This window comes from Macrobrachium rosenbergii, chromosome 6 (assembly GCF_040412425.1).
Source record: "Macrobrachium rosenbergii isolate ZJJX-2024 chromosome 6, ASM4041242v1, whole genome shotgun sequence".
Taxonomy (NCBI): domain Eukaryota; kingdom Metazoa; phylum Arthropoda; class Malacostraca; order Decapoda; family Palaemonidae; genus Macrobrachium; species Macrobrachium rosenbergii.
Window position 1 is genome coordinate 21,306,192 of NC_089746.1, and position 72,089 is coordinate 21,378,280.

Here is a 72,089-nt window from a genome sequence, read left to right on the forward strand (position 1 = left end):
TTTGTGACGCAAAAGGAAGGTTATTCTAGCAAATAACATATTCATAATATGTAACGTTCTTGTGCGCACAGGCTGTGCATAAATTCCGATCGTACAGGGGAACGCCTTGTATGATCAGTATTTATCGGGTCATTTGACTTACTGGTAGAGAGGTATGACCAATCGGTTGTGCCGCTCTACCATCAAATCTGTCTTGGAACTTCTACATTATCTACAGATTAACCATATTCCAGGGAAGAAAGGCACCAAGGCCAAATCAAATCGCCTTAAATTGGAATTATATTACATCTTGCCAAAATTTATTATCCCCAAAAACACTTGTGCCAACAACACATCTCTTATCTTATTAAAATCAAGCATGAAATCTGCCCTATATTATATCAATTACATAGAAAGCATTTCTTCTCTTCATCGTAAATTTCGACGCCCAATGTAAACGATGATGGCTCGTAATCGCTGCTGTAATTCGTCTTTGCTTTTCATGTCAATCGGTTTTCACTATATATATATATATATATATATATATATATATATATATATATATATATATATATGTAAGCTATCAGTATACTATCTACCTAGCTATCTAGATTCAGCCAGCGCAAGCAAGGGCTCTGGCTTTTCAGCTGTCAAATACGACGTCTTCTTCCTCTCGTTCGGATCATTACAGTATTATATTAATATATGGGTACATCTAGATGTTATGATGAGTGCTGCAGATGTGGCTGTATGTTGTACAATGAGCAAAAGTGACCTGGAAAATGTTTATTATCCAGTCAGTATTTCATTAGGCCTATACGGCTTATTTCGTTTAATTGTTTCCTTTTTGCAGATTGCTAAGTTAATTTCTTCCTTTAAATGTTTCGTTTTTTTCTGGCAATTGTACAAATATTTTTAGTATCAACCATGATAGTTAAATTTCACAGTATTTCATGTGTGCTTTTACGTAATTAGCATAGGTAGCAAGTATTCTCGTATAACTGTCTGAACGCGATCATCCTTGTATGGCACAAATTTTTGGAAGCATAATTTACAATACTGTTTTTTTTTTTAATAAGATTCATCAACAGAATTTCTATCTTTTCTTAATCTTTGTTCATATTTGCTGGGCAAGGCAGCGAAATTAAAAGCGTCTTTGCTACATAACTTGGCACCGATTACACCTATTATTACACAAGATGGTTATAAGTACAGTACTTTGTTACCACATTAACATGGCACAACACACACACACACACATATATATATATATAATATATAAATATATATATATATATATATATATACTCTTTCTTTAGAAAGTTAAGGGTAATCAACATGAATTTAAGGTAATTTTGGTTCAGACGCAGGGTAAAGCAACCTCGTATCCGGTTGGATTATCCGGTGGCTGGTTGTAGCTACTGGATTACTTTAATGCCCGCAGTGACCATATATATAACCAGTGTTGTTAGATCTTGGGTTTGTTTCATTACTGGAATTTGCACTGATAATGAAAATGGCTATTTGGTTCATGAAAGTTGCTGAGGAGTTTTTTTCTTATACCTAATGTCATAATACATATTTAAGTATTTATCCTTGTTTAATCAATTACTGTACAGAAAGCTTATACATATTTTAGCATTCAATAAGTCTACTACAATAAAATCCCTAATTCCCTCCTCCAACAGAGTTGCGGAAAAGCTTTAAGTACATTACGAAGGAGCAGTGCGTAAGTCATTCACATTAATGTGCATAATTTCAATAAAGGGCTCAAAAGGTGGGTACCCAAACAAATACTAACGGCCACATGCTATGACTGTGGTAGACTGCACATGTGGATTGAAGAAAACCACAACTTATTTTAAAAATGACTGGCCTTAACCTAGAACTGGGTATCTGCGCCACCAAAGTCAGCCATCCAATTACCAATCATAATCATTTGTATGTCTTGATGATAACTTTTCTCTTTGTGGGGTTAGACTTAAAATGAGTTCCATTCACTCTCTTCTATCCTGTAAGCTTTCTGCTTGAATCGTTTCAATAATTTCCTTGACATTCATACAGGCTTTCGTCCTTCTACTGTCATATGCTATAGGCTTCTCTGACTAATTGTTCCTTTTCCTTCTCATCAAATGTCAAATTAGCTGCATGTTTGAGACCTAGTTTATTTTACAGCCACTCGATACAAAATTTACCCGTCACTCCCTCATTCAAAGCATAATCTTCCAACTACACTCTGGTCATGAATCTTAACATTCCTTGGTAACTGTTTTCAAAATTTTCATTTTCTATATCAGTGCCCATGATTCTGAAACATACGGTAATACAGGCATTTTGCAGGCATCATTAGTCATGTTGTTTACTAATGGGTTATTTTTATTTGACAGTAGCCTAGCAATCACATTCCAATTCTTCCAAACTTCCTTACTACCCTTAGAACAGTTTCCCTATGGGAACAGAAATATTCCACCTCTTCTATATACTACTACAAATAGTTAAAAAAAATTACTATAATATGGCTACTCTGAAGGATATGTCTTCATGTGGTAAAAATTGAAGCAAACCTAAGTTAAACAAGCTGGACAGCTAGGTGGGAAAAGACCAAAAGGGGATGGAGGAGAGTAAAAGACAGCAAGTTGTTCAGCTGGAAAAAAAGGGGTGCAACCGATATATTACAATACTGTTTGCAGAGCAGTGCACAAGCCCCCTGCATGCAGTAACCACAAAAGGGATTTTCAATAGGATCCAGCAAGGCTTTTTCCAAGAAAAGTTTGAGTCACAGAAGCATTAGTCAACTAAATTATAAAATTATTTCCAAATGAGACTACAAGGGAAGATTTCTATTGGATACAAAGAAGAGAGGTTAGGGGTTGGGAGATTGGTATGAACTACTTCCATTATGGCAGCAATATGGCCTATGTACCAAGCAGGATATCTTCTGTTCGTGCTTATGGGCAACATCTTATCAAACACAAAGAAGGAAATGCTGATCAGGTGTCAAGTACTTACATGTCACTTAGATATGCTAAGATTATGCAAGAAAGAAGACATCTCATGGACACCAACTTGAATTATTCTTACTCTTAATAATGGCTGGTGTGATCTGTGGATTACTTCTAGAAGCTACAAAGGCGTTTTTTGGATAACTGATTCTCTTTGGCATGAAAAGAATGAGTTGCAGGCACCATGGACGAATATTTAATTCCTTCAATAAACCTTTTAATGCCTCAAGCAAGACATGAGGATATCTTTGTCAAGTACATCACAGTATTTAGCAGAGCAAATGGGCTGCAATATAATTTTTACTTGGTACTGGGACTTTTGCTATGAAACTAAAGACATTCTTTAAAGAGTTAGGTCTCTGAATGACAGTTTCAAATGGCAGCCTGCTTGGGTTCCTAAAGACAGAAGTCAGGTCCCAATTCTGGTATGGGAGAATTTGTAATACTCCTTACCTCTCTGCTGGAAAGGCTGAATGAATTAATAAGTTACCTGTAATCACAATGGAACTGCAAAGTGCAGCATTAAAATCAACGGAATTCAATTGGCTAATTTTTAGGTGATTTATACTTGAAAGAATGTGGGTCTATGCCACAACACTGTTTGATTTGATTTACGAACGTTTGGCCACATTGTTCAGGATTAGTTGTTCAATAGATAAAAGCTGGAAGCACAATTGAAAAAAAAAATCTAGTACTAAAAAGGTTTGACAAAGGAGCTGCACTGTTCCACACACCACCTGCCATCAAGCCAACAATCAACCAATGCATGGCTGCATTCACCAAGACTGTCCTAAACTCCAAACAATTATCATTATATTTCCATCCTAGTTTCCAAAGCTAAGCCATTAACCAGTTTAAGAAATGGGTTCCCCAACCCTTCATCAGTGCTTCTACCAACTAAAATACCTACCACGAAGCGGACAAGGTTTCACAATGATGGTTCTCCTCTACACACATTTGTCAGAATTACTTTCTAAAGATCCTGATCAGGTTTGAGCCAGATCACAATGGAGAGGCCTCAAGTGATAGCTGAAGATTAGAGCGAGGTAAATGACCCAAAATAGTTGCCAAGTAGTATTCTCTATGTTCAGTATCTCCTTACAACCAAAACAGGGTATGTCAGTTGAAATCTATGCCAGTCTTACCACTGAAGAAGGCGTATGTAAGAACAATTTTCATGCTGCATGGGATGCATAGGACATTTAAGCAAAGTAACTACAGGTATTGATATTCTTAACCATTCTACAATGGAGGAACCTTAAACATGTACTGTACAAAGCACTGCTTCTGCATAGTTCACTGACTGGTTGAAGTACAAAAACACCAACAACAAAATTGCTTTATATACAGTGACCCCCTCGCTACTTGGCGATTCGATTATCATAATTCATGACTTCACTGAGTTTTCAATATATATTAATGAAGTGGATTTTCTGAGAAAAATCGTGATATATGAACACCAAAAATTTCTCATTAAATCCATTAAAATATTAATACTAAATAGTACTTCCTAGTCTAAGAACAACAAAACAAGCGTAAAATAGCAAAAAAACACATATTTGCACTTGTAACTCCTAACAAACAAAAAAAAATCTGGAAAGTGATGCCTATACTGTATTGACAAAACTCTTGAAGAACGATTTAATCAAAATATTTTAATTTTTGCATGACTACCTAACATAGTTATAACATCTCTCAGCAACAAACTAACTGAATCTAGTTTTGAGCCAATACAAGCTAGACAATTTAGTAAGGACAGAAAAAATGCTGTATATTTTAAATTTTATTTGTAATGCAGTATATATGGAAACACAGAACAACTTTGCAGCATTTCAGACTTGAAATCACATGTACCTATACAATATATCCTTGCGCGAATTTTTTTCCCTATATTGATGCAATTTACTTTGGTCAACAGAAGGCAAGATACTTTTAAAAGGATTACAACGGAATACTTTCATTAAAGAATCAATAACCAAATCTAAGTCACTAGTAGAATAAGTTTCTGTGAATACAGGGTAAGCCACACAAGGTCTTTTCTTCACAATGCATTCAGTCAGCACTGAAAAAGAAAATAATACATGAAAATCCATCTGACTCCTTTCCAGGCACAATACAACAATTCAAGGAAGACAAAAGCCCTTAAAGGGGACTAGCTACTATGGGGTAAAAAAAAAAAAAAAAAAAAAAAAAAAAAAAAACCTATTGCAAATTAAGGGTTGAAACTTCATATATAAATACATGTTATTGCTATTTTTTTGTATGAGTTTAAATATGACACTTTTATAATAAAATAAGGTTTTATATGTACTTACCAAGTAATTACATAGCTATAGTTTCTACTTTAAGCAGCAGCTTAAGAATTTTGAAAATTCGTGCAGTAGTGAGCTCTTGTTTTGGTGCAAGTAAGTGCCCTGCCCACTTTCGGGGAAGAATAGTTACAATGTAGCTAAAGAGCTCAGTTCGTTTATGCTCTATATTCATGTGCGGGGAGGAAGGATGAGCTCTGTTCATGTAATTACTTTGTAAGTATATATAAAACCTTATTCTATTATAAAAATGTCATTTTTATATATGACACTTACCAAGTAATTACATAGCCAAATCCCACATTGATAGGAGGTGGGAAGAATGGACAAGTGCTACTCCAAAAACATTATAAAGAAATGCATTTGAAATAGAAAAGAAAAGCTAGCATTGTGGTAGTGCTTGTTGTAACCTTACCTGGCGAGAGAGCAAGAGCAGGAAGATACCGACTCTTGGTCGTTGCTCATCTCGACCTGTAGGGGCATGATAAGTAGTGTCGGGATTGTCTCTACTTCAGTGGGAGCTTTGTGGTCAGGGAGTGCTTCTATGACTCGACAAAGCTTATACACAACCATTGCCACTGCCTGGGCAAAAAATAGACATTGACTAACATACGACCATAAAATTATATTATCTGTACACCATTTAAGAAACATATATTATCCATCCATTAAAAACGAAGATTGGGGGCATTCCAGGTACTAAGTACCCCTGGCTTCCCAAAAACGCAACAACCTTAATCAAGGCTAGGAGACAGAGAAATACGAGGATCACTCCTACCCCTCATTCCCTAGTGCCATGCCAGCCAAGGAGAACGGACCCAGTGTACCATAGTCCTAGAACACAGTTTCAACGTCATGTAGATAATAGTTGGCAAAGACCGAGCGACACTTCTAATAAGTCGATTGGATTATGGTAGCTAGAGAGAGAGAGATCGCGTTAAAAAGCAAACGAAGTGGGTACTGCCCATACTTCATGTGCTTTTACCTTTAACAACAGTAAATTATTCTCCTGAATTTCCAAGTGAGACTCCAATAATGTCTCTCAAAAAGAAAGAGATAGCATTCTTGCAGGAGAGAGGACGTAAAGGGTTCTTGACAGAATACCATAGGCTACAAGAATCCCCTCAGATACTCTTGGGTCTCTTGATGTAAAATCTTAATGATCTCACTGGGCATAATGCTCTCTCTTGTTCCAAGACTCTGGACCGAAACAAAATGAGGCCAAGGGTTAGACGGGTACTCATTTTTGGCTAAGAAGCCTAAAATATATGGGAAAATAGCTATCTCTTGCGAAAAACCAACTTGTTTATCCAGGGCTTGTAATCTCCTGACTCTTTTCTTTGTGGCTAAAGCGATTAAGAAAAGCGTCTTTCTAGACAGATCCCTAAAGGAGGACATCTGCATAGGTTCAAAAGGTGGGCCTGACAACCAATGTAGGACTATGTCTAGGTTCCAAGACACTGGCTGCTGAGACTACCGTGTCCTTGACTAAGTCTGAAATGTCAAGGTCTGAGGAAACGTTCATACCTCTGTGCTTGAATACTGAGTTCAGCATGGGTCTGTAACCCTTTATCACAAAGGTCGAAAGGCCTCTCGAAGATCCTGGGTAAAGTAAAAATTTGGCTAGTTAGGCTACAGAGGTAGAAGAAGACAAGATGCTACGTTTTTTACCACATCTCCTAAAAACTGCTCACTTAGCCTGGTAGCGCTTTGAAGAGTCGAATCAACATTTTGCGACAGTATTCTCAACTTTTCTTGAAAATCCTTTCACTCTAACAAGTTTCCTGACAGTTTAAAGCCTGTCAGAGCAAGAATGGACACACCTTGATGATATCTGTTGAAGTGAGGTTGTCTGAGAAGATCTTTCCTCGGTGGGAGGAGCCATGGAAAGTCTGACAGAAGTTCCAGAAGGTCTGGAAACCACTCTTTTTGAGGCCAAAAGGGAGCTACTAGGATCATCGATGCATGATGAGAAGTCTTAAATTTGTTGATCATGTCTCTTACTAGACTGAACGGAGGGAAGGCATACATTTCCAGGTGTGACCAATCCTGAAGTATCACCTCCATTGCCTAAGTCTGAGGGTCTGGCGCCAGAGAGCAATACAGGGGGAGGTGATGGTTCCTGGACGTTGCACACCTGTGGATTCAGTGACCATTCCGTGGGTAGAACCTGGTTCCTGGACATTGCATACCTGTGGATTCAGTGACCATTCCATGGCTAGAACCTGTTTGCAACAGCTCAATTTGTCCACTAATACGCTGAACTTGCCCTGAACACAGCGGGTGAGAATCTGTGTACTGTTGTTGTGCACCCAAAGAAAGAGATCCTTGGCTAACTCGCACAGTGACAGAAAGTGAGTGCCTCTTTGGTTTCGAATATAAGCCAGGGCTGTCATGTTGTCGGAATGAACCGCAATCACTGAGACTCGAGTTACTGCAGCAAAATGTCGAAGAGCCAGGTGAATCGCTTTCAACTCCTACAGATTTATGTGCAGTTTCCTCTTTTGAAGGGACCACTTCCCTGACACTTCCAATCATCCTAGTGTCGCTCCCCAACCTAGGTCAGATGTGAGAGGTTCAAGTTCAGATGAGATAGGGACTTCGTGAGTGGGGACTTCGTGAGTGGGGCCTTCCTTCTACGAAGATCTTTTATTTCCTGTGTGATGGGGAATACGAAGGAATCTGAAAGAATCTTCTTGTTCCAACTGACATTCAGAAAGAACTGCGAGGCGCACGCAGTATCCCCAAAGGAACGAACATCTCTATGGAGGAGAGAGTCCAAAGCAGGCTCAGCCAGTCATTGGCCAAGCAGGTCTGAAGACTCGGAAAATGATGGACTTCTTTGGGTGCATGATAGTTCCTCTTCTCTAACGGAAAAATCCAAAAAACCTGAGAGTCTATCTTCATCCCCAAATAGACTATCGTCTGAGAAGGGATGATGAACATAGGAGCCAGTCATCCAGATATAGACAAACTTTCATGTCCATTAGCCCTGTTGAAGACTTGAGGGGCTGTTGACAACCCAAAGCACAGAGCCCGAAATTGAAAAACTTTGTCCTGAGAGCGAATCTCAGGAATTTCCTGGAATCCCGGTGTACTGGGGTATGAAAGTAAGCGTCTCTCATGTCTGTCGAGACCATCCAATCTTCTTGGGAAATTGCAGCAAGAACTGAGCTGTTCATCTGCATCCTGAACTTCGTGGTTTGGATGAAGACGTTCAGACTGCTTACATCCAGGACCTGCCTCCAATCCCCGGGGGTTTTGGGGACTACAAAGAGGTGATTGCAAAACCCCTCCGATAATAAGTCTTCTACCTCTTCTATAGCTCTCTTGTGGAGAAGAGCTGTGGCTTTCTTTAAAAACTCTTGAAGCCTACCAAGTGCGCTTTTAAGGCGATGGACACAGGCGACAAAGGTGTACAGTACTCTCTTTGAAGGGGATCGCATATCCTTCCTTGAGAACCCATAGTACCCATGGTTCTATCGATCTGACCTCCCACTGTCTCCAGTAGTGTGGGAGTCTGGCGCCCACAGGTAGACGGAGGACCGAAGTCTCACTTGCTGGAGACTGGTCTACAAGAGGACTTCTTGCTGACAGGGTGAACTGATCTGGGATTTGTGCATGGGCACAAGGAAGCTCTTCCTCTATTACCTCAAAAGGGCCGTGGCTGGAGAGGAGAGGAGAGAGAGGCCGAGGATTAAATGAAACAGCAAGTGTTCGGTTAGACTCCATCGTTTGCTTGGATGACTGCGCAAGCAAGTCGTGAGTAGCCTTTTGCAATTCCGTAGCTACCCGCTCTAATATCATTCGAGGAAAAAAGGCTGGTACTGTACAGATGAGTGAAAAGAAGAGCAGATCTCTGGGATGGTGTCACTCCTATAGTGGTGAAAGAAAACCACGTCTCTTTTCTTCAGTATACATGACGAAAAAAGAGCAGCTAACTCCTGTGCCCAATCTCGAATTGCCTTGTCCGCAAATGACAGGACTCCAAGCCAGTCTCCATGTACGAATATAGCAGAAACTCCCAGGAAGGAGCTTCCCTGGTTGTATAGAATACATACCTCCTTTTGGAAAACCTAGAAGGAGGAGAACAAAATACAGCTTTGCCCAACTCCCCTTCTCAGACAGCCAAGAGTCGATCCCCGACAACGCTTTCTTGGACGAAATAGAGGGCCATCTATGGGAGTCTAGTGGTACTCGAGGATTGACGTAACAAGAATGCTGATCCCCGGGAAGAAGGGGCCATGGTAGAGAAATATGTCGGGAAGCAGAAAAGAAAATAATTCAATGGTGAGGCCTAAGCTGATGAAGGCTGTTCTGGTTCAGGTTCCTCCTCTGCTGAGGATACAGCAGAAAGCACCAGGTCTTGCTGTGGTTCTTCTGGTTTCAAAGACGAGGGTTCTTCAACAATCCAGGATGTTGTCCAAACATTGGTGAATGGGAAGCAAAGAAGAGTCTTGGGGTGCTGATGTACTTGCAGACTTTGCACAATCAGCGACAGGTGCAGAGGATACGACCTTGGGGATCTGTGACACCAAAGGCGTCAAAACAGGTTGACCTGCAGCAATAGGGACATCTGAATCTGGAGAGCTGGGAGCCAATGGAATGTCTGGAGCTATAGCACGAACTGAACCTGCTGCAGGCTTATGAGACACTGGGAGCTCGGATCCAATGGGCTTTTATGAGCCAATTGGCGATTGGGAGCCTATGGGCGCTTGCAAGCAAATGGGAGCTCAGCGTCCAAAGGGAGCTCTCTGTCATCCCAATAGCTGTAAGAGGGCTCTTGATCATTATGGCGCTCAAGAGGTACTGCTGTGTGCACGTCTGCAATATGCCTCTTCAGAGGCCTAGAAGACTCCTGAAAACGTCGACCTACCCTTTGGGTTTGGAATCCGAACCACTGGAAGATATGGTGTGATCCAATTGGACACCCTCTGAGCTTTTGGTTGCCAAAACCTGGGAAATAGCAACAGGTTCGGGTGAGGAAACAACTACTCATGGGCAAACCCCACTGACCTCCCTTGGACTTACAGTTTGCCTCCTCGCAGGTGCAGGGGAGTCTGACAGGGACCGAATTTAGGAGATCCGCAAGACTCCTTTCCAGTGGCTGTCTGTCGATACCTGGGACCAGCAACAGGCTCGACTGAGGAAACAACTACTCGTGGGCAAACCCCACCAACCTCCCTTGGACTTATGGTTTGCCTCCTCCCAGGTACAGGGGAGTTTGGCAAGGACCTCACCGTTTAGGGGCATCGGTGGGACGAGTAGCCACCCCCTCCACAACACTAACCCGGGTGCAGGCACCAGCACTTGCACCGACACTTGCATTATGATCCTATCTGAGCAACAGTACTTACCAAAGCATTGAATTTCTTATCCATCCGAGCTTCAAGACTGGTGATGGCAGTGGGTTCAGAGGGAAGGGAGCCAAGTAACGGAGTTGTAGGGAGAGCCAGAGAAGTAGAAATTGGGGAACAAGAAGTCAAAGGTGTAGAGAAAGCCGGTTTAGGGGTAGAGGACACAGAAGCTCTAGCCTTGGCTCTAGCAGCCACTTTCCTAAGCCTAGCTTTCTCTAATTTATCCAAATGATTGGTCAACACTTTCCATTTACTTACGGCCCAATCCTTACATTCCTCGCAAGTCAAGTCGGGGGTACATACTTGTCTGTGGCAGTGAAAACAAACAGAATGTTTGTCATATTTAAATGAAGTCAACCTAGTATTTTAACCTTTGCTGCAATACCGGTCACTAGTCACACTCGAGTCTGATAAAATAGTCCAAAAATTTTAAAAGAAGCTATACTAAGCTATGAAATACAGCTCGGAGGCTACCAAATGAAAGATACTTCACCAAATCCTTGACAGACAATTAAACCATCCGGTGAAACTACTCCTGAATTAACAAAACACAGCTGCTGAACGACTGATGTTCAGTCATCAACTGCAGAAATGAACTGAGCTCTTTAGCTACGTTGTACCTATTCTTCCCTGAAAGTGGGCGGGGCACTTACCTGCACCAAAACAAAAGAGTGCTACCGCAAATTTTCAGTTCTTACGCTGCCGTTTAAAGTAGAAACTATAGCTATGTAATTACTTGGTAAGTGTCATATATGAAAATCCTGAGTTATGACATCATATAGTAATGGCGTCATAACATTATATTTACTGTTTTTGTTGTAACAACCACAATATCTGGTTACTTTAAATGATTTTTTTTCTCTGAAGAGCTCAAAAGTGTCTAAATGCTTTGTCATAAAAAGTTTTCCTAAATTATCTAAATGCTGTATAATATAGTGTGGCCATATTATTATGCGAGCCTGAATGATGCCATAATTCAATTACACAGCATTTTTATCAATTTTCTTTTTATACTTGGAAATATCTGTGTGTGACCAATCAATTGCCTAAGAAGTATTAACAGAATGCCAGTGTTTCAATAAAATATAACATATATTGGATTTTCTATGAATATTTGATTGTGCAAAAATAACTTCTTAAATAATGGCCCCTAAAATTTAAAGGTATGGAGTGAACTGCAGAGTGATATACTCCTCCTTTGGTCTTCCTGGGGACAAATGAAGTTTCATTTACTGAGTAACTGCCTGTATTCCTACAATTGTCAACAACCAGGGTTGCCAGAAAAGCTGATTCCATAATGTGATAACTTATTTTTACTGGGTAAAATGAGCATTATGGCTGAGTAAATAAGGACAGTTTTTGCTATGCAGCAGGCTGGCTGCACCTTACACGCCTGGTGCCCATGGGGCCCCAACAGCCCACACACTGATCTACAGTGTTTGCTGTGTGCTATAATGGATTTTTTAGTGCTTTCAGAAAAACTTTAGCTGTTTTTCAAGATTTCTATTTTTTTGACCCCAAAGTAGCTAGTCGCCCCTTAACATAACTACCCACTTGTAAGAATAGTACAGAATCACTCTTTTCATCAAACATTACATGTTTTTCATGGATATTTCACCTAACTACAAGTTCATTATGGTTTCAAAATTGAAAACCTATAAATGAAAAATAAATAAATTTAGGAACTGTTACAAGGGATTACTTAGAAAGGCATCTGGGGTGGAAGAACACATTCCAATACACTGGTACAAGCATATTTGATGACAACCATGGACTTCAGTAATATGTAGTGCAACACGATGACCATAAAAATCTTATCACTACAATGTGGTGATGCAAAGTAAGCCTGGAAGACAATAATAGAAGACTGTCTTGGCCACTATCAAAGGGAATGTTTGTTCGCAGTGACAGGCAGAACTGAACAGCAACTATAGCAGTTCTGTCACAGGAACAACAACAATGCATTCAGGCCCTTCTGGAGGACAGCCAAGGAATTAAGACAGCCCTAGTTTCATGCTAAAAAGGAACTAAAAACTGCAAAGGTGACACAAGTCCAGCAATGAATCAGAATGACCAATGCTGCCATAATGATGATTCAAGGATGCCTGCCTTAGCATGGTTTCTACATTTATTCACTTACCAGTGTACCTTTTCTGTGCATGATTCTCTAAGTAAGGGTTGATGTAAAATAAAATTTTAATCTATGGGACAGGCAAAATTGGGTTACTTAATCTAGGGAATGGAAAAAATTAATGAAATATAACTGTGAATAGAAATACAGTATTGCATCACATCTAAAGATATGAAGTTCAAAAAGGATTATTGTTAAACAGTGATGCTGAAGAGTAATTCAGTAAGATTTTTGGTGGCCATATAGTCTCCTTGAATTTTCCCTGGCCTGGAGACACTTGTAATGATAAAGAAAACACCTAGTGAATAAGACAGTGAAAAGAATTTGCCTTCTTGGCTAATTACAATACTCTATGAATGTTGGTTAGTGTATATAACACAAGATCTAGTCTTCACTACTAGAAATGACTGAGAAAAAGAAAAGGATTATAGTAAGCCTACATTTCCAATGAAGATCACTCGTTGTAGTATATCTCTAATGTGGAACTGTCCCATTAGATCATACAAACATGGCACTATAGAGGATATCAAATTAAGTAAAAAACTAACTACAATTAAGGTAGTACAAAAGAAAATTAACATGGAATTGAAATAAAAACAAGGAATTGAAATAAATATTCACCATACATGCAAGAGCGAGGGATGTGGCAAAAGATATGAAGGAAAGAAAGTAGGTACTTTCTACATCAATAACAAAAAATGAACCAAATTACCCTACAAAAATCAGTACTTAGCAGTTTTCCCATGGGTGACATAATCATTTTTATGGGCTTGTAGGAAAGCTTTTATGGGCAAGTGAGTCTTTGAACTCAAGGTATATTTGGAAAGAGCAATTAATTCCAAACAATAGAGGTTGTTTCCTATAATGACTACTTACAAGGCCAGAGGAAAATACTGCTGACAGTGGGTCTTGTGTGGCAAACTGCAAAGATTCTCTGCAAATACCTTCAGTTCCAGGCTACAATGCTGTCCTCCTTTTACTTCCTTTTCATTCCCATCAGTTTATTTCCACCAAGCTATCTAATGTCTTTACCTATAACTTGTTTAAATTTTCACCTATGCCTAATACAGTATAAAACTCTATTATATATTCTATGTATGTTTAGATATGTGATTCAGTGGTCTCATCAAACAACTTTATATACTAATGGCCCTTAGTGTAGGTGAGAAGAAAGAATACTGACTGTTGTGCATAGACTACAAACACTAACCCAATGATGCAGAAATAGATAATGCCTCGAAAACATAGTATACACGTGTCATTTAGAAGCATCATATGACAAGATTTTTGCAAATCAGAATTCCTAGAGATGCTCCTTCTTCACCTGAAGTGAATATTCACAAAGATATGACCTAAGTGATTCAGACTTATGATAAGACTGTAGTGGAAACTTTTATACTCCAACAAGACAATAGTTACATGTTCAGAAATTCATATATAAAACTACAATATGAAGTTTTCATAATAAAACTAATATTGTAATACTTACCTGAACACCTGAATTCGCCCTTAATCCCACTAGCCTGAACAACTCTCAATTACCCATCCCACTAGTGGGAATTTTAACAGCCAGTGTTACCAGCGCTGCAGGCAAAATCTTGCCACTTGAGCTACCAAAACAAACGGTTGGCAACGCTGACACAGGTGTGCGCCGACAATTTTCGTCAATTGGTTTATTCAAGGTCAAAATTGATGTGGGGAAAGGACGGTGGGAATCATTCAGGTGTTCAGGTAAGTATATTACAATATTAGTTTTATTATGATAACTTCATATTGCAAAACACTCCCTGAACACCTGAATTCGCCCGATTAACAACATTTAGAGTAGGAAGGATCAATTCTATTGCACTCCCGTTTGACAGCCGCAGAGATGATAGCTCACCAATCTGCTCTGCATAAGATATCTGTTTAGTCACACACTCACCATATCAATCAATGCTTTCAGTGAAGAGACATGTTGGAGAGTACTTTGATCAACAATCAGGTCAGTACTCTCGGTCCGTCGACCTCCCATGTGGCTCTTCAGAACCTCTCATGTATGGAGGAGAATGAGGCAGAGTTCAGAGCCGTTGACCCTCCGGGAGAACCATCTAAGTTTGCCATACACCCACTTTTTACAACCGCAGAGATGGCAGCTCACCGATCTGCTCTCCATAGGATATCTATTTAGTTATACACTCACCTTATCAATCGATGCTTTTGGTGACGAGACATGGAGAGTACTTTGATCGCCCATCAGGTCCGTACTGTCGTGGTCCATCGACCTTCCATGTGGTTCTTCAGAACCTCTCATGTATGGAGGAGTACGATGAATCTCCCATGTGGCTATTCAGAGCCTCTCATGTATGGAGGGAAATGAAGCAATGTGCCAAAGTGCTGATCCTCCGCCATGTAGGTTGCAGATAAGGCCTGACTGACAAGCAAAGAAGTATCTCAGCGCCGACGAAAGAGCCTAGCCTACTAGAGCACCCCCTTCGACTCTTGTAGGGAAACTATCAAAGACTAAGATACTTAAAATGTACTAAATCTAAGTTCATGTGAATATACTATCACTGTTGCCTAAAAATTCTAAAGACTAAAAGGAATTCCTCTATCTGGTTAACCTAAGAATCTCCGCACTAAGTGAATACCACCTCAGCTAAATGAATGCATCCTAGGTAATAGACTTCGCTGCTACACGTGGACTAAGAAAATAACCCTCCAAACCTCCGCACTAAGTGAATGAACGCACCCTAGATAGCAGACTTCGCCTCTACACGCGATGAGGCGAATCGAACGTCTCTTAAGTAAAGGAAGTAAACACTGAGACGGACCTCCAAGTAGCTGCCTCCAGAATAGAAGGCACTGAATAATCCCTTAGAAAGGAAGATGAAGTGGACATACTCTGAATACTGTGTGGTCGGGGAAATACAGAGCTGAAGATGACGAAGAAGGAGCCTGGGAAATCACCTCCCTCCGAAAGTAACTAATCGCATTCTTTGACAGCGGACAGGAAGGATTCTGCTGAGAGACAAGAAGTGTACACGGAAGTGGACGGAGTTTCTCAACCTTTGATAAACAGACTTTAATGCTCGCACCAGACAAAAGACATCTCCGCTGGATCGCTGGTAATGAACACTTGCAGATAAAGAACTTTAAACGAACAAGGCAGAGTTTTAACCTCCGACAATGTCTTCGCCACAAATTCCGGAAGAAAGACAAATACGTATCATTTCTCGCATATGAATCCAACCTAGAAACTGCCTGAAGCTCACCCAACCCTCTAGCTGAAGCTAAAGCTGTAAGAAAAAGCAACTTCATAGTCAGTGTCTTAACACTATAGCTTCAATGGGTTCAAAGGCAGGGGAATGCAAGAAAAATATTGAAGTACTTCCGGCAAGTCCCAAGGAGGGGCCCGAGTCGGCAAGACAGGACGTTCAATCTTAAAAGGACGTAATAAATCATCGATTACCTTACTACTAGAGATTTTAGGAAGGTGGAAACTAATTGTACCACTAAGCACTGGGTGGTAGTCAGCAATCACCGAATATGAAAGACCCTTGACTTTCCGAAGGAATAAAAGAAAATCAGCTATTTGGCTATGGAAGGTCTACAGATGGGATGACCTTCCTACGACACTAACTTCTATACCTTGTCTAGCTGAACATGGTAAGGCTTACGGGTTGACTTTCTCAAGATGAAAGAAAGCTGTCTAGCCACAGCTTTAGGGAGTCCAGACTGTCTAGCTGCTCTCTCTACAGAGAGCTCTAGAAACCAAGCGCGTTGGGGCCAGCAGGGAGCTGTTAGAGTCACAGACGTCTTGACGCTCTTCCGCAATTTCCTTATTGCCTGATGAATGAGACTGGATGGAGGAAAAGCATACACCTGCATGTGATTCCAATTTGTAATGTCACATCGGTGCCTATCAACATGGGGACCAATATTGGTGAGAAATTAACCAGAAGACGATGGTTTAATCATGTCGCGAATAGGTCCACAGTTGCTAGCCACTTCCGGAGAACCTGACATATTACTTCGTGGGCCAAAGTCCACTCTCCCTACCAATACCTTGATCTGAGGCATCTGTGTACAGATGAACGTTGGGAAGAGGGGAGTCGATAGACTTTCCCGGTGTCAGATGCACTTCTGACCACCATAGACGATCCAACAGGCAAGAATCGCTCCTGACTATAAGTGCGTTCTCATTGCGAAAGTCCCAGCGATTCCTGAGACATACCTGACGAGCACATCCGGAAACGAGAACCTGGAATTAAAAGAGAGAGACATTCTCCCTAAGAGACTTCTCCAAGCTGGTACCGGCCATTCCCTGTTGAACAGGAACCCTTCTACCTGCTGAAGGACCAACTGGATCCTTTCCAGGGTTGGGAAAACCCTCAAAAGAAGAGAGAGAATCCTCCTACCTGAATAGGTTAAAGATTCCATGAGAATTCCCTCACTCTTACTATCTCCTCTAGAGAGGAGGCAAGGATCAACCAGTCGTCTAGATACCTCAACACTCCGCACCCTCGACGATGCATACTTGCCGACACCGGAGACATGAGTTAAAAGCAACAACGTTCGTCATACTGGCTACATCATCTTCCTTGAACATAGAATTAGCTAAGGCTAAGGTGTTCTAAGCAATATCTCTTATCAACGTGATAAAAATTTTGACTTTTCTGCTCCAAACGTCGTAGAGGAAGCCAAAGCATTCGCCTGGTGAGCCAGAACCCTCGAGATAAATTTATTAGGCTGCAAACAGCCACGGATCCGAAGGGACATAGGCGTCCCTCTTTTAGAACCCCATTACAGTAAACGTGATAGCATCCAGAGAGAGTGCGCAAGAGCCTTAGTCTGATTGCGCAACACATCCTCCAAAGCACCTGCTTCCCTAAGAGAAGTCCCTACGAGCCGAGACAACGCCACAGACCTAGACAGGATTGCCTTAACTGATTCACTGAATGGCAACCTGACACCTGCCAAAGGGTTACCTCGAACTGTGTAAATATTCTTACGCGGAGAGAGAAGAGATGAGTCCTGTCTATTAGAAGCCACTACTGACGCTACACGACTGTCCGCCTACTCCAAAGCCTGTCTAACCTGATCGAACCAAACCAGCCAACACGAAAAAGAAGCAGGAGCTGGTTTAGTGGCAAAAAAAAAAAAAAAAAAAAAAAAAAAAAAAAAAAAAAAAGACTGAATTGGAAATCGGGAGTCCGGAGCTTTTGCTTGAGGCTACAAAGAAGTAACATACTCAAGAATGCGTCTGTAATCATTACTACTGGCAAGAGGACATTCTAAGTCCACCGGAATCTCCTGCACCTTTGGATAAGAATCCTGTTCCACAATGTCCGAACGGTCTAAGACCTACGAAGGAAGAGGAACTGAACAAAGCCCGGACAACGATGAAGAGTCAGCAAGCAGACCGCCCTAACCAGAATGCTGAACACCCACACCTAATTGAGTACCCAGAGCTGAATCCGCATAGTTGAACCCGCCGGGAAGAAGAGAAGGCTCAACTGAAGTAGCCAAACACACCCTGCTAAACCCTAGGGGAGGATGCGCAAATGAAACCGCTTGCGGAGGGATGGAAGAAGATGAAGAAGAAGGAGGGAGAATGAAAGAGGTAGAAGTTACCCTCAGAATTACTGCCGCAGAAAATGCAGGTGATGAAAGCCTCGTACCGCTCGAAGAAGGTACCGCATGCCCTGCCAAAACCACGGAGTGCAAACCCGAACTGGAAGCGACAGGCAAACCCTGTGAAATACCTGATACTACCGGAACAGGCGCTGAAGCGGAAGCAAGGGGTTGTGCATATCTGAAGGGATGGAACATGAAACTCCTGCAGCCAAATTCTGTCGAAACTGCGTTTTCACCAGTCCGGAAGCTCCTCCTACCGGAGAAGACTGTACTGAGGAAGGAGAGGCGGGAGACAGAGGAATAGCAGACGCATAAAAAAAAGTTACCTGACAAGAGGAAAGCCAAAAGTCGAAGGAGGGAAAACGGAAGATGCAAAAGCTGCAAGAAAGACCGGAGCAGAAGAAGAAGAGGCCGAAGAGGAGACTGAAAAAGGAGCAGCAGAGAATGTGGGAGCAGGAGATGAAGCAACAGATAACCCGACTGTACTGAGGAAGGAAAGGCGGGAGACAGAGGAATAACAGACACATAGAAAAGGTTACCTGAGAAGAGGAAAAGCCAAGAGTCGAAGAAGGAGGGAAAACAGAAGATGCAAAAGCTGCAGGAAAGACCGGAGCAGAAGAAGAAGATACCAAAGAGGAGACTGAAAAAGGAGCCAACAGAGAATGTGGGAGCAGGAGACGAAGCGACAGATAACCCAGAAGAAAACTTAGAACGAAGGGACAGAAGGTACACCGAATCTGCTAACCCCCTCCATAATCCTGAAACATATCTGACATGAATTCTGGGCACTACTATGTCACATAGGCTACTCCCTAATGTTAGAGAAACCATTCAACAAAAATAACCTCTCACCATAGCTCTGTACCTGTTTGAAAGACCCAGCAAGTCCGCCGTATATTCCGCCACATCCAATTGCAGGTCGCACAAACTACTTTTAGAAGCTGAAAGGACACACCAGAATCCGCCTTACTAGATGGAGGAGTAGAAAAACACAGAGAAGGGGGAAACTACAGTAGAACATTCAGAAACAGTCGGAAGTGAATTAGGAGTTAGAGCAGAAGGATTCTGCACCACCGGAACTGAAACATTGACTTGAGACTTTGAGCCAGACCGAGAAGAAGCGATGAAGGTGAAACTTTTGCCGGAGTAGACCGAGAAGAAGCGATGAAGGTGAAACTTTTGCCGGAGCACCAAGAAAAACCACTCAAACCCGAAACCAGAACCCATCCAGGAGAACGACCCTGCACCTTTACTACCTTTTCCTCACTACCTAACCCAGACCCATCCTCCTTTATCTCAACTAGATCCTGATCCTGACTAACGTCATCAACATTAAATTTATCAATACTACAAGAGGGTGGGGGGGGGGGATCCTTCACTGCCTGCTCTGTGCCGAGGGGGTCGGAGAACCTACCCACTTGGAGGCTTTGCAGTTCTCCATTACCCTCAGCACCCGTTAGGGTTGGTTCTGGAACAGGCAGGGAGCCGAAAAGGAAGAAGGATTAGACATCCTAAAACTACTACCATCCTTATCTGAGAAATGTTGAAAAGACTAGCTATTAAATTTTCCATACTACTTGCAATCCTATCCTCTATCTGTTTGACTACCTCTGAACTCACTAAATCCATCAACTGATCTATAGCAGAAGCCTGAGATACTTGAGGCAACGAAGAATCTGACCAACGTTTGCCACCCTTACTAGCAAGAAGAACCTGACCAACGTTTGCCACCCTTACTAGCCAAAGACTTGCAATGATGAATGTAATCCTCCATCTCTTGTGCCTTCCAATCGGAACATTCATCGCAATGAGTCTGCACATCACACTTAACCTTCCTACATACCTGACAGAATGTCTATCGTGTCTCAAGGTACTCATCCGTCTCTTGCAGGAAGAAGCGATGAGCTCCAGCGTCCACCGTCGTAGGGGAAGTCGAGGTCGACGTTGAAGCCGATGGCGCAGTAGTAGAAGGTGAAAAAGTCCATGATGAACGATCGAGACCGGGAACCTGTGAGTCCAAATCCAAATGACATTCCACATCGAAGATATCCAGAAAATCCAGGAGAAAAACCATTAAATACAATCCAGGTCTCCACCAGAAGCCCAAATCCAAAGAGAAGTCGGGCAATAGGATTAAAACCTCGCACTGCAGGAGGAAACAACCTTCCAGCAGCACAAACAAAAAGGAACTGATGAAAATGGGGCGTGTCCACGCACATCTGTCAACGTTGCCAACGGTTTGTTATGGCAGCTCAAGTGACAAGATTTTACCTGCAGCGTTGGTAACGTTGGCTGTTAAAATTCCCACTAGTGGGATGGGTAATTGAGAGTTGTTTGGGCTAGTGGGATTAAGGGCAAATTGAGGTGTTCAGGGAGTGTATTGCAATATAAAGATTTAATAATGCACAAAGCAAAAAACATAACTCACCTGCTGCAGGTACCGAGTCTAGTGTTGCAGGCTGTGGTAACTGTGGATACGCTGGTGGATGTGTGTATGCTGGTGAGATAAGTGAGTGAACAATACAACTGGTATCATTCATGGGATTATAGTTGCCTTGCAGCTGACCATAGTGATGGGAAGACAGAACCATAACCTTACAACTTGGTGACACAAGGCCAAGTATCTGTCAAAGGAAAAATAAAATAGTATGGGCATCATTTTTTAATGAAAATATTAGCTTTATTATTCAAAAGTTCTTAAAAATTTTATCATATTACAGTACCTAATTTCAGTTAGATTTATTGTATAAAAATAACTTTAAAACATAAAATAATGGTCAACTATTCTGTATAATTATTACAGTATTATTGTTATATAACCAGACCACTATGCTCATTCATTTACCTCTAAAAGCTAGCCACAAGGGCTTGTCTTTATTAATGATAAGGTTTTGATCGTATTTATTAAATTAAAACTCTTTACAAATTTTACACTTAAGCTACAATAATTGAAAATTTGAGAGATTCTGAGAAAAACTTTTTATACTTAAGCTACAATAATTGAAAATTTGAGAGACTCTGAGGAAAACTTTTTAAGCTATTTTGTTTCCAAAACTTGAGGTTCATTGCTAATTATATACTGAACATTCACACAAAAAAATGTTAAACTATGTGTTACTCTAGTCTACATATATGGACTGGATTATGTGGGCTATTCATCTGATATCCATGGGTCAAACAACAGATGCCAACTCTAAGACTAAGGAAGATGACTGCAGCTGTAACCATTTAAGTAGCTGATACAGCATCAAATGATTACCAAAGATAAAGAGTTTGGCGCCACTTCAAGTTGGCAGGGCATTTAATTCAAATGCATGAAGAGGCAAATTTTCCAAAATAACTTTCATGTTTTATGAATACAAACCACTGCTTACTTAGAATTCCATTCCTTTATCTCTGTTCAGTGACAGAAAACCAGCTTAACCCACAAGAGGGGATGTCCGGGTGACTCTGCACTGTTTTAAATTTTGAGGGACAATTCCTTGTTTACCAATACCAACGAAATAATTTTTCGAGGCAATGCGTGAGTCGTGACGACTTATAAAAGGAATTTTATATAACACTAGCTTGGAAACTAGTTTTACACTGTACATACTGATTTCTGTTCAGAATCAAAATCTCAACATCAGGTCAATTTCCAAAATTAGAACCATCAGCATCTCAGATTAATCCCTAGTTGGGGTTACTGTTTTTAATGAGTTTTTCCACGAGCTTCAAACATTTATTTAGCAGCTCACTCCATAATTTGTTCTGGCAGATGTTTTGAGAACAGATGCCCATCCAGGCTCCAACCCTCTCTATTTATCAGGGCTTGGGAAAGATAAAAAGTTTAAAAGTCTAACCACTGATAAGAACAGCAATGCAAAACTATCACCAATACATGCGAGCAGGGGAGTCCATTTCCAGAGGAAAACTTTTCCCACACACATTTTCATTTTTATATAAAACATAATTTCATGATGTTTCATGGACTCAACTCTTCAAAATCATCTAATGTTTCCTCACCTCCAAGCACTGCTCCATCATTTTCTCTTTTTCCTTTAATCACCAACTACAGATACTGTGAATACTGTAAATAATCCTTTGAGTTTGCAGCTGATACCCAAAGATAACTTTTGCCTCTTTTTTATCTAATCAGAACCACTGGCAGCTAATTGTTTGTAATCAAACTCTGGGCAGTTAACTAAAGAGCAATAAGTGTTAAGTTTAGGGATGAGATTACAAGCTTAAACAAAACCATGGTTTGACTATTACACGTTATGACATACTGTAACTTGAAACTATTTAATATTTTTGGGAGATTCTTGCTGCATGCCAGAGATCATGAGAGGACATGCAATAAATGCAGCACAACAAAAACTATAGTTATCTGGTTAATTTAGTAAATAAATAGTTACTGTTTGAGTTAATAGCTTTTTCAAACAAACAGTGCACACTAGTTTACAACTTCCACGCTTAAGAATTATAATTTGATTTTTCTTCCATCACAAAACTTTACTGGAAAGAATTTTCAACTTTAGTATTAACATTAATTGTAAATCTGCTTGACTTTGTTTATAAATTTGGTGCATCACAATATGATAATTCTGTATGGGAAAAACATAAAAAAAAAAAACACTTACCATCTCAGCAAATCTGTTGGCCAAAATTGCTGTTACATCCTGACTAACATTACACACCAATACAGAGTCTTGGATAATAGAAAGAGATGAGGATTTGAGTTTACGAGGACGAAAATCACTAGTGTCGTCAACCTCCATGGACTTTTCCACTTTAATCGATCCACACTCTACGCATCCTTTTGATATGAGTAGTGTTTCACAGAAGTCTGAAAAAAGAAAGCCGTTTGACTTTTACAAACCCAAATTCAATACAAAAAGTTTAAAATTAATCTGATGGATGACAACACAGACACATTAAATATATGGTATCTGTTAAACCACAAAAAGGAGAGCCATGAAAAAATGGTCTATGGTATTGTGTTATTAAATTGAGAATGTAAATCACGGACAAAAACTATTTAATAATTCTTCAACCATTTTTCCTACTGCATCGTCAGGTAACTGTGTTCCCAAGCAGTTTTACTCCACAACTGCCTTAAATTATGGTTTCACACTGTTGCTAGACTATTTCAAATAAAGCAACAGATGAATTCTCCAACAGGAATCACAAACCAAAAATTTTGGTCTAACTCACCCTTGCTACTGCATAGACATTTAGATTTTTGTTAGTGATCAAAGCATTCAAGAATGCCTTTGTTAAAAATAAAAACAAAACTAAAAATAAAAAACCTATGAAACTTTGGTTATTTATAACCAAACTTTCATACTATTCTTTAACCTTTTAGGTATGGTAGCATAACGAGCACTTGTCCTTTATTGATCTCTGACTTGCCAACAGTTGGGCCCAAAGAAGCTCCTAAAATCCAAAGTTCTTCTTGAGTTGCAAACCTCTCTATTTCCAACTGGCACGACAGTAGTGCAGTATATCATTAAATGACTGAGTTTCAAGTTTAAACCTGAAACTCAATCTGCTAGTAATGATTTTGGCCACACCCTGCAACCTATCTATGATGTACATGCTTGGAAGATACCACCATGATAGGAACTTACCTAATAAATAGTAATGTGACAAGAGAATAGAAGTCTGAGTGTTTTTTTTTTTTCTAGCTATCTAAGAAACTGAGCAAAAATCCATCTTGCTTTGTCTGATGCAAAGTGTAAATAATATGTCCATGCTTCAGCTCACAGAAAGCCACAATAAGAGTAATAATCTTCAAATGTGTAATAACAATAATCTTCAAATGTGCAATAAAAGGTGTAAATGTACCCATATTTCTTGTCCTATCCTCCAATACTTAATCACAAACTCATGACATTTATGAGCTTTACCATGTTCCCATTTATTTGATTTTCAGTTATCCTAAGGTCTCAAGTAACTGGATCTGTGGTATATCAAAATTAAATAAAATACAGTGCAAGCTTAGCATTCAGCATTCTAGTTCCCAATTTTGTCACCTATCCACCTTCTTTCCATGTACAAATATGAAGGCAACCTTTGTGATAGAAACTGACGTCTCAAAAATTGTGTAAGCAAGTCCAGTTCAACATTTTTATTACAACACATTCCTCACTTAACGTAGGTTTTTGTAAATCAGTCCAGATAAACTTTAGTAATACTGCTCTCACTAATATTTAAAATATCAAAGCTTGAAGTCTGACATTTGCTTTACATGGTTCAAAGACATGCTTTGCTTGACGTATGATTCATGAGATGTCAAATGAATTTTTTAAGCCGTTTTGGGATATATCTATGTAAACCATCTTTTATCTTTTAAAACTCACTACTTATTTAACTATGTACAGTACCGTACACTGGTTGCAAATGATTCCGTATATTTCCCTTCTCAGCCTAAAAACAGTATACAGATTTAAATGAACTAAAGGTATACAATGTAGTTAGCCTAGTTTTAATTATGACAGTTTCAATGAACTTTTAATTCTAATAATAGGTTATATCATTCTGAAATAAAGATTAAAGATGTTTACAAATTTCAATTATAATTAAAATACACTGTACAATCAAAGAGTGAAAAATTTTTAATTCTTCTAGTCAGACTACAAAACTACTCTCAGTAATTAAACACCCTTAAATCTTGAGGCATTAAGGAGTCAGTAACAGCTGTACTGAGGATGTCCTCATTGGGGCTAAGTTCTAAAGCATATGGGATGGGGTGAAGACCCCTTAAACAAACCTTACACTAGCAATGTTAATCATACAAAAAAGACTGCTTCAATATCCAGCGTGTCATTTACCCTTGACCAACAAACTAGACTATCAATATGAACAATTTCCAAGTATCAGGCAATAAAATGTACAGTGTAGATTGGCTTTAGAATCTCCAAACCTTTAACTACGTATGTCTCCCATTTGGGATTGTCAGGGAGGAAATGGAACTGAAGGACTTAGTTTAATCTCTTTTATCAGTGTCTTATGAGCCTGTGACATCTAGCTGGTCCCTGTATTTAATTGTACAATACTGATCTGAAAAAATACTGTACTGATAAAGATCTACTTCTGTTAGATATGGAACACCTATCTACAATAATCAACAGATGAGTATTTTTTTTCTTAGTGCTCAAAAAGAATGTTCTTACAATGAGTAGGCTACCATTTTGGGTTGATAAAAGGAAGAGCTAAGAAACTTGACTTCTGACATCTCTCAAACACAATGTATTTTTACATAATATAACAGAAAATAATGAGTAATACACTTACTGCCAATTACTTGAAAAATGCAACATAGTAAAAACTAAGGAAGATAAAGAGAAGAATAATGTCTGGTCCCAACGACACCAAACATTAGAGTGATGAGCTTTGAGACGTGAGAATGGCAGCTCATGGTAGGTGTAACCTCCCTTATCTAGCTGAATAATGATACCATGCAATTTATAATCCAAGTTTAGATCTCATTGCAGCAACTAGATACCAGAGCATTTAATGCAATGGATTTAACTCTCGTATGGAGAAATTCAAATCAATACCTCACAACTCACTGGGATATTTAAGATGTTGCAACACTAATAATAACTGTGGAACCAAAAACGGTTCTCTTTAATCAATTAACCAACTGTGGTTTTAAATGTAATAATCTTTTCCCATCAGCATCTGTAAATAGGTGCACATATACAGGCCAATTAACTTTAGGTGCACATATACAGGCCAATTAACTTTAGGTGCACATATACAGGCCAATTAACTTTAGGTGCACATACACAGGCCAATTAACTTTAAACATCAGTGCAATGCACACATTTGATAGATATAATGTACACTCGGCAAGGAAAGTGAGGATACAGTTTTTTTAATCTTCGGACATATATTGCTAATTAATGCGACATCTGGCAACTTTAGAAGGGGGAGGAGCTTCAGTCTTAATGTGTTTGCCTTTTGCTTGACCACCTATAACTTTCAATCATATTCTACGGTTCTGAAATCATTGATACTTAAATGCAGTAATAAGCTTTACAGTATTCGTTCAAGTTGTAATTTGCAGCGATAGTTCTGAGCAAAATAAACATTTTTCCACGTAACCTGCCAACTAACCTTACACAAATGAATTTGTGACACCACAATGAACGGAATGCTTGCGTAATTGGAAACGCGATCTTGATTGAAATCAAGAGTTAAATCTGGCAACGTCACAACGAAAAACTGGGGAACAATAAGGGAATGAATGCAATGTTATGATCGAAAGAGAGATCTTCCATAATGAAATCAAGAGTTAAATGTTGAGCAACCTAGGCCAATGAAAAACATGGGGAACATTGAAGGCTATACTATACTTGTATAGTATGTTTTAGCAATGGAGAGAGAGAGAGAGAGAGAGAGAGAGAGAGAGAGAGAGAGAGAGAGAGAGAGTTGCTGTTGTGTAGGCCTAGGCCTATATGTAGAGCTACTCATTTTATTATTTTTTCTTTTAGAGAGTGAGCGATACTATACTTGTATAGTATGTTTTAGCAATGGAGAGAGAGAGAGAGAGAGAGAGAGAGAGAGAGAGAGAGAGAGAGAGAGAGAGAGAGAGAGAGAGAAACTATGGCAACGTCAAGAAGCATCCAGTTACTTGTGTTTTCCCGCTACTCCGCACATCATAGAGAACGCTCTTGCGGATTTAAATAGATTTGGTCAACCTACCCTAGCTGTCACATCATTTACTGCCATTAATTCCAGCTGACCTTTAACACTGTGAAATATAAATATGAATGTGTAAAAATTAAATAAATTATCATTACCTCGTATGATGATGCAATAATAAGCCTGTTCATAACGGAAAACGAGTAAACATTGCCGTTCTGATAAACAGTACTACACCGAGATATCCATACACTATCTTTTAGATTTCTATGAACGAAGTCATCTGAGAAATTCTGATTACTTCGGACGTCCATGGTGGTTTTAAGTATCTGAACGTTTTTGTTTTGCAGATTTAATATATATGATATAATTTGCATTGTGTTTTCATATTCTAGAGTAAATTTATCGAGATTATGTGTTTTCTGTAAGAAAAAAAATTAAAATTCGATGAACGAAATCTAATGGAAACTGTATCCTCACTTTTCTTGCCAAGTGTACGTTGCATTCAAGTAAAAGCATCATATACACATTCCTACCTGAGGCAAGAGTTCCATATGATATAATGAGAGCATCACACTTTGAAATCCGGGACTTGGTTTCTCCAGCATTCTTGAAGTCTAAGGATAAGTTATGCCTAAAAGAAAAAAAATCTCATTAAAGCAGTGACTAAAAAAGGTTTGAAATAAAACACCAATAAAAAGCTTTATTTCTTATTACTAATTCAACACCATCAACATCCACAGAAATTTTCCAAAATGCTGTACATGGTACCTCTGAATTTTAAAAATTTCTTGAAATGAAATATTCTACACCACAAAATCAGTCGTACTTAAGTTTAACAAGTTTGGAAGAGCACCAATTCCCTGGCAAACTCTAGATCCAGAGAAGCTGGGATCTGACATAGCTACCTATTTCACAGAGATAAGCTAGCTAGATTAACAAACAAGACACTGAGTACTTCACCAAAAAGAGACGCCAGAAAGGAGCGCATCGAGATGAAGTTAGCCAAACAGTTTGAAACAAACGGACGCGCGAGATGTGTTCATAACACGCCCGAGATTGAAACTGAAGCTGGTTACTGGGCGGGTCTCCTCCCTTTTCTCCCCACCGGCATCCGGTGGCGCTGGGTCTCCCGCCAATTATATCAGCGTTCCAAACAAAGTTTGAAAAAATATATCTCGGATGTGTCGAAATTTACCAGATTAAAGCTTTTACAGTGTTTTGGTAGGACTTTATAATGAAAATTAGGCATAATCACAAAAACTGTAATGTAAAGTTAACTGGGTAATTACTTAAGAGTATTGGTCTAGCTGAGAATTTTAGTTGCAATAATGTAAGATGTAATGTTGATAAATCATAAACAACAGCATAAAGCATTTTGGTATCCCTATGTTACTTTAAGACTGCCTTTAAGGGGCATCTATAATTAATAATGAAACTACTGGAACTTGTTGAAGGAAGATGCATCAAGTTTACTGTACAATTATTTAAAGTGAAAATGGAAATGAGAAAAAAATGCATATAGGTTTCAAGAGCCTATGATATTCATTACTAAGATGGTGGGAGATGGGAAATGTAAGTGGAACTGGGATGTAATAAGCTTATTAATAAGAAATGAGGAACTACAATGAAAATGCAGTGGCGCACCACTGAAATGTGCAGAACATGAAAACTACTATAAAATGTTCATTTGGAAAATTCAACTCAAATTTAAACAGCAGTAGTTTAGTCTCAAGAAAAATCCTTTGAGTAAAAGTTTTTTAAGTATACCTTAGTTTTACCAGACCACTGAGCTGATTAAGAGCTCTCCTAGGGCTGGCCCAAAGGATTAGACTTATTTTACGTGGCTAAGAACCAACTGGTTACTTAGCAACGGGACCTACAGCTTATTGTGGAATCTGAACCACATTATAGCGAGAAATGAATTTCTATCACCAGAAATAAATTCCTCTAAGTCTTCATCAGTCGGCCGGGAAATCAAACTCCGGCCTAGCGAGTGCCAGTTCACAGCTCTACCGACTCACCCAACGAAGAGCTTAATCCTTTAGTAGTATGTGGTATGGCCTAGGCTATGGGCTAGCAATCTGACTAGACCAGGCTTAAACAAGTTACTTGCATTCATAGTATTCTGTACTCTTATGTGTTACCTTTCATGGGTAACAATGGCTGCCTTCAAAAAAAACTTGCAAATAACCAACTACAGCAGCAGCCTTATCGGCTGGTAACAATTACAATTCTCACTGACTTTGTGGTGTCCTGGCACTGGTAGCACGTTATGATTACTGATACGCATTTAAAAAAGCTGAATAAAAGTACCTACAACCAGACACTGACCACTGACAAGGGCAAGGGCTATTATACATAGTAATACTAATAAAACAGCTTAACCTTGCAAAAAAGCTGAATAATTTAATCACAGTTACCCAACACACTTCAGATAATGAACTGGCCACGGGACTCTGGATACAATGTAGCCCCACCACCAGATGCCATGTTGCTAATGCTAGGGGTTGACAACAAATATCAATGTGGTTTAACCATTTATTACTTGCATATTACCAGGTAAAAAATGTCTAAAATACATTTAACCTACATCAAAAAGAGTTTAATTAACCAGTAGAATTGAGAAACACCTTTTCAGTTAATCCCTTCACTATTGAACACTGGAAAATACTTGTGATCAAATTTTAAAGCTGACAACCATGTTTTATGGCAGCTTTCAAGCAATCAATAAATTGCAATATTCAATCTGTAACCAATGATTCAAGACTGGCTAAAACAGTGAGCTATGAAATGTGCAAGTTCCATAAGGCCCTGTCCACACGGTCGAGCATTGCTCGGCAAACTTTGCCTCTTTGCGAGCCAAGCCTGTTGTACGCATTTATGCTGCTGTCCTAACGACGCTGGTTGGATAGTGAGAGCCTGGCAGTGACTGACACAGGACCGAGTTGTGTACAATATGGATCTTAAGACACGCAAGAACAAAATCACGCTGTGTACTGTTGTAGCTGTGTGCAAAGATAAAAGCGACAAGGCAGAGAAGGACTTTGTGTAAAGGGTGTCTACAAAGAAGAGCAGACATAGGAAGTCATATGACGATATTGCGGGAACTGAGACATGGTTATGAATCAGATTTCATCAACTATATGAGAATGGACCCTAACTATGTGCAACATTATTTGTCAACAGGATGCAGCTACCGATCACTACAGTACAGCGCTAGGGTTTCCAAGCATAGTGGACTAGACTGACAGATTTCTGTACCATTACAATAAAGGATGTTAATATATTTGGTTTTCAAAGTTCCCATATGTCATATTTACTTGACGTATTCATTATAAAGGGTAAAATAACGGGAAACTTGTTTATTTTCCGTTATTTATTTATTTGTGAAGGTTTTACATGATATTGCGCTTTACTGAAACTTTTCAGTAGGTGACGTCTTTATCCGTTTACCAGAAATATTTCCATCAGTTAACAGCAGGCAAAGCCTCGATACTTCGATAAACATTAGGAAACCGTGTTGAACTGTGTACAATAACCCTTGTTATTTGTCCTAATAGGTCCAGAGAGAGAGAGAGAGAGAGAGAGAGAGAGAGAGAGAGAGAGAGAGAGAGAGAGAGAGAGAGTCAAAAGTGCAGTCACAGGAATAGTGTTTGGTTAACCAGGCTAAGCTACCTCTAAGCTACACTAAAATTCTAGCCTAACTCTGGCTAGCTTCCAAAACACACCAACTTAAAAAGAGGTATAGATCAAACGAAATGAGAATCTTTCATATGGTTTCTTTATAAGTATATATGATACACAAAACAATAAAAAAAGTACTGTACAACACTTCAGTATGCAAACTGTCTCACTTAAGAACTTTGTCACAACAGCCTACCCTACCCAAAGCTACTTTTTCAAGACCATGTAATGATCATCAAACACAAGATATCTAAAGGTACTGTATTGAATATAATGCATATGTTTATGTTATGAATGTTGTGTATGTAGAAATATAACAAGAAAAACAACAAAAGGATTTTCTGTAATGTTGAATGGCAGAGCATATAGGAAGTGTGATGTTAAGGCACCACTCATTTCCTATACTACCCTGTTATTTAAATTCTTTACTGGTCTCTTTTCTATGTAAAGTACAGCCTGTTTGATGTACAATTGTATCATAAACCAATCAAATGTACTGTGCTGTACATCGTATATAAGTTACTCTAAAATACTTTTTTCCCATCTCCACTTCCTCATCAGTATGTAGATCAGCTAAAGATATTCTTACTGGGCCAATCAGCATGCATACAGTGCACAGCTAGTTTACCCGCTGGGCAGAAATATTTCTGCTCTTCTATCTATGCAATTTGATTTTTGCTATGCATATCCAACCACACACACTGTGCACTTTTATGTGCTTTTTTGCCATTATTTTGTTTGGATAAGCGAAGTGCCGAAAGTCAAGGAGATACTGTGGCATTTTGTATTTTCATCCCAATACATGATAATTCCTAGCCTACACATAATCTAATATCAGAAATGGTCCAATGATGGTCACTTTCACATAATTTTTTTCTACAGGGAATATAAGGTTCACAAGTATAATAAGTTTTGTGTTCAGCAGCAATGATGAGAGTGCATGTGATATTCATAAACAGTAGTGAGAGTTCTCTATTTTCCTCTTACATAATTATTACCCATACTCCTCACCAATTAAGACTTCATTAAACTTGCATATCAAAGTGCCTGGATGTTTCCTGACTTCAGCCAATTTCCATGACAGTTTCTGCAGTTTAACATAGGATACCATGTGCCTATCTTCCACGAGAACACCAATGACAAAGTCAATTACCTGGAATGGGAGTGGGCAAAGAGGGAATGTGTCACTTTCAGCTATCTTGCCTATCCTCAAGCTAAGGAACTCGCTTTGTGTAGAAAAAGACAGGCAATTAGCACTATGTTGGGCTAGACTAAGATGAAAGCCTGCATTTCAATTTTATGATTTAGGCTATTTTTTGGTTAAGGTGTTGTAGCCTAAGCCAGTTCAGTATGGGTGGGGGTGAGATTGGGCAAAGTCCCTGCATAAGAATCTGGTACCCCAAAATTAGGTTATGATACATCCCAGTAGCCTTACAGATCTTGCTGCATTTTAAAGTTTTTTACTTAACCTACCCTAGATATCCTAAGTTTTAAGCTAGCCTAGTCTACTTTTGATAGATAATCTGCATGCGTTAGCTTATGTATCTTCTCGACTTATTATACTTTGATAGTGCCTTTCTTATCCTCCTGATTGGTAACCTGTACTCGTTTGGTTTACCACCAACCATTAACCGGGGTCACCAAAGGTACTGTACGAGCCAATAGGCTATGGGAAGAAAAACAAAAACGACAGTTTTGCACCAACAAAAATTATTAGAAATACATAAAACACAAGATAAACACACGTTAACATACAGAGTTTAAGCCTCTGACTACGAGTTAAGGCATTATAGGATTAGCCAACCAAGCTTTGTATGACCCGGGGTAAGGCAAACAAACGAAAATGTTCCGTAAGCAACAACCTATATTAATTCTTACTCAACATTCGCCGATGGGCATTCGTCGTCGTCTTCAAGCTCGTCATAAGCCCGTGATGATGAAAATACCGGTTCTCCAAAATCTAACGCCATTGATGTTTAATTTAATTTACGTTGTCAACACTAAGTAGAGGATGACAACCAAGAAAGCATTTGAGTTCGGATCTTTAGGTAGGCGTTAACTTTGCAACGGCACCTCAGTACATTCAGCTTTCAGCCTTCTTGACATTTAGACACTTTCCTGATTGTTGATCTCCGACTGTCTTAACTTTATAAAATCTTATTTCACTCCAGCTTCAGATGTTTACCCTTTCCCAGAAAAAAATGAACAAACCAGCCTCTGCTGACCGAGAGATCATATGGTTAAACTTCAAGCTTCCGGAGGATATTTTTCAGAATATACTGTATATTCTAGCAGCAAAAAAATGCTTCCCAATATTCTGCACACTCCTGCAAAGTCAGAATATATCCATCCTTTCTTAACAAAGGTGTGATCATGCCACCTAAATTTGAAGGTGGTTCTTTGATGACGCGGTCAACTGATCTGTACCAATACTTCATTATTATTTTCTGTTACAATAAACGGTATAGAATCGACAGGATGACAGGAAGTGCATACGATGCTTGTAAAAGGGCGGGACATAATGCTAATTGCTGATACTTGGCACTACCTTTAACTATGACTACGAATCCTTTATTTATGAAAAGTTCTTAGGCCATTCATAAAAGACAATCATTCTTCATAAATAAAAAAAATTGAAATTTCGGGAATATTCAACCTGTAATGAGCATGGGTTAAATCGAAAATGATAGTGGTAGGGTAAGAATTACCTGTCTTCAGAATTACGAGTTTTGCCGAACACCTGGTTTAACAATATTTCGATACCGCTCCTGAACTGAATCTAAGTAGGTTATTTAGAATGCCAGAATTCAACGCATATTAGTACTGGATTACTTTAATGTTCATTTTCCCTAAAGGCACGGTAAACTCTCTTGGAATGCGAGTCGTCTCTTCATTCAATATACTACGGGATTACCTGGTTTGATATTAGCCACTTTCTCTGATATAGCCAACCTGCATCAGGAATTGACTGGAAGTGAAGTTTCTATCAATTGAGTGCTTCAGTGTGCTCATGGAATATTTCCCGAGTGTGTAAAACCTTATGAAAAAATGAAAATGCTCCAGTCAGCTTTATATGATTTTTACAATAAGAAAAGACCGTATATTTTCCATCTAATGTTAATTTATTTTAAAAAATGATTAAAGTACTAAAAACTGCTAAGTTTATTAGAAAAATGGTGAAATATTGCCCCAAAACTGCAAAAAAAAAAAAAAATGTAAATAGGGCAATATACATAACTCTTGACCTAGCATTTTTGGGGGAACTAAAAATAAAGAAGGCACGCAGATCAATTTTCAATCATACTTGGACAAATAACTAAATGCAAAAAATTATTTTTGAGATTGTAAAATAGGTATCTTTTACATAAAATATTTCGATTTTTTTGTAGTGTTAGAGGAAAGACTGCAAAAGAATATGTAAAATAGTTTTTTTACAATATAACTTTTATCATGTAGAATAATAGACAGGACTTTCTTTATATTATGTAGACACAGGAATAAAACTGAAAAGTAACTGAAAACATATAGAAAATTAAAGACTTTCTCTAATATATTTACACGTATGAAAATCATAAACAGTACAACTGAAATAAAAATTTTTATTTAAAAAACCTAAACAAAAATTCAATTAACCACTGTTTTTGCCTGACTTACTACAATCAGGATTTTATGTACTGTACTTGCTCACAGTTTGGTACATTTAGGACAAGTTTTACAATGAAATGTTGTCTTCTTTTGCACTGCCCTTTTTCTTCACGCAATAACTACTTCTTATACTACAAACAAAGCAATCAGGTTTGTCATTTTTGTCTGCAAAGTGAGCAACGGAAACCTGCCTTTGAGTCTCCCTGATAAGTGATTCCAGTCTCTTCTTAAAATCAGTGGCCTATTTGAGCGTCCTTCCAACAACCCATTTACTACCTGTTCCATAATTTCCTTTTTGTGTTTTATTAGGATTTTGGTTATCATTAGCTATTTCTGCATCTACCAAGGCCACTGTATAACAAAACAACATATTCCTTGATATCATTTCTTATTCCTCAGGCTAAAGTTTTATGTTGCACATAGTTGATCAAACCTGTCAACCCCTCCATTATATATGTATTATAAGCTTAAGCAGATGGTTTATGTGCAGTTCTATCAACTTTTTTTGTTATATTGTTACTCCTGTCACACTTGGATCACCAATAATGGGCATGTTCACTTTGCCACTGTTCTGCCAAGTTGCTGCTATCATAGTATTTTCATTATTTTTTTTATGTCTAATCATAAAATGAACATTAGCGTAAATCAAAATAAAGTAAAAAAAAAAAAGCACTTACCAGGATAATAAATGCAGAAACATTTAAAATATTAGGAATTACATGATTACTTAGTTACCATTGATGAAACAGTAACTGTTGTTTAAAGTTTTCATGTTGAAAACCAACCTAACCTGCATAACCCAAACACATAATTGTCTAAGTGGTTAAAAAAAAGCAATAATTGGCCTACATAATAATGAAAGAATAAAGCGGAAAAGTAAAGTAACCCATCTTACTCAACACACAGTTGTGTAAGTGAAGCACAAACAAAACAATCACTAGTCTTCATAAGAAATGCAAAAACAAATTATATTGACCGATTTTATAATATTTTTGGTTTCATTGATCAGTCAGTGCCTACTTTTCAACATTCCCAAACAAAACCAGCGAATCATTCGGTACCCACGGTTCATTTTCCAAACAAAATCCCCGGAGCCTAGCCTACTAACAACACAGATATATGTGGCTAGCCTAGGATACTCCTACCTCCCTCTTTCTCTATTTTTATATAAAGATATGTATATATCTAGCCTTATATATAAAACATATATAAACAGACTACTCATTTACATATAAACTTCGGCATCACTGTGGTCACTTAAAAGGTTAGACATTTAAGTGGCCATTTCAAGTACCCAACAATAACATCAAGATTGATGCCATCATCTCTGCTTCATTTTACTATTACATGTTCTTATAGTAACTTATGAAGCATTTTATAACTAGCAATTTTTCGTAACAAATATAATGCATTAATATGCAAAACATTTGACTGATTGAGAACAAATAAGCAAATTGCAGGTCATCTCTTGATCAGCTGAGTTATATCAGCTGAACTACCTTTGTTATATTTATTACTATTTCGTGAATCGTGACCAGGGCTCCCACTATGCTTCAACAGTATTTCCCTAGGCAGCTGTTCAAAATTCCCTAAAAAAGTTCAAAATTCCCGAAATAACTTTCTATGTTAATATCCATTGAATAACATTAATAAAAATCAACAAATATACTAAATTCTAATCCACAAATATGTTTACTCTTAAATTTTAACAGTAAAATGCAGGTCTATAAAAAAGGACTTAAATAAGCAAATGTAGATTTGTTTTTTAATATACTTACACAGTGTTGGAGCAATTGCATACTTGAAGAAAACGAAATGAGTCTGGTATCTTGACAGTTGTCAATTAAGTGAAAGTTATGCTGCTTGAACATGAAAAACACACACACACACACACACACACACACACACACACACACACACACACAAACAAAGTAACCACTTCTGAATGAATAACTTAAAGTTGAACTTCTTGTAAAATAAATAAAAAAAACTCATATACAAAATAACCACTCTGGAATAAACAACCTAAAGTTGGACTTCTTACAAAATGAAAAAAAAACCACTTCGGTATGAATTAAACTAATCTCTGTCTTAATTATCCATATGTCTTTTTATGATTTCATGAGCTTCAGTATCAGTGGCGTTGCTCTTTACATTTCGAACTAAATTCAATAATTCGGGAAAGTCACTCAAGTTCAGTTGGTGGGCATTTTTTCCAGTGGTAGCTAGTCCTTCTTTTGCATGAAGTAGAGCTACAAGGCTTTCTCGTTTGAGACTGTGTCTGTACTCATTTTTGATACGATTTACAGCACTGAATAGTCTTGCAATCATTCATGACAGTTTACCGTCTCACCACTGGTAGTGGTACCATTCATAAAAATTCAAGTCGGATATCACTGACAAAAAATAATAACAATAATAAATAATCGTGAGTTTTTATTTGGAATTTAAAAAGTATATAATAGTGGCTGATAGTCGAAAATTCCCTAGATTTTCAGAAATCCGCAAATTATTCCCGAAGCTCCTCAAAAGTCCCAAATCTACGGAAAATTCTCTAAAAGTGGGAGCCCTGATCGTGACGCCACCATTGGATGATGATAGACATTGCCTTCAAAAAAAAATTTTTTTACTGTAAACTAAAGAAAACGGATCAACAATTTTAAGGGAAGACATTTTTCTTTGGTTGTAAACTGGAGTCGACTTTCGCACTTCAGTTATAATTTTCTCTCGTCGTTCTCTCTGGTCCAACTCCACCAAAGGCACTCTGTGAGATTGCAGTCTCACTCAATAGTGCATTGATATTTTGAAATACATACGCGTATTCCATATTAATTGTTAAATACACACTATCATAACACTTGGAGAATAAGATTGTCCTCCATTTTTTCTTGAAAGACTTTATGTTTTCAGTCATTTTTATTTCAAGTATGAGCCTATTGTAGTCTTGCAGCCCTAAAGACTCAAACCCACATTTCAAGTGAATCTTGTCTTAAATAGCTTAAGACAATCCGTAGTTAATCTTGTTCTAACTTAATCCAATGGCTGTATTATGCACAGAAGTTTTAAATATTTTGGACGTCCAGTCTTGACAGCTTGATGAGTCATTACACAAATTTCGAACATTATTCTAACTAGGGAGCCAATGCAAATGAAATAATAAAAATGCAATCCTACCCTGAAGAGCCACACTTTATCAATCTTGCTGCCCCATTTAATGGATAATGACAGATAGAGTTGCAAAAGTCCATTGCATTTATGATGTTGCAAAATCATAATTTTTGGATACAGTTTCACGATATTTTTGTTGTAACGCTTCCCACCATGTTGTGTGTCCTGCTTTATGAATAATCTCGACTGCTTCCATCAGCAAAATTAACAACTGCGTTGCCAACAGAGGAGTATCGATGACTAAAATACCTAGTTTGCATTAGCAACTTCACTCTTCTGTTTAATGCTTTTGCTTGAAGCCTATGAATAACTTTTTACCACCAAGTTCTCTTCCTTACAGCAATAGTAATTCAGTCTTTTTTACGAGATTATTCATTCTTGAGTCAACTTCAAAAGATTCAGTTTTCTTCGTAAGATCGGCAGTTATGTGGACCAATGTCCCGGGGGATATCTATAGAGTAACGAACTGGTTCTATTCTAAAAATTCTGGCATCGCGTTCAGCAATCTAAACTCATTTTCATCCCTCACACAAATTATAGCAAATTGCATTTCTCCATATTCATTCACTATCAAATGGATTTTGTAAAAGAAATTAGGGCACAGCCACTTCAGTTTTTTTTATATTTCCATCACAAATGTCATCTAGAAAGACGCATCACATATAATATCATTTGCCACATTCGCATCCTTCTCAGTCTTCCTTGTCCCTTATCAGATGAGACGATTTTTATGGAACCGTAGCTGTAGTAAGAGCACGGGGGTGTTGGGGGGGGGGGTGATATCATTCATTCATTAAGCACAATAATAACGTACAGTACATAAAGTGATATTTTCATAGCGTTTCGCCTGTTTTGGGGGGGCTGCGGAAAAATTCTTTAAATTTCTTATTTTGCAGGTGGTGAACTGAAAGGAATTAAATGTGAAACCAAGGGAATTAAATGAACCAAAAAGACGTAAATGGTGAAACAAAAGAATAAAATGGAATTAACTGAAAAGAGGAGTAACAGTTCCTTGGAGTTACCGTAATATTCCTATAACGGACAAAATCTATTGTACTTTTTTCTATATCACGGGAATAGTTAGTTAACTCCTTGAATAAATCAAATTTAAACAAAAAAATTAAATGGCTCTTAGAATGAACATACCAAAATAAAGAGTGACTAGATAACTTTAGGGCAAAAAATTGAGGGTAAAAATTTTAGCACTCAGTGTATTATATAGAATTCTTTACTGTTTATAAAACATATGTAGATTTACCATTAATTATTATATATACAGTATATATATATATATATATATATATATATATATACATATACATACACACACATTAATTTACAAATAACTTTCTAACACTACCTACTTATGATTACAAACCGACACAGACGCAAACACAAACACACACACATACATATATATTATCGGTTTATATATGTATATAATCATATGTATATATATACATATATGTATCTATGTATAACTGAATCACGAAAATATAGAACGTGATGAATATATAAATAAAGACAAAATCCACGAAGGAAAGAGAAACAATGGAGTGTTGCGAAACCTTTCGACTTGTCCTTTACTTAGCAGACAAGTCGAAAGGTCTCGCAGCACTCAATTGTTTCTCTTCCTATATATGGATTTTGTCTTTATATATATATATATATATATATATATATATATATATATATATATATATATATATATATATATATACTCTTGTCTTGTAAAGTAAAACAAACTTCTTTTGCTCCTCCTATAATTCCTCTTATCACTATACCACATGACAATGAAAAACCATTGAAGATTTAGTCTTGCCCACTTTGAGACCTCTATATAATGATGCTGTGGGCACAGTTAAATCACGAGATCGGTAAAAATATAACTTACTGGAACATTAGGATATATCTCAACTATTTACTGAAAAATGAAATTAAGAGTTACCAGTGCTTAATCCTCTTTCAGAAAATTCTTATTTTCGGAGCAGCCCCTGAGTGAAGGATACACGCGTTTGAGAATGCGTCGAAAGATTTAGGAAGGATACTGGCTGACGCTTTCGGAATCATTGGGCTTCTAAAGTGTAATATAAAGTCCAATCGAAGATGCAATGTATTACTACCCTATAACAATTTTCATGTCATCTTAATGATTTACTTACAGTTTTATCTATTTTTAATATGTTAATTTATTTTTATCTTTTTTTAATAAGCGAGATCTCCTCTTTCTGTATTTCCCTTTACCGTCTCCTCCTACTTTCTAATGAACACCTTATTCATTGGAAGCTTAAAATTCAAGTCCATGGCCAATGTGGGCTTGTTCCATTTGAACTGGGTTCATCTTCCTAATAATAATAATAATAATAATAATAATAATAATAATAATAATAATAATAATAATAATAATAATAAAAGCTAATTTCTGTTCCCTCGACAGGTAAGACTATCAGTGCGGTGGCAACTCCACTTCGATTTATCATATTACTAAAAAAAAAAAAAAAAACTCCTTCCTTCTAACACTAACGCATTTCAGATACACTCAACAACTCTCAAGGCATAACTAACCGACTCCATGAAGGAAATCCGGACCGTGTAAGATGATGTCATCTTTACGGGTAAACAAGATGGACGGGATACGATTCGTCTATAGCTCTGAGTGGCATTTTGGCTCCCAGGCGAGTCGTTGTGGAATTAAAGTCTTATAATGCCAGTGAAACCTATCTCAGAAAGCGGTTGCTGAAAACTGGAACTTATGGGGCCTTATGATGTCACGGAAATGTATTATGAAAACTTTTGACATCAGCAGGCGATTATTTGCGGTATTTTCTTTTCATTAATTACCCATTTAATAATTTGCTTTATCATCCGATCGCTTTAGCAGCATTAACACAGTCGATGAATATGGTAGAAATGCAGTTGCATAGCCAATAGCTATACACTTTCTTCCTGACAAATCATCAATATTAAATTAGCGTTTAATACCTCTGCTTCATAAGTAAACAAATCTATTCATAAAACCAAATTACGAAACCTCCCAAGTGAGCATGCAAAACAAAAACAAAAAACCCCGAAACCTTTATGTCTACAAATCTACTTATAAAACAAAATCGCAGAGACTCCGAAAACATAAACATATGCTTACAAAACAAAGTCGCAAAACTTTCGTAAGTCAACTAATCAAAATACAAAACAAAGCCACGAACAAAACAGAAATAAGGAAACGTCTTAAAACGCAGAAGTTAACGACCTAGAAAAGACGTAAGTGCGCAGGAAGGTAGGAAGTCTCAAGACACCTAGACCTAGGCTACATCAGGACAGCGAGGCCCCTTGTAGTGTTTGTTTGTGTATGACCCTTCCGGGGCTGAGTTGGCTCTGAATGGACTCGCAAAGATATCATCGTCGGAATCCTCCTGGGCGCTCTCGACGCCTTACAATGTCCCTGAAGATTATGCCATGAGTCATGTCGCTTATGATGCTATACTACTGCTAGTTAGTAACAAGCACCGCAGAACGAGACTAGAGAGAGAGAGAGAGAGAGAGAGAGAGAGAGAGAGAGAGAGAGAGAGAGAGAGAGAGAGAGAGAGAGAGAGAGTTTCTGTTTATTTTTTCTATTTAAACTGACGTCGAAGGCTTAAAGGCAAACCCTGTAAAATGTACGTAAATAAATGAGCAACAGAGAAATAAAATAGATGAATAAAATAGATGAAAGTTTTTCTAAGGAGAACAGAGCTAAAGAAGAATAGAAGAAGGCCTAAGGACAAGCAGAGCCTGTATGTTTATTTTTATCTTAAACTGGCATCACAGAATCAAAGGTCAACACTGCCGAAGGCAAATAAATAAATAAACGTGTAAAAAATCACAAACGAATACTGCTGAAAGTAAATATACAAGTAAAATAAAATAAATATGTGCAAGGAACCAGAAACCGACACTGCTGAAGGTAAACAAACAAAAGAACTCTATGAATGTTTTTTCAAAAATAATACGGCCATTCTACAGAAAATTATCCGGGTAACATCTGTAACGGTGATAGCATGTACAAGTATCTTTCAGTCTTTAGCTTATGTCTTACTTTTTTATTCACTCCTTCTGTCACTAACCCTATCTCTCTCTTTCTTTATATATATATATATATATATATATATATATATATATATATATATATATAATATATATATATATATATATATATATATATATATATATATATATATATATATATATATATATATATATATATATATATATATATATATATATATATATATATATATATATATACATACATTCATTCATATATATATATATATATATATATATATATATATATACGAGTATATATATACATACATACATTCATATATATATATATATATATATATATATATATATATATATATATATATATATATATATTATATATATATTACATATCATTATTATATATACATTCCAGTTTTCATTATATTTTTACATGTTTTTCTACATCTTCCTTAAAATTTGCAAGCTGGAAAAGCAGTTTAAATGTTTACTTTCTCAACAGTAATTTAGGGGAAGCATATTTTCCAACAAGTACGTGAGTTCACACAAAAAGTACTAGTGGTCAGATTCCCTATGAATAAGGAAGCTGTGAGTTTCTTTTGTCCATTCACCATATATGTATGTATGTATGTATATATATATATATATATATATATATATATATATATACATATACATATATATATGTATAAAGAGTTGGGTTCTATGTGAATTAATACTAGGGCATGGAGTGATGCTGGACTAGGGTTTACTCAAATTTCTATGGAGCACATGCAAAATTTTTGCTGACTTGATGTCACTCATCCATATATTCAAAAGCTACTTTCCAACACTTCTTTTTGGTAGACATTATTCTTAAAGCATTCATAAAAATTTTAACACCAAGTAGTGATACGGCAATTCCTGGTAGGTAAAGGATGGTGTTCCGAAAATATCTCTACTTGAGTTGACTGGGAAATAAACTGTTAGATGAACTGCAATTAAAGACACACACACACACACACACACACACACACACACACACACACACACACAGAGAGAGAGAGAGAGAGAGAGAGAGAGAGAGAGAGAGAGAGAGAGAGAGAGAGAGAGAGAGAGATAACAATAACATTTTACCATAACCTTTTCAAGGAATGTTAGATTTCCTTAATTCTGTAAGTTTGAAGCATTGGTCACAGATATGGTGCTACTTTCTGTGAATAGTACATAACCAAACGAACATAGTTTAGATCTTCAAAGACATGCCGTATAAGAACAAACGGAAGAACTTCCCTTAAACCTTCACTGACGAATATCCAACAAGAGTTAATAGAAAGTATTTTCTGTGATTCGAACAAAAGTAAAACAATCGAATGTCATCAAGATCTTCAGAGCCACAGTCGAATATCCCATAAAAATTTATGAGTGAAGGTGTCAGCATTAACTTAAGCCTCGACTGGGGCACATAATAGCTAACCGGATCTACACGCCCGGCCATAATTCGGACAGCTTTTACGCCCTTAAAAAAATAAGAATAAAAAAAGGGTGACCTCCACCCACTTCGTAAAGAGACGTGAAACGTACACTTCCGCTTTGGCACTGGGAAACTTTTACTCAGGGCCCCCTCTCACACACCCCCTAACCCTCTCCCGTTTTCCAGTATCCTTAGTTGTATTGATAAGAACATAACTCGCTTACATCGTCAAACGAGAGTTTTTGCTTCATTTTCCTTCTAGGATACCCAATGATACCTCATTTTCCCAGAATTCTCTTATTTCTGTAAACTAAGCTGTGCTCTTCAGCTTGAAGCTGTGTTTCGTTGGCATAAACATCCACTGATTGATTGATTTGAAAATGATAGATGTATCTGGCGGAACACAAAGATCAATAAGGGCGAAGAAAAGGTGCTGTGATTGCTAATAAAGCGCAGTTAAAAGAAGATAACAATTACTCGAAAGAAGTTTAAAACATGACGCTTAAAAACTCTACACAGTAGACAACCTGCTGCATCATCAGATCTGTTTCACTTCAAACGTCAGTAACCAGTTATGTTTTTAAGTAGCTGATGCGAGTACTTGCGTCGGTTGGTTCGGCAGGTAGTCGTATTAGGACAGTGGTCTTCAAACTTTTTAAAACCATGGCCCACTTTAGGCATTTCCAAATATTCATGGCCTACTGCCCTTGAGATTTAGCATATAAATTATGTTCATAATAAAACATACAATACCAGGTACTTAAGGAACTTTATTACATTTTCTTAACATGTTCAAACAGAATTTTCATAAATGCATTATATGGTAAATGTATCTAAGAAATTTTCATGAAAGTTAAATATAATAATCTAGAAATCAATGACTGAACTTTGATTATTGTAAATAAAATTCATGTACCGAACCTTACGGCTTGAAACATGGCCAAAAGATAAACATAAAACGCAGCTTCTCTGCTGTTCACGGTAATCACTAACTCACGTAAGGCAGCTAATGAGATGGACGTACTTGTTCCATATCTACAAGCTTATCAAATTGGGGGAGAATTGTGGACAAGGCACATCGCATTCATCCTCCACCTCTATGAGGGTTTCTTGCTTTTGTTTTGATTTGAAGTAAGGTAGAAAAGCCTGATTCATATAAGTGGAGGAGAAAGGTAGAAGTGTTTTTAGTGCACGCTACCAATTCTTACCAATTCAACAACTTCACAAAAATTCTCAAGCATTGCAAAATTACCGGCATTAATTTTCCTAACCCAGTTCTGATCCTAGGAATGAACCAACAAAATGAATTACAGTTTTGCCTTCACGTTGACGTTTCAGATTTTTATTTCTTTTGTTTTAATTTTATTCTTTTACTTTTTATATCGTTAATTTATTTTTATTATAATCTAGTTAAATGTCCGTGGCCCACCTGAAAACCAGGCCATGGCTCACCAGTGAGCCATGGCCCACAGTTTGAAGATCACTGTATTAGGAGCTGTCCTTGCTGCCTTCTGCTGGGCGACCAATCACCAGTGTTTCCTAATCCTAGAATTTGTAGCTTCTGTGCCATGGCATGGCCTTTCACAGTCCTACTTTGAGTCACTTTGAACAGGAATACAATTAGGAATTGGAACTGGAGTCTAAAATTTAGGCCAAAGGCCAAGCGGTGGGACCTATGAGGTCATTCAGCGCTGAAAATAATTTTGAAACAATTGTTAGGAGAGGGCGCAATGTAAGACAGAGGGAAGAGAATATGGATGGAGGTGCAGTAAAAGGGATATAAGGGGTTGCATCTAAGGGCCGAAGGAACGCTGCAAAGAACCTTAAATAATGCATACAGTGCACCGCGTGAGGTACACTGACCTACGGGAGGGATGCATTTAGGGGTATTTCCATCTCTTCTGACAATAGGAAAAGAAAGTTATATGTTTATTTATTTGTTATTAGTCTTGCCTGTCATCAATTAAGTTCGTGGTATTTTAGCGCGTTTGATAAAAATGTTTGCTTTATAAGTAATAATGATAATAACAATAACAATAACAATAAAATAAAAAGATTACATAAACCACGACAGTTTTCAGCCTCATCTGTGAGCCAGTGTCTGCATTTTATCTTTACATCTTATTGCAAGCATTACAGATCGTCAAGAAAAAGACAGAAGAAAGCTAGGTTTTGCTCCATCAATAAAATCTCCCAAATACATAAACCACATCAGAAGTAAATAAAATCAAACAGATGCGTGTGACATATCATATGTGTGTGCATATAAAGAGGACCTTTGGGTCTCAGACCAAAAAGACCTAATGACAGCGTCTGTGAGGATCTCACCAATAAAAGAGTGAATATGTACAAATTGTTATGATCAGTGCAGCAATGTTCTCGAGAGTTTATTAATTTCTGAAACAACAATTGCTCATGACATGAGGAAGAAATTAAGCATTGTTTGGTTGGCTATTTCAACGGTAATAACCAAGTTTGTTGTTTCCTGTTGGGATTTACTTCAAAAATATATTATTAGGTTGGGATTATTCATGAATGAATAAAATACATGGTGAAGAAAAGAAGAAATGAAGTTAAACAAAGCAAATCTTGATCTACTAACAATTCAAGATCAATGTTAAACAAACAAAGAAGAAAAATTGCTGTAACAACTTGGGTGGCGAGTGAAACGCATTGTTTTCGGAAATGTGACCCGTAAAGTGATTGGTTCGGGATCGTGTAAACGACTCTTGGTTGGCCGTAAAGGAAAGGCCTTTACACCAATAGGGTGGAACTTAAACACTTGAGATTTTATCATCCTCCAACGAATTATGGGAAGTGTTACGCGACTCATAAATCGGACTGTTTACCAGTGACGGTGGAGTCAGGATGTCGGGCGGAGATGTTAAGCGCCGTTTTCGATCTGTTCCACCGTTTTTCGTGATTATCTAAACATGATCGCAAAGAAGAACAGGTTGCAATTGTTTGGAAAGGAGTTAACACATAACAGTGATTATGACTAAGGATGAAACATTTAGAGGAAAATGGGAAATTGATGGTGAAGTAGAAACGGAACTTGAACGGAGAAAGCGTATCTAATGATGACTGTTACATGCTCGGTTTGAGAATGTGATTTCGAATACTTTGCTTTTCAAGACAGTCCACTCAGTGTTTAAATGCTTTATTAAAGTATGAAGTGAAAATAAAGTGCGTTTATGACTGAATACTGAAACTTATCGTTTAAGAAAGGATCATTCAATTTATCTTGGAGATTTTATTTGATTTGTTTATGGCTCGGAAGTTGACGAAATGAGGGCCGGTCGTCTGATGCGAAAAACAAACTTTCCTTTAAACTTCAAACATGGCTGCCTTATCATGCAATGGAGGTGACCTATGAGGTTGCAAGAACTCCCGGAAGCAAAATAATTAACACATTCCTGTTATTTCCTTCTTTGAGCTTGATTGCGAGCCTGATGGGATGTAATGTCACTTAGGTAAGCAAATGGCCCCCCTGCGTTTCAAAGGGCGAGAAAATGGCCCATTGGAAGTTTTCCTTCGCACGAAAAATGAATTCGCTAGAGTCAGTGCTTCATCGTCTTGCAAGCAGAATGTTGGTAGCGTCAGTTGCTTACTTTCAATTGCTGCATTATTGCAATATAAGAATGTGACATGAAATTGTGTACTTGTTAAAAATTAGTAACGGGAAAAGTACTAGTCTTTAAGGTTCAAGAACATCTACCGCTCCGTGATCTATGAAGAACTATGGATATATTCAATCGCTGATATTCATTAAGAACGTTATTTTATCTCTGTATTAGAGCTGCTAAATATGTGAGTTTGAGTGTAGTAATCTTTGAAAAAAAAAAAAAACTCTAGACATTTAATCATGTGAAATGAACTTCACAGCTGTCAAAACAAACCAGGTGCAAGAATAATGACGTCATTACAATTCTTCAAGCCGACGACCCTGCTGCAGTTTTGCATCGTAGTCCTACTGACGGATTGTTGCCTTGGGTCGATTGGGTGAGGAAACCTATGTACTGTACATTGTACATAAATGCTGTTGTTATAAATGGACCGGATTATGTGCATAAAACAATAAACACTTTTGATGTGAATCGACATGTTTCGACATCACATTAAATCTGCATGATCATATATGTGTATACATACATCCATACATATATTTATACATACATGCACACATATCTACATACATCCACAGTTATGAATGACCTGTTCCTACGTAGCATGACAATGACCAAAGAGTATGCATATAGCAACTAAAACTAATGAAAAGGAAATATATTTTACGATACTTAACAAAATCTACCTGATTCCTACGCTTTCACACCTGTTGGTGAGGAATGGCTTGTCTCTACATTGTATAAAGTCTATTTGATCACTTATGTATATACACACACATACGTAGGTATGGCGGTGTTTCTCCGTTATATGTAACCATGATTACCTATGCATATACACATCTGTAGTTATATGTTTCTACACCATGAATTTTTTTTAATCACCCATAAACATTCATCACTGTTGGTATTAATCGCCGCGTTTCTCTGTGGTTAGAAGTTAAGTATATTTTAGTTTAACCAGACCACTGAGCTGATTAACAGCTCTCCTAGGGCTGGCCCGAAGGATTAGATTTATTTTACGTGGCTAAGAACAAATTGGTTACCTAGCAACGGGACCTACAGCTTATTGTGGAATACGAATCACATTATGACGAGAAATGAATTTCTATCACCAGAAGTAAATTCCTCTAATTCTTCATTGACCGGTCGGAGAGTCGAACGCTGGGCCAACAGCGTGCTAGCCGAGAGCTCTACCCACCCATCCAATGAAGAACTTCTGTGGTTAGAAACCTGTCTGATCACTTCTGCACAGACACAAACCCACTTGTATGGATGTACGTGTTTCTGTTTTGTATTTTGTGTATTTCTGTGCTGAATGAAGTCTGTCTGATAACTATGCATATGAACACACGTTCCTGTAAAGATGGACATGTATCTGTGATGTACGAAATTGGTCTGACCACCAATGTATATATAAAAGATCCATTGACGAATGAACCTGTTTCTCGATTGCATGTAGTCTATCTGAAAATCTATACGCAAATAAAAGCAAATATTGCTGGTACGGAAAGACTAGTTTTTAATGCATGCAATCCGGCTATCAATGTGCATGTAAAAAAAGTTGCTGATATAGAAGGACCTGTTTCTATAAAATATGAAATACATCTGATGATCTGCGTTTACATACGTCTATGTTGATTTCTTATGGAAATGTTTAAAAGAATAGTTTTCCGTTGTGCGCTAAGAAGGGAAATTATAACAGAAATTTATATACTTATATATATACTATATATACACACATATACACACACATATATATATATATATATATATATATATTATGTTATTTCGCTTATATTGTTTATGAAATGAATGGTATGAATATATATAAGTGATATGCTTACTTGATAATTCATGTAGAGATATATATACCTAAAACTGAATGACAGCTATTCTTGTTTTTATTTCAGCGGAAAAGTTCTGTAGGGAAGTGTGTGAAAATCAATTTTTTTAAGAAATAAATAACTTTCATTCACACTTTGGGACAAAAATTATTAAATATAAATTTCACAAGTGATATAATTTACGGATTTAAAATTTGGGTTGAAATCTTTATGAGAACAATAAGTTTTCTTTTTATATTTTGTCTGGAGTGTTTTTTTCGTTTTAATCACGGAAAAATGATTAACCTTTCTTTTTTTCGGTATCGAATACAAGGCGACTAATATTTACCTTTTACGAAGTGGTTTTAATGAGAAACAAGTAAAAAATGCGCCGAAGTTTCTTTGGCGCAATCGAGATTTCTGTACAGTTTATAATCAAGGCCACCGAAAATAGATCTATCTTTCGGTGGTCTCGGTATAATGCTGTATGAGCCGCAGCCCATGAAACTCTCAGCCGGCCATGGTGGCCGGTGTTGCTGCGTTGCCAGAGGCACGATTATGGTTAATTTTAACCTTAAATAAAATCAAAACTACAGAGGATAGAGGGCTGCAATTTGGTATGTTTGATGGTTGGAGGGTGCATGATCAACATCCCAATTTGCAGCCCTCTAGCCTCAGTAGTTTTTGAGATCTGATGGCGGATAGAAAAAGTGCGGACAGAAAAAAGTGTGGATGGACAGACAAAGCTGGCACAATAGTTTTCTTTTCAGAAAACTAAAAATTTTCTATTTTCAGAATAAAAGGAGGTAAAATATCAACTAAAATTTTTCCTTTGTAGATTTCGCAAGGATAATGAACAATTAGTTGTTAAAAATATGACTGACAAATTCAATTCGTCAATTTTCTAGCTGCAGACGATATTCTCTCTGCAAAACATTTCCCCAAGATCATTCGATGCTATTGGATTCCATTTGACATGATTTAACTGTATCATAGTCAGAATGCTAAGTAAAATAAGGAAATAGTACATGATTTTTTATATATAAAACAATTTCTTTTTATCTCATTAGCAGCAAGGTTACATTTTTGAAATATTGAGATTATTATTGGTTCTGCTTAAATGTTCATACTGAATATCTGACGGAAATTATGTAGAACATATTTTTCTATTTGCATCTCAAGCAAAGAAAGTCTCCAAATGGAACTGTACGAAAATCAAAATACTTTCTTTATGTAATGGAAGGGAAAATGTTTTAATTTCAAACGTATGAACACGAATACTCTCAGTATTTAAAAAAAAATTATTGAAAGCACACGACTGAAATATCTTCGATATTTATCAAAGGGAGACTACTTTTTAAGAGATGTGGAAACGGGTATTTCATCCCACATACTGAAACCAAAGAATACGAATGTGCAAAGCCGCAGAACCTTAGAACGAAAAATCTACAAAGAATTTATTTTAACTTTTAGCCATTAATACGATGAGGTATTCATTGAAGTCTCCACTAGAGAGAATTTGGTCATAAGAGGAGAGTTGGGATAAACATTATGCGCTCTATATTTATAAAGTCTAGTGTTCATACTAAGGTAACATATGGTTACGTAATTAAAAAAAATTTTTTTTACATTTTTAATCATTAACAAAAAAGAATGGAAGCAAAACCTTTTCGTTATCCCAGTCGTCTTTAAAAAAGGGGAAAAAATAGACACACCACTTTTTCCCTTTTACGGCCATTTGTTAATTTGTAAAAAAAAAAAAAAGTGGGGGAAACACTTTTCACTTTTCCAATCAGCTTTTAATTTTTGATTCCCACTTCCTCCCCCCCCCAAAAAAAAAGCCGAGTGGAAATAAACATATTTTCTTTCGTGTCATCCTTTAATCTGCTAAAGCAAGGAAAGGGCAAAAGATCTTTTCAACTTTACGGTCACTTGTTAATTTGGGCCCCAAAAAAGTAATTAATTAGTCATAGAATACACTCAATATCGTGAATTATTTTTTTTGTACGTGGATGATGGAAAGCTATTTTACTTTTTGTTAGTAAAAGGTTGGCTTTCATGCGAAGGAGAAGAGATTAAGAAAGGATTAAATTTAATTCGATTTCAGCGGAAAACGTAATTTGTACTTAAAGAAAACAAAGGACTTTAGAAATATAAAAAAAAGGAGATTTCAGGATTTTTTAGTTGAATCCAGAGGAATTATGATTTGACTGAAAGCTTACGACCAATACGTTAAGATTCAAGTTTCATCATATTTAACAGGCTTCTTGAATACAGAAACTGTTACTTAAATGTGATCAACATAACAAAATCCACGAACCACATTGACCGAGAATATATTATTTTTCAAAGTATTTTTAACCATCGCTTTGAAATTATGGCGTGTTTCATTAAACGAATTCGGGATACGATGCAGAAATTTAGCTCTGTACGGGATGTTTTCTATATGTATGTGTTGAAAAAAAAAAGGGTATATCTTAAATAAAGCCATCTTTTCCCCTGGTCCGATTTTCTGTCCCCTGTCCTACCCAAAAAGAGGAGACATTTATTACACAGAAATACTTAAGTAATCTACAGTATATCTATTGCTCTGAGCAAAAGTCAATGATATGCTTGATCACAACGATTATGCGTAAGGTAATGACTACAATGGTTTGAATTACAACGATTATGCGTAAGGTAATGACTACAATGGTTTGAATTATCAACTGCTATTATGCACACTATTTCTTCCCTTGATCTACTCAAAGCCTATTATTACAGAAGAACTAATTATTCAAGAAAGCTATAATCTGCCTGATAAAAGCGCCTAACTGATGAACCCAATGGGGGCCGATAGGAGGACCTCCAAAAATAAACAAAGAAAGATGCTAATGATAATGGTGTGTAAAGGTTAACTTACATCGGACACGCTTCCGAAAAAAGTTTTTGACTCTGTTCTCAGACATATCTCGAGAAAGGTTCGACCATGAATTGAATAGCTGTTGATCTACTGCAACAAACAATAATTACTGTTCAAGCGTGTTGCCGATGCTCCACCTGTAATCAAAAGCAGGTGCAGGGGTTCACTCATAGTTCAGCCATTACCTTATTCCTTCTTTTTTTTTATCTTTCTTGTTTTCTTTGCGCCTGGGGTAGAAAAGGACATGTAATTTCACGTCTTACTGGGCTTTTCACTTACAGATAAATTTACGTTGGGCTGTTTTGACCGGAAAAAGGAATAAACCTTAAAAGTAATTTATCTGAATTATGGCTCTTACTTAGTGTCTTATAGCTAACTCATTATTAACTTTTCCGATCGTCTGCAACCAACTGGCAACTTCATGAAAATTACGTACACAGATAAGACAACGAGCTCCCGTTTCACTGACTAGATAACATAATTTGAACTCTTTTCAGAATTACATCAATTACAGTTCCCTTCCTGGGCCAGATGTAAGTTTCTAGAATGTCTTTTGCTCTAGGCTTGCACAATTTTTATGCTGTTGCAACGGAAGATTCGCAGAAGACAAATTTCATTCTAAAAAAGTTTTACTGCTACACTGTTAGTGACTTCATGAAAGGTTATCACATCATCACGCTGTTTTCAACTTATGATTATAATTATTTTTATAGATTTAAGTGCTAATACACTACATAAATTGAGTAATCAGATGCTTGCACATTTATATACATTTTATAGGAGATTTCAGTTTTTAGGAAATATACCTCAGCCTATGACTCGACAAACGTGTTTGGAAAATCCAACCCAAACTTTTAGAGTTCAGCATCTTAATTATCTTGCAATAATTAATATAATCCTCTATGAATACAATGCTGTTGCCAGTAAAGTCCTCAGTGGTGCTGTAGCTGAGACAGAATAATCGGAAAATTCGGTTACATCAGCGTAGGCCGAGTAAACACCATTAATTTTCAAATCCGCACTTGCATAACTATCTAATTCAATACATCTCATAGTTTTATCATCGTTCAAATTTCGGTATATAATTTTGAATATTCACGGACATACTGAACATATAAGACACATTGTAAGAATGATTTTTGGGGGTCAGAATTTCCAGCAAGTGAATAACGCCACCGACACTCTTCAACGAAACTCACCAAAACAGACATTAATCACCAGGACTCTTCGACGAAACTCCCTCAAACAGACATTAATCACCGGGACTCTTCGACGAAACTCTCTCAAACAGATATTAATCTCCCTCAAATAGATAATAATCACCGAGACTCTTCGACGAAACTCCCTCAAATAGATATTAATCACCGAGACTCTTCGACGAAACTCCCTCAAACTGATATTATCACCGAGACTCTTCGACGAAACTCCCTCAAACTGATATTAATTACCGAGACTCTTCGACGAAACTCCTTCAAACATATTAATCACTGACACGAAAATCCTTTTGCCCATGTAAGACGGACCCCAAGAGGTCCTAGGCTACACAGTAAACACTCTGCCTGTCCTATATACAAAGGAGCAGCTTGTCCGAGACACTAACGGCGCTTTAATGTCCTGGCCAAATAAAGTCTTCAGTTTTATGGCCGAGTGTTCACCCGTGAGTTATGATCTGATATGACGACTCTGTAATTCCCAAACGGAGTATTGGTTCCACATTGGGAATGCATTCGAGCTTCATCTGATTTTTTATGGCAATTCTGTGGAATCTTTACTGGTTAATATATATATATATATATATATATATATATATATATATATATATATATATATATATATATATATATATATATATATATATATATATATATATATATATATATATATATATATATATATATTTCCATGAAGCATTCCAAGTACCAGGTTATTACACAACTAATCACAGATTTCAAAAAGTTACCTCACTTCAGCCAAATACCTGAACTCTCATAACAATAAAAATTACGACTGAGTACTTTAAAGGTAACAGTGATCCCTTAAAAAGCTACTTAATCCCTTAGAAAATCAAACTAAATTTATCAAAGCAAGTGTGAGGTATCAACAATTAAACAAGAAATATAATAGAGAAAAAGGGCATCACCCCATCAAACAACTTTAACTGTTTCCCTGGTCTTAATTCACTTCAGCAAAACTAAAGGAACAAAACATGTTTATCATTTTGCCTTATGCACACAATTAATCCTATTCACTGGTGGTCAATAAATGAAACACTGTTTATAAAAATTTTAGATATACAAAAATTTATTGTTAAATTCAAAATTTATAATTAGAATTCACAATCTGAAAAATTTACTATTACTTGAAAACAACACAAAAATTTAATTAATTCTTGAGTTAAATTATTAAACAAAACTAAATCACAACACTTTAATTTATCAAGAAATTAAATTAATCAAGCAAAATTTAAACTATCAAGAATTACTCAAGATGTGAAAAGAAAATCTTAGTAAACAAAAATTAAAGCAAGTATGCAATGTTAAATTATCAAGAAATATTTAAAATGCTAAGTAAATAAATGTTAAATCAGAAATATATAAAATGAGAAAAATCAAGAGATTGCAAACACAAGAACATACAAAAATACACAAAAGATTTATCAATAATAATTTCACTAAGGCAAAATTCTCTCAATATACCTTATTTATACCATGGTAATAAAAAGTAAAATTCACTTTACTTTACACAAGCTTGTGAAAAACTTTGCAAAATCACACAGCTGCTTTAAATTCACAAAACACACTTTTTATATGGCGCTGTTACAGCTTTTTCCTTAAATCAGATCTCAAAAGCTAAGATTAATACCAGTGACCAGACTAACACTTTACATTAATAATTATTCTGTTTTGGAGAGAGAGAGAGAGAGAGAGAGAGAGAGAACCACCTCTAATAGTCTCTGAAATCTGAATAAATAAATCTGAGGATTCCAGTAGGAAATGAAAGAGTCAGAGGACGTCATTAAGGCATTTTGGGAACAAGATATGAGAGAAAGTTCTAGAAAAAGGAAGGTGACGTCACTTCCAGAAAAACGTTTTGAACGCAGTCTGAACAATATATGATCAGAGTAATGCAATCTTAAACATGACGCAACTGCCATTTGCTTCAATGCAACGCTGGTTCATATTTCTCAAAAGTACACGTCTTCACCAGAAAATCATATGGAACACATGTAACATTGCGAAATCGTTCATCTTCTTCTTATATGGGACAAAGCTTTTATAGAAATCCTAACACAACTCGATTGCTATTCCCGACATGTCATCGTGTAACCCAAAACAAAGCGCTCTTTTATCTTATCTGATGACAAATGATACATATGGTTTAAAACTTGAATTTCTCTCTCCATTTACTACACTATTATCAAGAAAGATATTATTAATTCTAAATTACGCTCTTAAGTTATCTAAATCATTAACTCTTTTGAGATCTGACATTACACTACATATGATATTTCAATAATTATTATTATTACACATGATAAATAGAAGTGTAAACATATCAAAACTATGGGATGATATACATATTACACGGCAACATCACGAAAAATATATATATATATATATATATATATATATATATATATATATATATATATATATACTGTATATATATATATTTACATATATATATATAAACACATATGTATACATGAATATATATATGTATATATATATGTAATATATACATATATATATATATATATATATATATATATATATATATATATATATATATATATATATATATTTATTTATATGTATATATATATATATATATATATATATATATATATATATATATATATATATATATATATATATATATATATATTAGATTACAGAACACATCAATAAATCCATGATAACATGAAATTAAGGGTAAAAGAAAACTCAATATAAAAAAACAAAGCCAGACATCGCCATTACCTTATCATCTATTTTTGTTCTTCATTAGGTAATATGGTAACAAGAGTAGATCTGGTATGGGGTCCTTTTACAGAAACAACCTCTTTCGTGGTAACGAAGTAATGTAACTCCATTTTCATTTAAAAAATAGTCTGCTTGGCATTAGAGTCTTGTAATCTTATCGCTTTCGCATAGGTATTGTAAGAATTCTTATGTTTGCTGACCGTAGATTTTCAACGAGAGAGAGAGAGAGAGAGAGAGAGAGAGAGAGAGAGAGAGCCATCTTTCTTACTTTGGAATCATATATGATTGGTCCTTTCCTCTTTGTATTTCACCTTCTTCATATTGAAATGCTGTTAAATTGTTTTTCTTTGACAAGATATCCAACACCTGGTTGTGTATGCTATGTTTAATATGAATTTTTCACCTTTAAGGCACAACATTAACTTATATAATTACTTTTTTAAAGGTATTATTCTGTTTTAAAACAATGATTCTTTTAGCGCAATACTTCGTCTGTTAAAGAAATCCTCTCTTTGTTAAAGCATTACTCTTTAAGCGTTGCACTAACTTGAAGAGAACTGCTCGCCTTCAAAGTATTACTCTCTTGTCAAAGTTCCGCTCTGTTTCAGTTTCCAGTAGTTAAAGCAGGTGATCTGTCTCTCCTCTAGTGGGCCCATTTTCAGTGCACCTGCTATTCTATTCATAATTATTCCTTGAAACGTAATTACGGAAATTTAAAAGAGGATACAGGTCTTTTGCGGACGAAGCAAGTTTTTCTGTGTACTGGTTATGCAAGCAACTGGACTGAATAAGTATTACTAACAAACAAAATGAATCAACGCAGAAAACTGGATAAAACAAAGTTAAAAGAAAAAACTTCCCTTTCTGACAGGTGGAATTTTAATGATGGTAGTTAAAACTTACACGAAAGGAATAATAGAGAAACGATGATGGGTATAACAAAGAAGAAAAGCAAGTGAACAATTGGAGGTTATCTGCATGGCGCCCCAAAGATCAAGGAGCATAAGGATTTGAGTGAAGTAAGAATAAAAGGACCAAATGGAAGATCTAGTTGCAATCATAAGTGCCGAGCTTATCGTTATTAGTTAGCCATTACATTCAAGGGACACTGGAGAAGCCTATGTAATGCTTTATCAGATATAAACAAGAATTTATGTAAAAGACTGTAATAGAAGCATTATTCACATTTGCCCCCAACAATTAGGAAGGACTAAAAGTGTATAAAAGATCCTTACACTGCAACGGTTGACAATCATCCAATTTTATATTCTACAGGTATATTCTCACTCTTCTTTCTCTCTCTCTCTCTCTCTCTGAGCAAAGCAAGGTATTCATATAATGTATACAGAGGAATGCTCATGAAATAACGGATACATTATTCACACACGCACACACGCGCACACACACACACACACACACACACACATATATATATATATATATATATATATATATATATATATATATATATATATATATATATATATATATATATTATCCCATACACTCTACTGTCTCTAACGTGAAACAGGAGACTAATAGGAAAGAAATTCTAATTAGTGTTCGCAATATTGTATATCGGTGTTATGTGTCGCACTGTACTGGAATTTCACTCTACAGTACGCCACTGAGTCCCTAGAGTATACCGTTAGGCACGCAACCCCTCTCTTGTTTACTGAATATGCTGTGTGTGTCCTCTTCTATTATGCGATTTACATGAATTTTTGTTTATATTCTTTGTTTTGAGCACTTGGTATTTTGTTCTCGTCGGTTTTCAAGCCACTTTTTTTACGAGAGTATTTTTAAAATGATTTTGCTCTTATATAGCGTGTCGAATATGCTGCTCCTGTCTTCTGTTACTGTATAATTCGCATGGACTTTTTGCACGCTTCTTTTTGAATATTTGACATTTTGTTCTCGTTGGTTTCCAAATCACTTTTTTAAACATCATTATTTTTTAAAAGTAATTTTGTTATTACACTTCATGTATGTCTGTTTGCACTTAAACCACTAATCTAAGCAATATCCTTTTCTTATAACTCAAGTCCCTACTAGATTGTCAAAATTTACATATCAGAAATTTTTATGCTCTCTGACGTAAGGCCAAAAGAATAATAGAATAGCAAAAATTAAAATCCCGTACCTCGACGGTACAAGAAGCTTATCATTAGGAAGTAAGAACTTTTTAGCTTTTGGGCATTCCAGCACTCACTAGTCGCCCACAACAAATATTATCAGGATCACAAAAACCCCCAACATGTTGATGTCTACAAGGTACCCTGCCAACGCTAAGGTGCAATAATTGTATTAGGAATTTTCACTAGAAAAAGCTTCAGCCTAAGAAAATTCGAAAATAAAATAACTGACGCATTGGGATGGGATGGCTAGCAAGAAACCTCTTAGCCACGTAGTGAGTTGTCCCTAGTCCTAATCAGGACTTACTGAACCCAGTATAACGGACCATGCTTAAGTTAGCTGGTTCTGTGCTGTAGAAGGAAAATGGTACCCACATCACTAATAAACACTTACATGTCATGAATGTGTCACATGTCGGTGGAAATTTTCTGTTCCTGTTTGATTAAGCCGGTCTTGCACTAACACTGGCTCTTGCTCGTACGAGCTGCCCTTAAATACGTGGAATGTGCGACCTATGAATGGACCTGTTCCCGAGGGAAGAATAATAATCGAGCGAAATACATTACGAACTGGGATGCATCACCGATTGATTTAGGAGGACTTATAAATCAACAAGTAAAAACTGCGCCGAAGTGTCTTCGGCGCAATCGAGCTTTCTGTACAGCGTATAATGCTGTATGAAACTCTCAGTCACGGCCCATGAAACTCTCAGCCGCGGCCCCTGAAACTTTCACCTATGGTCCAGTGGTGGCTTGTGTTGTTGGCACCTATAGCGGTGCCAGACGCACGATCATGGCAAATTTTAACTTTAAATAAAATTAAAACTACTGAGGCTAGAAGGCTGCAATTTGGTATGTTTGATGATTGGAAGGTGGATGATAAATATACCAAATTCGCAGCCCTCTAGCCTCTGTAGTTTTTAAGAGCTGAGGGCAGACAGAAAAAGTGCGGACGGACAGACAAATAGCCATCTCATTAGTTTTCTTTGGATCATGTCAACATTAGCGAACCCAACATCTCCATGTCAAGAACACCGAACCCAATGATCCCCATGTAGAGAATGGCCAAGCCTTTCTCCGGTCCGAACTCCAATTCCACATGAGGGCTAGTACTAAACACGGCGAAACAGTGATTCATCTACATTGCTTCGCCGTGTTTAGTAGTAGCTCCTGGGGTGTCAAATATATTTCGCCTTGTTTAGTACTAGCCCCTGTGGGATCAAATGTCTGGTACCGAAGTGTTCATGTCTAGAACAGCGAACCCGATTATTCCCATGTAAAGAATAACGAACCCAATAATCTTCTTGTAAAGAATAGCGAACCCTGCTGCCAGTGGGTTCGCTAATCTTGACATGATCCTTTTCTTTTACAGAAAATAAAAAGCACATATGCTAAAATCAGACACAAAACTGATTAGTCGAAGGACTGTGAAGTAGAAAAGACCCCTAGCAAATGACATATCTAATATCATTTGGAATCGAATGGAACCTACATAATAAATCCCGCATCCCATTGCTACCTGGCAATTGCAAGTTCCTTTTTTCATATTAAATCAACTAATGTGAATTTCTCTACCCACTCGTCTGAAAAGAGTTACATTGTTTACCAAGAAATACAGTTCTACTGTTTATTTATTTATTTATTTATTTACTTTTTTGTAAAGGGATCTCATTTCACACATTATGAGATATGTGTCTTGTAGATTTAGCTGGCTTTATGCCATCATGGGTTCTTGCACCTGAGGCACTCACACACACACACATATATATATGTACATACTGTATATATATATAATTATATATATATATATATATATATATATATATATATATATATATATATATATACATATATATACATTATATATATACATATATATATATATATATATATATATATATATATATATATATATATATATATATACATACACACATACAGATGAATACGAAGAGAGAGAAAGAATAAAACTGGGATATATAAGTTGCATAAATAATCCAATCATAGATTATTTGGATTTCTTTTACAGGATATCCAGCAAGCGTCCGCTAGATCAGGATCTTTTGACTTCGAGCCTGGCCTCGATCAACTTGACCACCACAGATCTCAGTAAGGTATTTATCACGACGTTTTTCGTCATATTAATACTGTTCGTTTGTGTTTATATTTATATACGATTTTGACTGATTTAGTCTGGAATATAAATAAAAGGTGACTGTGAAAGAAACTTTCCTTAATACATCTAATATGATACTATGAAAATTTTCTCCCCATGCAAGTAGGTACCATGAATGAAATAAATGTAAAAGTAAGTACAACGAATGAAATAAATATAAATGTATAAAAGGAGGAGCTTCATTAAGATTTCGCTGGTGCTTTGAGTTGTAAGAAATTCGTCCCTAGTTTGACGAATTGGCGTAAGCCATTTTTTCCCCATTCTGAGAAAATGGGCTACAAAGATTTTGATATTTTTCAGAGCTGCTAATTAGCTCATCTTCTGGGGACATTTGGTTTGAAGATGTGACAACACAGACAGCTGAGGTTCTGATATGTTATGGGGTATCAAAAACTGAGTCACTTTGGCTGGAAAACTAAAAAACTTAAAAAATTGAGTTACGCTAGTTCGATAAAACAGGGACGAATTCATAAACACATCGAATGATCAACCTATAAGCTATGGCACTCACTTCTTAGAATCACTAAAACAATACATAGTCGTTCTGGGGTTTGTCCTCATTTAGTACATCCGTCTGTTTATCTGGTTCTACAACATCAAATTTCTACGTCACTTCGTCATTTTCGGCCTTCTTTAGTGTTCTGTAAAAGAAAACTATTGTGCCGGCTTTGTCTGTCCGTCCGCACTTTTTCTGTCCGCCCTCAGATCTTAAAAACCAATGAGGCTAGAGGGCTGCAAATTGGTATGTTGATCATCCGCCCTCCAATCATCAAATATACCAAATTGCAGCCCTCTAGCCTCAGTAGTTTTTATTTGATTTAAGGTTAAAGTCAGCCACAATCGTGCTTCTGGCAACGATATATGAAAGGCCACCACCGGGCCGTGGTTAATGTTTTATGGGCCGCGGCTCATACAACATTATACAGAGACCAGCGAAAGATAGATCTATTTTCGGTGGCCTTGAGTATACGCTGTAGCCGCTGTACAGAAAACTCAATTGCGCCGAAGAAACTTCGGCGCATTTTCTACATGTTTATTTAATTCTGTAAATTTTAATTTTAACTTGAATTTTTCATCTATTTTTTCATTCCTTGCTGACAAACCTACGACAGCAATTTGCCACCAGAAGTTATCAGGTCCTCCTAGCACGGCTGCTTCTCCGACAACATTTTGCAAAAGGTTTAATCATGCAGTTACTTCTTGACCAATTGTTTATATGCTTTTTTTTAATTATCGAAAGCGGTTCTTTTTAAGCCAGTCGTAATACCACCTTTATATACTAAATTAACCATCCTTAACCTAACTTAACCTAGAGAGCAGCGTCCTACCTGAAATCCTCTCTAACTCTTACGACTGGCGTACAAATAGCCAATTGGCGTGCCATCATGAAAGGCGTAAAATAACCATTTTGTTTCCACGCAGCTGTGTCAGTGATTTTACAGTGCCGTTACTTCACATGTTTTTCCTATACAGCTGTGTCAGTCAGGCATTTCGAAATACCGTTACTTCTGACGTAAAAACAGCCATTCTTTTCTACACAGCTGTGTCAGAGAGTCGGAGTACACGGAAGAGGCAGCCACAGCTGTGGTCGATCGGCAGAATTTGCAGGTGTGATGGCAGAGGCTGCTTGGGTTGGCGTCAACCATTGCCAGCACGTGATGAAATACGACCGCTGGAACTGTTCCCTCGGGCACAGCAGATTGAAAATCATGAGGAAAGGTCAGGACAGGGGAAAAACGAGAAATCAAGATAAGTCGTTTTCTTAATGTAATGATTTCAACAAGTCTCATGATCTGAATACTGCAGCGTAAACATATCTAATTAACTTGATGTTAAAATACTACCATAACACATTATCTAACTCGTTAACATTGACATAACTTACTATTTCAACGTTACGACGGTGTTTAAGTAACATCTAGCCTCTAGTTATCTTTTCCTGCACAGCTTTTTGGTTCCTTGATTTTTCATATCTATGCATTCTCTAAATTTTAACCCTCCTTTTCAATGTTCATTTTGCATTTGATCCCGCCATCTAATCTAGTTCCACTCAAGCATTCTTCCCTTAGCATTGTACATCAGTGTGCTGAGTTATCCATTTTTTCCGGTCTTACTACAAGTCCAGCATAGCAGCCTTTACGCAGATATGCTTCATAAAAATTATCATGCTTTCTTTCTAATATTTTCACCAACCAGAGGCTTCTGCAATATCCTAGATCGATCTCAGCATTGTTTCTTTTAGTAACTCCTCCAAGTTAAACATCATCACGGATTCATGTACATTGATTTCCAACCGACCTGATCTAAAAAAAAATCCAGATATTCAATAACCATTAACTGTAATTCCGCTTACTTCTGCCAAGACCAGCGGTCTGTCACAGGAACGGAAGCTTCTACGTTTATTGGTGTCTATTATGTTTTTCAAGCAAATCGACTACGAGTACAAACCTGAGTGGTCTTTAAACCAACGCTTCTGTGTAGACTTACTTGACACACAGGGTTCTAAAACATTTTCCCCAATTCCATACTCATAAGCTCTGGGGCACCCTCGTTTAACCCAACTTTCGAAACGTATAGAAGCTCGTTCCATTCCTTTCAATCATTTTCTGCTGCAAAGTATTGCTCTGTAACAATATCCGTGATATCTAAAGTATAATTTCACGCAACAATTTTATCAGGTATTCTGTTATTATTACCCTACTTTAGTTTACTGTTCAAAAATTAATTCCCTTTTGACTGCTTGGGCCATTTAAATGTACTTCACTTTTCCATTTGACTCAATTCCTTCTGTGAATGTCCTACCTTCGGTTGTAGCTTCACGTCCTCATAATTTTTTTCTTACAGAATTTCACATTTTGAGATGTATCCACTAAACATTTTTAATGCAGATTTTCAGTTCTCCAGTCTTAGATCTCCTAACTGTAAGTGCCTGTTATAAGACGTGTTTTATATTTTTATTCTAAGACGTTTATACTCATGAGAAAATACGTCAAATCTGCGTCTCTGTTGGGTGTACAGATTCCAGAGGTCCGGATCAGAAACTTAATCCCTATCAATCCTTACCCAACTTCCGGGCGCGCCATAAGGCAAGAGCCTGGGATGGTATACATACGGCCAGTTTTAATCTTAAAGAAGAAGTTAAACCTCCATCCTTTCCCCACTCAGCATTTCGCGAAACAGCCCTGATGCAGGGGATGTCTGCCGCCGCCGTGACACACGTCGTGTCTCGTGCCTGCTCCGCCGGCCGATTTTCGAGGTGCTCTTGCGATGACTACTCTGCCGACCGCACGGAGAACCTGAAGGTGTGGAGGTGGGGTGGCTGCGGTGACAATCTCAGATATGGCTCTAGGTGAGTGTCGCACTTCATTTCGATCATTTTATCCTAATCTCGTTTCCTTACGAAGTTCCTCTCTTTCGCTCGTTTCCTCATCGATCCTCAGTCTTCCTTGTTGATGACTCATTCCCTTGTGTCTCTTCATGCCTGTTCTTCAGTAATCGTCTTATCTTTCTCTGTTCGTAGTATCCACATATTTGATACGGATGGAAATAAATGTTTAATCTCAACTGATGTATTTAATAATGAGATTTTTACGTAATCATTACAAACACATAAGAACATGTCTTTTGTTTCTTTCCCAATAGGTTCGCCCACCGGTTCTTTATTGGCGGGAAGAACAAGAGGAAGTCAAAAAGCAAAATGGGCGGGAAATCTATGGCGCCCACGTATCCAGTAGCGTCAACCTCGAAAGAACAGCAAAGTCGAGACTTCAAATCACATATAGAAGCTCACAATGCAAAAGTGGGTATACAGGTACGGCTAGACTAACCGTGTTAAAATTTTTCTTTGAGATTTACTCAGGGAGGCGTTAGATTTCCAGCAAGAATTGGCGTGAGGCTGCTGGTCCCATTTTTTTTTCCAGCCAGGGTGCAGCCTACCACAGTCGGCTGACTACCAAGTAATTAAGTCAATACTTTTGTTAACAGCGGCACGATGGATTTTTCAAGAAACGGATTGAACTTATAACATTTATTTATTTTCTCATTATAACTGATGTTTATTTTCTCATCATAATAAATATTTATTTTCTCAGAATAAATATTCAAGCTCTCATTATAATCAACATCTACTGTATTCTCTCCTTATAATATCTATTTTTCATAACAGTAAATATTTATATTCTCAAGGGCAAGGATCACTGAGTTCACGTGACATTGCAACTGTTGTAAAGTTCTTAATAAATCAGGTAAGCACGTTTTGACAAATGAATACTTGATTTGACTTAAAATCAGGTAATTGCGTTTTGACAAATGTATATTTTCCTATGCGGAATGAGATTCGCTTCTCGAGTAACAAGAGTCCTCCTCCTCATCATCAACAGGTCGTCGTATCAGGTAAATCTCGATCGTGCAAGTGCCACGGCGTTTCGGGATCGTGTACCATGCTGACCTGCTGGTACCAACTTCCTTCCTTCACTCTTACAGCGGAGGTCATCAGGGGCCTTTATGAGTCCGCTTACCTGGTTCCAGCGACCAACGTGGCACAGGTGGTTATTGCAGGCTGCCAAGTTACTACTAGTCTGGTTCTAATTCAAGCTAAATGTATTTTTGCCCTGGGTGCAGACTTAGTAATCTTGAAGCTAGTGTTCGTGTTTAATGTCTTTGTTGTGTTTTTTTTTGTTCTGTTCCTTAATGACTATGGTTAGATGACATGTCTAATTATTAAAAAAAACTAAAACTTGACATATTCCCCGTTCACTATTCAGGAAAGAGGTATGCCGATTTGAACAAAAAAAATTCTAGTTTTGTAACAAGTTATCAATTCTTTCATTCCACACTGCTTTGCTTTTTCAGCTGATTCGTTACCTTTGTAAACTGAAAATGAAATATAAATAATGTCTTTTATTCCCCTTTCTAGCTGCTTCCAAAAGTGAAAAAGCAAAAAAACGACTTGAACAGACATCGAAGAGAGATCACGAAAAAGTTACGAACGCCGCACAATCTTCAAAGAGAAAGGACGTCACCGAACACGAAGACTCGAGAAGAAACCGTAACCTTCCCGCCGAGCGTTACAGAAAATTGCCGGGGAAAGCCCAAGTTGGACGACGTGGATCAACGTCAGTTCAGCCTCAAACAATACGAAGAGAAGGAATTTCTCGCCAAATCGTGGAAGAAGAAGAAGAAGAATTTATCTAAAGGCTGGGACCAAAACCGCCTTGTTTACGTGGACCGCTCGCCAGACTTCTGCCGTAAGAGCAAGTACAGTCCTGGAACCGAAGGGCGGAACTGTGAAAGAGGCGAAAATTGTGAAACTCTCTGCTGCGGGCGAGGTTACGATACGACTGTGTCCGAAGTGCATGAGCCGTGTAAATGTAGTGTCGTGTGGTGTTGCAAAGTCCAGTGCCAAAACTGCACGAAGATTGCAGAGGTTTATACGTGCAAAAAAGGCCCAAGTGGAAGGCTTTGAAGGCGTGAGGATGAATAATGTATAAGTGTTGTGAAGAAGTGATAAGTGTTTCCCTACACGGCCCCATTAATAAATGACAAGATGTAAAGTGAACCTGGCAATGCTGTACACTGGGATTTTTTAGTGTAATCTGCTTCATAACCACTAATTAAGACGAATTTGTAAATATCTAGACTATATTATGGTTTTTTCTACAATGGCAATCGTCAACTAGTAATTAAAAGTGCATTGTACAAAAGGACTTAACTTTTTAAGAAAGGTAGAATTTCTCTTTACAAATTTCAAAAACAACTATTTATAAAGCGATTTCTGTGGCACCGGCTATATAAATTTTTATTGCCTTCAATATTGAGCATACTTTTGCCCGTCGCGATCATGTAATTTCAACTGTTTTTCTTCGTGCTTGCTTGAATAGCAAAATATTTAAAAGACAGGAAGACTGTGTACCTGTGATTGTAATCTATATTGTTATATGGGCAGTTTTAAACCACCCTTCCACAGATTTGGAGAGCGTCAATGACCATACCTATTTTTATCCCAATTTACAAGTATTACCTAAAAATCGGTTACAATCATGACGGCAGACATATGTGGGCTAAAGAAACAAACTAATATTGGAACAGTGTTAATCATTTGAAAATGAAATCATATTTTAGGATTATTTAATTTTCATAACAAGTGAGTTTAAAAATTACATCTATGTCTATAGGTAAGCGTTTCTATAGGTCCTGAATAGAGGGAGGTCTGTCATTAAAGCAGTTTTGACAAGAGGTAAAAATAATGTTTTTAAGGAAAATGAATAGTATATGTATTATTTCCATTCCTTCCCTATGTTTTAGCATTACTGATCCCATTACAGGCTCAGGTAAATAAATAAATAAACGAATGAATAAATTTATAAATAAATAAATAAAATAAAGAAGTAAGCATGACTATGCTATTTCTTTGTCTTTATAATTTGTTCAGTAGGCGGCACTTGATAAAATCTTTATGCATGTACAATATAAGTAGATAGTGGATGTAGCTCATATATTAACTCTCCACGGAACCCCTATACAGTATATATACATCATGAATTGGTTTTAGTTGTGGAATTTTCCTGCACATACGGGTAATGATTGAATGAGGCAGTAACCAATGTTTTACTTTTTCTTTGGAGCCGCCATGTCAAGGAAACGAATTTGTATACTGTAAACATACATATATATATACATACACGTTATGTATATATATATATATATATATATATATATATATATATATATATATATATATATATATATATATATATATATATATATGGGTCAAGAAAAGGGCATGGGGCTGGCAACCTCACCCCTAAAAATGGAGGGCTTCTCTCTGCTGACCCCACCCTCTTGAAAGGGGGAAATAAAGTATGATGAATGGTAAGTGTGAGTGTGTGTGTGTGTATGTAACATTATTGAAAGGGCTCTGTACTACTTCAGATCCGATCTCAGTGGAATTTGTCTCAGTCCATGCCATCTGGACCCTACTGAGGGTACGTCTGTGGTCCTGGGTAAGCCATTAAGATGTTATGAAACCGATCCATTTGTGTGGACGTTGCATCCTTCAAGGACTGTCTGCAATATTGGATGTTGTGGTTCCCGGGGAGGAAAAAATGGAACATTTTTAACCATGACATTCCTAATGTTACTTCAGTCCTAAGTGTCGGTCAGGTTCTGGGTAATCTGCCAAGGTTCGTTATGTCTGTTGTGAATGCAAACTCTTGAGTGGATTCTTTGCCTGCAATTTTTCTTAAATTATTCAGTTTGCCCATTTTCGAAAGATGGGGGGGTGGGGGTGCCAATCAAAACTTTGCTATAGGAAGCTTGCCCATCACACACACACACACACACACACACACACACACACACACACACACACACACACGTAAAACAAAGAATTTTTCATCTGTTTGTCACTCGCTTCCTTCACATTCATTCTGGATTAAATTCATGTCCCCATTCACTTTTTTGTTTTATACACATAGTTAATTCGATGCTTGATAAGGGTATTAAATCGTTCGTCCTACCTACTTGCATACGAAAGAAATAATTAATTAAATACAAATTATTCTAAAATGTGTAACAATATGACATTTCGTCAAAATAATTTTGCAATAAACTGACTCGTTTTGGCAACGCCTGCCTCGTTATCAACGAATTTCTATTACCTGTGGAATGTCACGCATTCCTTGGGAACAATTACTTTATTAAAGCGAAAATCTTAGCGGTTCCAGCACAAGAAACGATCTGCCGCTTTGATGAACTTTTTAAGTGTTTTTGAGGCTGAATCTATTCGTTTTAAAGGAGGCAAAAGTGCTGAGGGATTTCAAAGCGTCATCATTCTGACATTTTTTTCAACTGTTATTTCTACTTATATTCATGTTGGCTGCAATATTTCATTTACTTCATTTCTGTTCTGGGTGCACTTCGTGTCCCTTTCCTCATTTTCTCGTTTTTCCAATAATAATAATAATAATAATAATAATAATAATAATAATAATAATAATAATAATAATAATAATAATAATGATAATGTTATTAAAAAAACAGTCTCTGATATCCTTCTTATCCTTTAAATGAGCATTTTCAAGGTTAATTTTATGGTGATTTTGAAAGTGTTTTTTGTTCTTCCGGGCTAAGTTATGAATGCTAAAATAAAGATCGAAATCATACGATTACAGTAAAATTGTGAAAAAGCTCCTTAGAGAGAGAGAGAGAGAGAGAGAGAGAGAGAGAGAGAGAGAGAGAGAGAGAGAGAGAGAGAGAGAGAGAGATATTTAACGCATATTTCAGGTTGTAAGTTCGAAAGAAAAGCGAAAACTTGAGTTCTGTATAGAGGAAATAACCATACTGATACAATTATTACACAACTGCTGACTGTAACAGTGGATAAGATTATCCCATAACCTCAGCATAATAATAATAATAATAATGTCAGCCTTAGCCTATAAGGTTAACCCTAAACCTCGACATAGGCCTATTCTGTTGAGATGTTGAAATATGCCACAGACTCCCGATCTGTCAGATCTCATCTTTCCTATGTCGATATGCGCAGATATACCCAACTGTTTTTATTGACTCTATGCTATAAAGAGGGGTTTTCTATCAATCTAGTTATCTATTGCTATATCTTTTTGTTCTTTCAGTGCTTTATTCACTTTTTACCAATAACTAACAAAGAGAATTTTCTTGATTTGACTTCACTGTCCTCCTGAAACCTGATTTCTGTCTCTCTGGAGCTGATTTAGGGCGAAAATAAAAAAAAATAAATAAATAAATAAATAAAAATCTTCACCATATACCACCTGTACGTAGGCTATGCTAGTATGAAGTGTTCTTAGGTAAGGAAGAAACTTGAACTTAAGTGAAGAACTGGCTCACTTCCTGTTTTGAAGCGTTTCCTTCAATTTTCAACATTTTATTAACTACGGCCCTTTTTTCTTTGTTATTACTTCTGTGTTCCTCCTCATGTCACCTAAGCTTTCTTCCGTGTAGGTTATTACAGGGTAAATGTAATTTCCCGCTCTCACGTCAAAAATTTTATTTTGACAGATTTTAACTTCATATAACCTTGCATGCTCGGTAACATCTTTTTAGTGCTAGAGTCTCTGTCATAAGGAACAGTAGGTATGACTGAATTCTTTAAGGCTCCAAAGGCCCCTGTCATATATGAGGCTTCCTAAGCTTTTTCATTTGTGTTTCATGCTTTTACATTGCAATACCACCAATCATTTCTCCTAGGCATAGAAATGATTACACTTTGCCTTACAAATAATATCAGGATGATTTCTCCAGCACTCAATAATTTTTCTCCTATGTTTAATCTGAACATTTTCTCTCTCTCTCTCTCTCTCTCTCTCTCTCTCTCTCTCTCTCTCTACTTTTTTATTTAATTCTGTACACCGATTATCATTTGTATTCTATTTCATTATGCATTTATTCTTGCTGGTTGACTTTCTGAACACTTTCCGGGTTACTTCTCTGTCTCTCAACTTAGCAAGAAAAAAAAAAAAAACTGGGTTTTACTCTTCGTCTGTTACGCCAAAATCTGCCTTTCGACTACAGTAAATTAGATGTCACTATCAGCTATTTACGGTCATTTAATTTGCTCATTTTCTTTACTTGGTCAGTATCGCAGCCTTTTTACGCAAGTACAGTAGTTGTGAAGGACTTGGGATATGGGCAAAAGCATGAAGGTTATGAAGCGTAGCAAAGGAAATAATGGCTCAAGGAAATCTTATACCTTTAGCTCTCATTAAGTTCTTTGAAACGAAAATGAGAGCTCTATGCACTTTTCCAAAGTGGTTGTGGTCCACATCAGTGACCTTCCTACCAGGTATTTGCTTCACTCCTCTGCTGTGAATGGCCCTGGTCGAGCATCATCACCCGGGGATCGAACCAGAGCTCTCTTTCTGGTTAGACGAACTGCATTACATAGCGATTACTACAGATATTTTTGAGAATCATATCATACTTTCAGATAAACTATCGTACCCAATTACACAATTTGTTTAATCTCAATGGAACAAAAAAGTAGAAGTAGGGGAGAAGATAAAGAAAGACGAGAGAGACACAGAAAGAGACTCTACCGAGAAAAGAAAGAAAGAAAAAAAATAAGGAACGAACGAAGCATCCATCATCAGTCCTTTCACTGACCATCGATGGGTACGAATCTGATCCGAGACTTTATGAACATAAATGGATCACTCGACTTTAGTGACTTTCAGATGGTGTAGCTGCGGTTTGTTTGGTTCAGATGAGACAAATGGAAATCTCGAATATACATTTGTCGTATCTAGGTATGTGGGTAAAAAAAAGGTGATGTAAATGGAGTTGCGATTGATTATCCTGACGTATAGTCTAGCTCAGTAGCACTACTGTTCGGGCGCTCCTTAGCTTTGCTCAACTGCGATCTATATCGGCCTAGGGTTTTTGACAAATCTGCGCTAGAACTGTCCTAACAAAGGCTGCACCACGGCTGGCGTAGGAAGACCTTCAGTAGTTCAAGGTAGCGAATTTCATGTCCGTATAGATTGGATTGCCCTGCACTACGGAGAATGAGTATGAGGATGGCCAGTCTACTGTTCTAGTGGTTTATGGTACGAGGAAGCTTAAGGGATCGGGTAACAATATTGGTTTAGAGCAGTGGTTCTTAACCTTTTCATTACCACGCCCCCTCTAAGAGTTGGTCCATCCCTCCACGCCTTCCCTGCATCTATGAGTAAAATTCCCTCCCAGATTTAAAGTAAAATATAAAAAAAAAGATAAAGAGAACGGGTGTTTTTATTCTTTTGGGAATGAATTAGTCAGATACTTGACACTGCTTCTTAGCGAATCTTGTGAAGAGAGTAACAAATATAATTAGAGAATTTTAAATTTTTCCCTAAGGCTCTCGTCCCCCAGGTTAAGAACCACTTGTTTAGAGGATAAAAGAAAGAAAACTATTGGTGATACGTACATCTCTAACATCGCTGACAGTCTTAATACAGCACCAAATAAGGGTTTGGAAATGTGTGGGACGAGAGATGGTCTAGGTTTCATCTAGCAATGAAGACATATTGGTGCACGGAGCGAGGTTATTAATCTTGTACAGTCTAACCATTCATTCACACTTTCCCAAAGAGAATGATCCCATTAAACATGCAGTTTTAGAAAATGATTAGTAAAACTAGCATCTCACGACAAAGAGTCTGTTGTTGCTACGCTATACCACATTCAATTGGAAGTTCATGAAAGATTACGTCCTAAAATAAGTCAGGAGACCAGTCTTCTGGAAAGTGGTAAGAACAAATGAAGTCAAGTAGAAAAAAAAGGATGATTTTACTTTTAAAGACGATAATACTGATAGAAACTTATGAAATACTATGACAAATTTTTGTGACTTAGTATTAGAATGTTTGCAGAATCCAACAGAAATTTTATAAGGAAAATTCTGGTCGCAGTCAGGAGTGATGATGATTAACTTCATTGTGATGAGCAACAATTTTGAACCTGTACCAATGAATATCAGGTCTCATACGAGGTGTCACGCATCTTTGCTGATGTGTAGTCTAAAACAGGACCTGGTCTGAAGATACCGATATCGCTACCTTGTAGGGAGTTCTGTGTGAATGGATGAATAATTTTAAGTTATCAGGCGTCGTGACTTCTATGGTCACTGACGCCGAGAGATCTGTGTGAATGGTATTACATTGTGATTAAGACCATATCAAAGATAATAAATTGGTATACATCAAATACCTATTCTTTCTCACCTGCAACGGATTAAGCCACAGAAGAATGGCGGGAAAAGAAACAGTTCCTTACGTAAGCTTTATTTCTAGATAAAAGAAAAAACGCAAAAAAAAAAAATAAAAATAAAACGTGAAAGAAGAAAAAGACGCGATACAAAGCCCTGCGTGACCCAGGTATCAGAGTTGAAAGTGGAGGCTAAACAGGTAAACGTTCTTTATGATCGACCGAAAATGTCAACTTTAATTGCAAGCGGAAAAACGGGGTTTTTCCTCTTGTCCTTTTCTGTGCTTCTGTGTTGTTCATCCAGGGGACCATTGAACAAGCGCATTATTATCACCAAGCAGCGCGCGAGCTCTCAGCGCCGACGAACTGTGTAGAAGAAGAATGTCGTGAAAAGCATTACACTGGTCCTCTGAAGTCAGGCATGAAGGAGGGTCAGGGGTGAATAGAGGGACATGTGGGGTGGGGGAGGGAGGGAAGATTAGAGTAATGTGGAAGGAGTTCCCTTGGAGTTGCCCCGTTGGAAGGAGACCCTGGGGATTCAATACCTCACCAGTCCCCGAAATGTGGAGGGGTGGGGGAAAGGGAGGTCTGAAGGAATGGAGGAGTGGGCCTGCTGGAAGGAGTTCTAGTGGGGTGGGGTGGGAGTGGGGGAGTTCTGTCCCCGGAAAAAAAGACGTCCTTTGAAACAC

At 37.2% G+C, this 72,089-nt stretch overlaps 2 protein-coding genes across 3 annotated transcripts; one reads left to right on the forward strand and one right to left on the reverse strand.

Moving 5' to 3' along the window:
* Positions 1 to 4,751: 4,751 nt before the first annotated feature.
* LOC136839304 (proteasome assembly chaperone 1-like) lies at positions 4,752 to 32,826 on the reverse strand. 2 transcript variants are annotated; one of them, XM_067105173.1, is made up of 5 exons: positions 32,597 to 32,826; positions 27,568 to 27,665; positions 23,020 to 23,225; positions 20,826 to 21,021; positions 4,752 to 5,043 (listed from the first exon to the last, which is right to left on the reverse strand). In XM_067105173.1, the coding sequence occupies exons 1-5, from the start codon at positions 32,686 to 32,688 to the stop codon at positions 4,826 to 4,828; spliced, it is 810 nt and encodes a 269-aa protein (XP_066961274.1). In that variant the 5' UTR covers positions 32,689 to 32,826; the 3' UTR covers positions 4,752 to 4,825. The 2 variants fall into 2 exon arrangements, with proteins under 2 accessions (XP_066961274.1, XP_066961275.1); XM_067105174.1 differs by lacking the exon at positions 27,568 to 27,665 and having other exon boundaries at positions 32,597 to 32,753.
* Positions 32,827 to 45,875: 13,049 nt separating this feature from the next.
* Positions 45,876 to 66,069, forward strand: LOC136839300 (protein Wnt-9a-like). The gene is made up of 7 exons (XM_067105160.1): positions 45,876 to 47,027; positions 59,527 to 59,611; positions 61,215 to 61,392; positions 62,839 to 63,022; positions 63,316 to 63,484; positions 64,053 to 64,217; positions 64,589 to 66,069. The coding sequence occupies exons 1-7, from the start codon at positions 46,939 to 46,941 to the stop codon at positions 65,135 to 65,137; spliced, it is 1,419 nt and encodes a 472-aa protein (XP_066961261.1). The 5' UTR covers positions 45,876 to 46,938; the 3' UTR covers positions 65,138 to 66,069.
* The last annotated feature ends 6,020 nt before the right edge of the window (positions 66,070 to 72,089 follow it).

What these genes read in the sequence shown, in the direction of transcription:
- LOC136839300 (XM_067105160.1), top strand. Translation starts at nt 46,939, where the DNA reads ATGACGTCATTACAATTCTTCAAGCCGACGACCCTGCTGCAGTTTTGC. An exon ending in CCACCACAGATCTCAGTAAG is followed by an intron (nt 59,612 to 61,214) that starts GTATTTATCACG and finishes TTTTCTACACAG; the next exon opens with CTGTGTCAGAGAGTCGGAGT. An exon ending in ATGCAAAAGTGGGTATACAG is followed by an intron (nt 63,485 to 64,052) that starts GTACGGCTAGAC and finishes CATCATCAACAG; the next exon opens with GTCGTCGTATCAGGTAAATC.
- LOC136839304 (XM_067105173.1), bottom strand. Translation starts at nt 32,688, where the DNA reads ATGGCGTTAGATTTTGGAGAACCGGTATTTTCATCATCACGGGCTTAT. An exon ending in CCAACAGATTTGCTGAGATG is followed by an intron (nt 21,022 to 23,019) that starts GTAAGTGTTTTT and finishes TTCCTTTGACAG; the next exon opens with ATACTTGGCCTTGTGTCACC. An exon ending in AGACTCGGTACCTGCAGCAG is followed by an intron (nt 5,044 to 20,825) that starts GTGAGTTATGTT and finishes TTTCTTTTTCAG; the next exon opens with TGCTGACTGAATGCATTGTG.